The sequence below is a fragment of the Myotis myotis genome, unplaced genomic scaffold (assembly GCF_014108235.1).
Source record: "Myotis myotis isolate mMyoMyo1 unplaced genomic scaffold, mMyoMyo1.p scaffold_m19_p_12, whole genome shotgun sequence".
NCBI classification, from domain to species: domain Eukaryota; kingdom Metazoa; phylum Chordata; class Mammalia; order Chiroptera; family Vespertilionidae; genus Myotis; species Myotis myotis.
Genome location: NW_023416316.1, coordinates 71,820,309 through 71,892,397, shown reverse-complemented (window position 1 = coordinate 71,892,397; position 72,089 = coordinate 71,820,309). Strand labels below are relative to the sequence as shown.

The window sequence follows — 72,089 nt, the reverse complement described above, 5'->3', positions numbered from 1 at the left end:
CATTGTTTTTTCATTTGTTTCCAGAATGCTTTTTTATTTCTTCTTTGATCTCTTTGGTAATCCATTCATTGTTTGATAGCATGCTATTTAGCCTCTTTGTGTTTTTTTATTGTTTTTATTGTATTTGATTTCTAATTTTATGCCACTGTGATCTGAGAAGATGCTTGATATAATTTCAGTCTTCTTAAATTTGTAGAGACTTTGCCTGTGCCCTAATATGTAGTCTACCTTTGAAAATGTCCCATGTGTACTTGAGAAGAATATATATTCTATAGCTTTGGGGTGAAATGTTCTGAAGATGTCAATGAAATCTGTCTGATCTAGTGAGTTGTTTAGGATTGCTATTTCTTTGCTGAATTTGTCTAGAGGATTTATCCAGTGATATTAATGGTGTATTAAAGTACCCTGCTATGATTGTATTGCTGTCAATCTCTCCTTTGATAACTTCCAGAAGTTTTTTTTTTAATGTATTTGGGTGTTCCTATATTGGGTGCATATATGTTTACCAAGGTTATATCCTCTTTTTGAATCAATCCCTTTAGTATTATGAAGTGGCTTTCCTTAGCTCTTGTTATGGCCTTCACTTCAAGGTCAATTTTGTCAGATATAAGTATTGCTACCCCAGCTTTCTTTTCATTTCCATTTGCCTGAAAAATCCTTTTTTCATCCCTTCACTTTCAGTCTGTGTGAGTTCTTTGTTCTGAGGTGGGTCTCTTGTAGACAGCATATATATGGGTCATGTTTTCTTATCCATTCAGCTACCCTATGTCTTTTGATTGGTGCATTTAATCCATTTACATTTAAGGTCATTGAGAGATACTTGTTTGTTGCCATTTTTATTATTTATGTGTGTGTTCCTTCTTCCCTCTCTATTTCTTCTTTTTAAAGCAGTCCCTTTAGCAATTTTTGCATTGCTGGTTTGGTGGTAATAAACTCCCTTTGCCTTTTTTTTTTTTTGTCTGGGAAGCTCCTGATTTCACCTTCAATTTTGAATGATAGCCTTGCTAGATAGAGGATTCCTGGATTCAGTCCCTTGCTTTTCATCACTTTTTATACTTTACTAGAGGCCCGGTGCACAAAAATTTGTGCACTCGGGGGGGAGGGGGGAGTCCCTCAGCCCGGCCTGTGCCCTCTCGCAGTCTGGGACCCCTTGGGAGATAACGCCGTGCTGGCTTAGGCCTGCTCCCGGGTGGCAGAGGGCAGGCCTAATTCCTAGGTGCAGCCCCTGGTTGGGCTCAGAGCAGGGCCGATTGGGGAATTGGGGCGCCGCCCCCTGTCATGCACAGAGCAGGGTGGATTGGGAGGTTGCGATGCCACCCTCAGTCACGCTCAGGGTAGGGCCGATTGGGGGGTTGGGGCACCGCCCCGTCACACTCAAGGCAGGGTCGATGGGGAGGTTGCGGCGCCACCCCCTGTCACGCACAGAGCAGGGCCAATCAGGGGGTTGGGGCACTGCCCGCTGTCACGCACAGAGCAGGGCCCATCAGGGGAGTTGGGGCTCCGTACCCTGTCACGCACAGAGCAGGGCCGATCAGGGGGTTGGGGAGCTCCCCCCTGTCATGCACAGAGCAGAGCCGATCAGGGGGTTGGGGCGCCGCCCTCTATCACTCACAGAGCAGGGCCGATCAGGGGGTTGGGGTGCCGCCACTGTCACATTCAGGGCAGGGCCGATGGGGAGGGTTATGGCTCTACCCCGTCACACACAGAGCAGGACCCGTGCGGGGGGGGTGGGGGGGGCGCCGCACCCTGTCACACACAGAGCAGGGCCAATCAGGGGGTTGGGGAGGTCCCCCCTATCAGGCACAGAGCAGGGCTGATCAGGGGGTTGGGGCGCCTTCCCCTGTCACAAACAGAGCAGGGCGGATAGGGAGGTTGTGGCCCCGCCCCCTGTCACACACAGAGCCACAGGGCGATCAGGGGGTTTGGGCGCTGCCCCCTGTCACACTGATCCCGGTGCCGGGAGGCCTCGCGGCTCCGCTGATCCCAGTGCTGGGAGGCATATTACCCTTTTACTATATAGGATAGAGGCCTGGTGCACAGGTGGGGCTGGCTGGTTTGCCCTGAAGGGTGTCCTGGATCAGGGTGGGGGTCCCCACTGGGGTACCTGGCCAGCCTGGGTGAGGGTGTGATGGCTGTTTGCAGCTGGTCACACACCCTTCAGGGTAGGGGTCCCCACTGGGGGGCCTGGCCAGTCTGGGTGAGGGGCTGAGGGCTGTTTTCAGGCTGGTGGGTGACTGAAGCTCCCAACTGCTCCTTTTTTTCTTTTTTTATTCTGGCCCAGCTTTAGCCTGGCTCCAGCTCTGAGGCCTCTGCTGCTGAAAGCAGGTATCTGGTTTGTTTGGGTTGTATTATCGAAACACTGTATCAACTCCAGCTCTGAGATCCCAGCGGGCTGAAAGCAGGTTTCTGGGGTTTTGTTTAGCTTCTATATTTGTAACAATGTTTCAAACTGCAAGTTAAGAGGCTGGCAAGGCAGGCGGGGAACACTGGAGTCCTCCGTCACTGAAGCAAGCAAGCCTCATGTTAGTTTCAAGCTGCCTGGCTGCTGGCCGCCATCTTGGCTGGCAGTTAATTTGCATATCTCGCTGATTAGCCAATGGGAAGGGTAGCGGATGTACGCTAATTACCATGTTTCTCTTTTATTAGATAGGATTCCATTCCCTTCTGGCCTGATGTGTTTCTGTTGAGGAATCAGTTGATAGTCTAATGTGAGTTCCCTTATACATAACTTTCTGTGTCTCTCTGGCAGCCTTTAAGATTCTTACTTTGTCATTGATGTTTGCAATTTATGATGTGTCTTGGTGTTGGTCTTTTTGGGTTCATCTTGTTTGGGACCCTATGTGCTTCTTGGATTTGTGTGACTTTTTTCCCCAGTCAGGGAATTTTATTGTCATTATTTCTTCAAACAGGTTTTCTATTCCTTGCTCAGCTTCCTCTCTTTTTGTCACCCCTATTATGTGGATGCTGTTTCATTTTTTATTGTCCCAAAGCTCCCTTAGACTCTCCTCTTGCTTTTTATGTTGTTGTGTGTTTTTTACCAGTTGCTGCTCTGCTTGAGTATTTTGTTGTTGTTACCTTGTCTTCTAAGTCACTGATTTGGTCCCCAGCTTTTAGTCTACTGTTGAAACCTTCCACTGTGTTTTTTATTACAGCTATGTCATTCTTGATTTCTGCTTGATTTTTACAAATGTTGGTGAATTTCTCATCCAGACTTTTGAGCATCCTTATAACCATTACTATGAATTCTTTCCCTGACAAATTGCTTGCCTCTATTTCACTTATTTCCTTTTCTGGTAATTCTTTTCTTTTATATGGGGGTTGTTTCTTTGTCTCCCCATTTTTTGTGGTTCCTTTGTGATTGTTTATATATATATTAGATCAAACTGCTATGCCACCCAGATTTTTTGAATTTGTCTTCTGTAGTAGATGTTTTGTGGGACCCAGTGGTGTAGTCTCTCAGGTCTTCTGACATAGGTATTCTAGGGAGGCCCCCTAATTGAGATATTTGGGTTCACTTGATGTATTTGGGTCTTGAATGGCATTGTCCTGTTCATGGATAGAGTCTCCTCTCAGGGTGTCTGGTTATGTGGCTTGCTATCTCCCACGTTGTACCAACCATTGTGAAGGTGCTGACAGAACAGTACAAAATACAACATGACAAGACAGATACAAAAGGAACAGAGCACAAATGTACACAAGACACCTATAACCCCGATAAAAGTGACCACTAGAGAAAAGAGAGAAAAAAAAGATATCAAGAAAAGTAAAGAGAAAAAAAGAAAAAATATATGGGGAGAAAACACCACAAAACAAACAAATAAACAAAAATTGCAAACAAAACAGAAACAAAAAAAGAGGGGGCAGAATCTGTAGAGGAAGAGCTTAAATACAGAAAATAGGGTTAAGGAATTGGATGAATAAGGGAAGGACCACAGTTTAGTATAGAGGAGGTAGAAAGAGAATGAGTGAGAAGGGGGCAAAAAGAAAAATAAAATTTTTAAAAATTATTTTTAAAAAGAAGAGAGGAAAGAGCAGATAGGCTTAAATTTAGGAAGTGAAACTAACATATTAGGAGAATAAAAGAGTAAGAGAGGAGAGGAAAAGAAAAATAAATGACTAAGGAAGAAAGAGAAAAGAGAAGGGGGCATGAAGTAGGAGCAGGGAAGAGGAAATTATGACTGTCCTACTAGAGGCTACAATAATAACACATCAACAAAGCAGATAAGATCAATTTTTAACAAGGGGTAAAAAAGAAAGGAAAGAGAAAAACTAAAGTGGGATCAGGACAAGAAAAAACAGGATGAAAAGGAGAGAGCAAGGAAGAAAAAGGTGAAAAAAAAGAAAAATAATAAGATAAAATTAAAGAAAAATAATACTAAAATTTTTTTAAAAAATAAAATATAAAAAAGTGAAGTGTTGTTCAATTCAGCTGAGTTTTAATGCCCCATGGGGGCTGCTTTAGGATGCTACTCTTCCGGTCTGTCTGCCAATTCTGGGCTTCCTGTTAGGTAGTTAGGTGTTGACCACTGTCAGGCACTGTCTTTGATGTTAGCACAGTGTTGAAGCTCTAGGCAATTCACACTCCTCTGCTTGTGTCTGTCTCCACAGGCCTTGGCTGCAAGCAGGCAGGAGCAATCTGCCCACTTTGCCTATCTGCCAGCTGTCAACCTTAAACACTCAAGTGTCTCCCTGACCTGCTTCCCTCCACAGCCTTTCCTCCAGCTCCACAAATTTGTGTCTCTACCTGCACCCCAGCCTCAGGTGAGTGTTTGCAGTTGAAAGGTCCTATGAACTTGATTTAGCAAATAAAAACAAAGACAAAACAAAGCCAAAACAACCACAAAACTGGTTTCTCTCTCCCCAGCACCACTCTGCTCAGGTCACTTTTAAGGCCGCTTTTCTGGATGCAATCTTTTGAGGCTGTGGTCTTAGACCTAGATTCCCTGGCTGCCAGCAGCCTTGTGGCTTTTCCTTTCCAAAGTCAGATGTTATGCCTGTCCCCAAGGGACTCGGCTTTGGTGCAGTGAAGCTTCCTCCTCACCCTCTCGACCTGGTGGTGTGTGTCCCTCTCCAGCCCAGATCCCCATTCCTACCATCCTCCAGGCGTCCTCTGCCCTTCCATGTTGTGAACTTTCTCCTCAGCTGTGTCTAATTTGTTCATTCTGGGTGGATGTCCTCCAATTTAGTTGCTTTTCCAGTCATGCCCCTGGGCGAGGGGCATGACATGTCTGCCTATTTGGCTGCCATTTTCCTTCTTCCTGTACCAGAGCTTTTTTTATTTGTTCATCTACTGATGGGCACTTGGGGTGCTTCCAGATCTTGGCTATTGTAAATTGCACTGCTGAGAACATAGAGATGCATATGTTCTTTTGGATTGGTGTTTTGGGTTTTTTAGGATATATTCCTAGAAGTGAAGTCACTGGGTCCAATGGGAATTCCATTTTTAATTTTTTGAGGAAACTTCATACTGTTTCCCACAGTAGCTGTACCAGTCTGCATTCCCACCAGCAGTATACTAGGGTTCCCTTTTCTCCACATCCTTGCCAACACTTGTCATTTGTTGATGATAGCCATTCTGACAGGTGAGGTGGTATTTCATTGTTGTCTTAATTTGTGTCTCTCTGATGATCAGTGACTTTGAGCATTTTTTCATTTGTCTCTTGGCTTTTTGTATATCCACTTTGGAGAAGTATCGATTTAGGTCCTTTGCCCATTTTTAAATTGGATTGTTTGTCTTCCTTTTGTAAAGTAGTGTGAGTTCCCTATATATTTTGGAAATTAACCCCTTATCAGATGTATCATTGGCAAATATGTCCTCCCATTCGGTGGGCTCCCTTTCATTTTGTGGATGTTATCTTTTGCTGTGCAGAAGCTTTTTATTTTGATGTAACCCCATCTGTTTATTTTCTCCTTAGTTTCCTTTACCCTAGAGAGGTATCCATAAACATATTGCTACAAGAGATGTCTGAGACTTTGCTGCCTATGGTTTCTTCTAAGATTTTTATGATTTCATGACTTATATTTAAGTCTTTATCTATTTTGAGTTTATTATTGTGTGTGGTGTAAGTTGATCGTCTGCTTTCATTTTTTCTGCATGTACCTGTCCAATTTTCTCAGCCCCATTTATTGAGGAAACTGTCTTTACTCCATTGTATGCTCTTGCCTCCTTTGTCAAATATTAATTGAGCATAATGGCTTAGATCAATTTCTCAGTTATCTGTTCTGTTCCATTGATCTCTATGCCTGTATTTATGCCAGTACCAGGCTATTTTGGTTATAGTGGCTTTGTAGTATAGTATGATATCCGGTATTGTGATTCCTCCATACTTTGTTCTTCTCTCTCAAGATTGCTGCAGCTATTCAGGGTCTCTTATGATTCCATATAAATTTTTGGAGTATTTGTTCTAACTCTGCGAAGTATGCCATTGGTATTTTTTAAAAAATATATTTTATTGATATTTTTCAGAGAGGAAGGGAGAGGGATAGAGAGTTAGAAACATCGATGAGAGAGAAACATCTATCAGCTGCCTCCTGCACACTCCCTACTGGGGATGTGCCCGCAACCAAGGTACATGCCCTTGACCGGAATCGAACCTGGGACCCTTGAGTCCACAGGCTAACGCTCTATCCACTGAGCCAAACCGGTTAGGGCTGCCATTGGTATTTCAATATGGGTTGCATTGAATCTGTAGATTGCTTTTGGTAGTATAAACATTTTAATGATGTTAATTATTACAATTCATGAGCATGTTATACACTGCCATTTCTTTGTATCTTTCTCTATTTCTTTTTCCAATGTCCCATAGTTTCCCAAGTACAGGTATTTTACCTCCTTGGTTAAGTTTATTCCTAGGTATCTTATTTTTTGTTGTTTGCAATTGTAAGTGGGATTGCTTTTTTAGTTTCTCTTCCTGAGAGTTTGTTGTTGATATATAAAAATGCCATAGATTTCTGGTGTTAATTTTGTATCTGCTATGTTGCCAAATTCATTCATTAAATCCAGTAGTTTTTTTTATGGAGTCTTTAGGGTTTTTTATATACAGTATCACGGCATCTGTGAATGACAGTTTTACTTCTGTCTTTCCCATTTGGATGCCTTTTATTTTTCCTTCTTGTCTGATTGCTATGGGTTGGACTTCCAGTACTATGTTGAACAAGAGGGGTGAAAGTGGGCATCCTTGTCTTGTTCTTGGTTTTAGAGGAAATGCTTTTTACCCATTGAGTATGATTTTGACTATAGGTTTGTCACATATGGCTTTTATTATGTTGAGGTATGATGCTTCTATTCCCACTTTGCTGATAATTTTAATCAAAAAAGGGTGTTGTATTTTATCAAAATGCTTTTTCTGCATGAGTTGATATGATCATGTAATTTTTGTCTTGTGATCTATTAAATGATCTATCACATTTATTGATTTGTTAATATTATACCAGCCTTGCATCCCTGAAATAAATACCACTTGGTCATGGTGTATGATCTTTCTAATGTATTGCTGGACCTGATTTACTAATATTTTGTCAAGGATTTTAGTATCTATTTTCATCAGAGATACTGGCCTCTAATACTCTTTCTTTGTCGCATTTTTATCGATTTTGGAATTAGAGTCATGCTGGCTTTATAGAATGAGCTTGGAAGTGTTCCTTCCTCTTGAATTTTTTGGAATAGTTTGAGGAGGATATGTGTTAGTTCTTGGAATATTTGGTGTAACTTTCCTTTGAAGCTGTTGGGACCAGGGCTTTTGTTAACTGGAAGTTTTTATTATTGCTCAATTTCATCAGTAGTTATCAGCCTATTCAGGTTTTCTGACTCTTCCTGGGTTTTGGAGATTGTATTTTTCTAGGAATATGTCCATTTCATCCAGGTTGTCCCGTTTGCTGGAATATAGTTGTTAGTAGTATTTTTTTACTTTGTACTTCTGTGGTGTCAGTTGTTACTTCACCTCTTTGCTTTCTGATTTTGTTTATTTGGGTACTCTCTGTTTGTTTCTTGATGAGTCTTTATGTCATTTATTTGTGCTCTGGTCTTTATTATTTCCTTCCTTTACTTACTCTGGGCTTTTCTTGTTCTCTTTCTAATTCTATACATTGTAGTGTTTGATGACTTACCAGTTTTTCTTGTTGTTGTTGTTGTGTGTGTGTGTGTGTGTGTGTGTGTGTGTGTGTGTGTGTGGTTTCTTTGTTTGTTTTGTTTTTGTGGTAGTCCTGTAGTGCTATGAGCTTCCCTCTCAGAACTGCTTTCATTGTGTCCCATAGATTTTGGTTTGTTGTGTGTTCATTTTCATTTATTTCCAAGATGTTTTATTTTTTATTTTTCCTTTGATCTCTTTGGTAACCCATTCATTTTTAATAACATCCTATATAGTTTCCATGTGTTTAAATGTTTTTGAGTATTTTTATTGTAGTTGATTTCTAATTTCATGCCATTGTGATTTGAAAAGATGCTTGATACAATTTCAATCTTCTTGAACTTGTAGAGACTTAAATTGTGCCCTAATATGTGGTCTTATCTTTGAAAATGTCCCATGTGTACTTGAGAAGAATGTATATTCTGTGGCTTTGGGGTGAAATGTTCTGAAAATGTCAGTTAATTTCATCTGTCCTAGTGTGTCATTTAGGATTGCTGTTGCCTTGTTGATTTTTTTGGTCTAAATCTATCTAATGATATTAGTGGGGTATTAAAGTATCCTACTATGATTGTATTGCTGTTGATCTCTCCCTTTAAATGCTCCAGAAGTTGTTGTTTTTTATATATATTTGGATGCTCCTGTATTGGGTGCATATATGCTTACCAGAGTTATAGCCTCTTGTTGTATCAATCACTTTAGTATTATGAAGAGGCCATCATTATCTCTTGTTATGGTCTTCACTTTAAAGTCTGTTTTGCCAGATACAAGTATTGCTACCTCAGCTTTTTTTTTTTTTTTTTAATTTCCATTTCGCTGCTGTAGTCTTACACCTAGATTCCCCAGCTGCCAGCAACCTTATAGCTTTTCCTTTCCACAGTCCAGTCAGATGTTATGCTGTCCCCAAGGGGGTAGAAAGAAAGAAAAGAGAAAAACTAAAGTGGGGACAGGAGAAGAAAAAACAGGATGAAAAATGGAGAAGCGAGGAAAAAAGGACTCTTCTATGTGAGTCCTTTGTTCTGAGGTGGATCTCTTGTAGACGGGATATATTTGGGTCACATTTTCTTATCTATTCAGCTACCCTGTCTTTTGATTGGAGCATTTAAGCCATTTACATTTAAGGTTATTATTGATAGGTACTTATTCATCGCCATCCTTATTTTTTATGCTTGTGTTCAGTTTCTATTTATTCTTCTTAAACTAGTCCCATTAGCATTTCTTGCAGTGCTGGTTTAGTGGTAATAAATTCTTTTAGTTTTTTGTTTGTTTGTTTGTTTGTTTTTGGTGTTTTGTTTTTGTTTTGTGTTTTTTTTTGTCTGTGAAGCTCTTTATTTCACCTTTGATATTGAATGATAGCATTTCTGGATAGAGTAGTCTTGGGTCAAGTCCCTTGGTTTTCATTACCTTATATACTTCATACTATTCCCTTCTGGCCTGAAATGTTTCTATTGAGAAGTCAGCTGACAGTATAATGGGAGCTCCTTTGTAGGTAACTTTCTGTCTCTCTCTTGCAGCCTTACGATTCTTTATCTTTAATTTTTGCCATTTTAATTAATATGTGCCTACGTGTGGATCTTTTGGGGTTCATCTTAATTGAGGCTCTCTGTGTTTCCTTAACTTGAGTGACTTTTTTATTCACCTGGCTTGGGAAATTTTCTGCCATTATTTCTTCAAACAGGTTCTCTATTCCTTTTTTATATTCTGCTCCTTCTGGTACCCTTATAATGCCAGTGTTGTTCTGTTTCATTTTGTCCCAAAGCTCACTTAGACTCTCTTTTTAATTATTTTCCATTTGCTGTTTGAATTGGTGATTTTTTTCCTACCTCATCTTCTAATTCCCTGATTCAGTCCTCAGCTTCTAGACCTTCCAGGGTGTTCTTTATTTCAGCTATGTCATTCCTCATTTTCAATTGATTCTTACTTATTGTTTCAAGCTCTCTTTTCATGTTGGTATAGGTCTCATCAGGACCTGTATAATTCTGATTAAGTTGTAGTTCTCACTGAATTTTTTGCACATCTTTATTACCATTACTCTGAATTTTTTATCTGATAAATTGTTTATCTCCATTTCATTTAGTTCACTTTCTGGTGATTCCGCCTTTTCTTTCATTTGGAGGTTGTTTCTTTGTCTCCCCATTTTTGCTGTCCCTTTGTTTTTGTTTCTGCATATTAGATCAAACTGCGGTACCTCCCAGATTTTGTGGGGTGGTCTTATGTAGTAGGTATTTTGTGTGACCCAGTGATGCAGTCTCTTAGATTGCCTGAGCTGCGTGCTCTAGGAAAGGCCCTTCCTTGTTTTATTTGGGTTCTCATTTTATAGTTGGGTCTTGAATGTTATTGTTCCATTGGTGGATGGAGTCTTCTCTCAGGCTGGCTATGTGTCTCATCCACAGCCACAGCATGTGAACTGTTGTGGAGGTGCTGACTGAACAGAACAAAATACAACACAACAAAACACTAAACAGAAGAAACAAAACCAAAATATACTGAAGATCCCTATACCACCAACAAAAGCAACCACCAGAGAAGAGAGAATTAGGAAAGAAGAAAGAGAGTAAGAATAACAGGAAAAAAAAGAAAGGAAGAAAAAGTATGAGAAGAAAACAAAACAAACAATAAACAAAAAGCACACTCAAAAAACAACAAGAAAAGGGGGGACAGAATATGTAGATGCAGAGCTGAAATAAAGGAAATAAAAATAAAGAATTAAAATAATAGGGGAAGGAAAATGGTTTAAAATAAAGAATGGAGAAAAGAAATAAAAAGATAAATTAAAAAATTGAAAGGGAGAAAGCAGATAGACCTAAAATAAGAATAAGAAAAAAGATGAGAAAACAGGAGAAAAAGAAGAAAGAAAAAAAATTGAATAGTGAAAAAAGAAATAAAAAAAAATGAGTAGGAAAAGGGAAGAGGAAAATTAGATATATAAATGAAACAACAGAGATTAGAATAATAACAAATCAATAAAGCAGATAAAGAAGATACATTTTAAAAGGGAAAAAACAAAGGAAAGAGAAAAATGAAAAAAAAAGACAAGTGGGAGGGGAAAAAAAGAAAAAAAAAAGGGAGAGGGGGCAAAAAAAGTGAAATGGCCTTCATTTCAGCCAAGTTTAGTGCCCTATGGGAGCTCACTTTGGATCCCGCCTGTCTGCCAATTCTGGGCTTCCTGGGTTAGGTACATAGGTGCTAACCACTGTCAGGCACTGTCCTTTGGCTTTCAGCACCTGCTTGAAGGTCCAGGTGATCCACTGACCCACCATTTGTGTCTGTCCCCACAGGCCTTGGCTGCCAGCAGGAGGAGCCAATCTCCCAATAAAGCATTTTTAACTAAGTTATGCACATTGTTGTTGTTTTTTAAGCTATAGTACCATTGCACACTTAATTGACTACAGTTTGGTATAACCATAACTTTTATATATAATCAAAACCCAAAAAATTCATGTGACTTGTTTTATTTTGATTCTTCCTTTATTGTGGTGGTCTGGAAGCAACCCCACAATATCTCCAAGGTTTGCCTGTATAATTCTTTTTTAAAAATCATAGTTGGATTTAATTTGCTAATAATTTTTGAACATTTTTCATCTGTCTTCAAGAGATATTGGGATACAGTTTTACAATTTTGTACTTTTTTTTGTCTGCTTTGGTATAGGGTAGTATTGGCCTCGTAAACTAAATTAAGAAATGTTTCCTCCACTTTTATTTTTTTGTGAGAGATTGTGTAAAATTGGTAGTAATCTTTCCTCAAATGTTTGGTAAAATACTCCCTCAAACTCTGTCAAAGAACATTCTGTTTTCTACTTCTAGACATTTCACTATTTTATATACCACACATAAGTGGAATCATGAGGTATATGTTTGTCCTATAATTTCCACTTGAATTTTTGGTATAACTTCTACTTTTCGATAATATCTTGTACTTTTTCATTTGCTTCAAGAGAACTTGTAGTTGCTTATAGCATTGTAATGATATCTGCTTTAGCATCCCTGTCAGATGATCCCAATGTCATACTCTCTCACTGCTGGTGCCAGTGGATCATCTTTCCTCATTGAGGTTGCATTTTACCCATTGAGTGTATGCTCCAGTTTATATAATTGACTATGCTTAAACATTCAAGCAATATTCAATATTCTGAAACTATATGAAAATAACCATGTGCATGTGTATATTCATAAAACTGCAACTGACCCTTCAGGAGAGACCTTGGAAGTATGCTTGCTGTGTCAACAGTTACATGTATACAGTTTACATACTGCCAAATTGCCCTCCCTCTAAAACGCTTTACCATTCTGCATGATTGAAGTTGAACATATTTTCATTTGTTTATACCTCTTTTGGTAAACTGAGCATGTTTCTTGCCCAATTTTCTCAAACTTCTGGTCTTTTCTGCTTGATTTTTTAAAGTTCCTATAATGGGGGGATATTAACCCTTTATCTGCAAAATACTGTTGATTTATGTTATATATTTCTCTTCCAGTCATTTGTTTTTTGACACTACTTACAGTAATTTTTGCAATGCAAAACACTGCTCTTGTATTCAACTTTATCAACAATCTTGTAGTATCTCTGGATTTTAAGTCAGGAAAGCATCTGGGCTGGGCATTTGTTAGGCTGTAGACCCCCAAACTGGGGAGAGTTATGGCTGAAAGCCCTCAGTCCTTGGGTTCGATCACCGGCATATAGTTACAGCTAACGGAATGGGGCCTCGAGCTGCAAGGATGAGTATTAATAGATACCCTTCAATCTGTTATTGGGGGAGGCAGAGTCTGTGGCTCGGGAAACTCATGTCTGTTGGAGGACTTAGGAAGGGGTGTGGATGAAGGCCATTATAATATTGCTCTCCCCTTTATAGGACCAGAGCCCAGAAGAAATACAGTGACTCTCCATGTCTCCCAAGAAGTTGAATATTTTGAGGTTCTTGATAAAATGAGGTACACATTCCAGGTGTGCAGCTTTGTATAGAAACATTTTATTAAAATAAAAGGAAATACAATATATAGAAGGACTGCTGCTTAGAAAAGTAAACCATAAGCAAACTTTCTCATGAACACTGGAAAAAGGCAACATTGTTTTTCCTCCATTCCATTTCCGCAGAGCAGAATGTTTCCTAATGGTTTCTGCCATCTTCACAACTCCTGGTAATGGAAGAAAGGTCAGAACATGTTTTGATGGTAGGAGTTTGTATCTGGCCTCATAAATTTTGGGCATCCAGAGGGTATAAGTTTAGCAGAGATTACCGAACAAGGTGTTGAAAGTACAGTCTGGTTTCTTCTTGCTGCTTATTATAAGAGTAGATGGATAAACTGAAGGAACTGTTAAACAACAAGGAACCAGAACTTGAAGATTTGGGAAACTCTCAGCCTATCCATATTACAGAAAATAAGACGTCCTGGAAAGAGCACCAGTGTGGCTGGACAACTGTTTCATAAAGATATAAGTTTGGAACCAGTCAACTATCTCAGCAGAAACTCTGGCAGATTGGATTAACCGTGATACACATGGGACAAACTGAAGGCATTCTATAGGTAGGAGAACAGATCTACCCAACTGCAAACATGTGTTACCCATCAAGAAGGAGAATGACCCCGAAGGTGAAACAGAGATGAGCAGGTCTGCTACTCCCACAGTGGGCCCAGAGAGTAAAAGTCTGGGGGCCAGTATGTCTCTTCTATGGTTTCAGTAGGCCTGGCACCGCCAATGCCACCCAAGTGGGACCAGAGAGCCGAGGACCCAACCAAAGATAGTCCTTGAGCCTTAAACATAATAGAACCTAACTTACTAGGTTTTAGACTTGCTTGGGACCATCAATCCTTTCTTCTCTCCACTTTTGGAATGGGAATGTAAATTCTAAGCTTGTCCCACCAGTGTATTTTGGGACCAGATAATTTGTCTGGTTTACATGTTCACAGCTAAAGAGGAATTCTGCCCAAGGATGAAACCCATCTCTAGTCTCACCCACGTGTGAATTTAGGTGAGATTCTGAACATACCATTGATGTTGGAAAGCATTAAGACTTTTCAAGTTCTTAAAATGGGTGAATGAATTTTGTATGTGGGAAAAATGTGAATGGGGGGGGGGGTGGCGAGACTAGAGGTCTGAATTATTCTGCCAAATTCATATGTTGAAGTGATAGTCTACTATGTGACTTTTTTGATGACATGGTCTTTAAAAGGTAAATGTTAAGAGGTCCTTAACCCAATATGGCTGGATCCCTATTAGAGAGAGAGACCCCAGGAAAGCACACACATGGAAAAAAGGCCACACGAGAACACAAAAGAATGCAGTCACATTTGCAAGCAGAGAGAGGCTTCAGTAGAACCAAACTGCTTACATGTTGATCTTGGACTTCTAATCTCAAATACTGAAGAACAGAAAATAAGTTTCTGTTCTTCAAGGCACCAAGTCTGTAGTATTATTATTATTATGGCAACCCTGGCAAATTAGCACACCTTCCTAGTGCAGGAAGGGAAACATAAACCAACTCTCTTATCACTGAAAGAATGCAGTACTTTTTCTCCACTGCAATGGAGAAAAGGGAAACATTTCCTAGTGACTTCTACCGCCTGCACACTGAGGGCAAAAGGGAAAGAAAGGTCAGGAAAACAGCTCTTGTGGAAGGGAGTGATGGCCAGACTTGGTTCTCTTATGTCTGTGGAGGTGAGACTTCTGGCTGAAGCCCCGCCCACACTCCCTGCACACATATGGCTTCTCTCCTGAGTGGGTCCGCTGGTGTCTGATGAGGGCTGACTTGAAGCCAAAGCCCCGCCCACACTGCCCACACACACATGGCTTCTCTCCTGAGTGTGTCCTTTGGTCAGAGATGAGGTCAGATTTCTGGCTAAGTCTTTGCTCACACACTCCATACCCATCAGAATCCTCCCCTAAGTGTGTCCTCTGGTGTCTAGTGAGAAGTGACCTGAAGCCAAATGTGCGGCCACACTTGGAGCACATGTAAGGCTTTTCCCCTGTGTGTGTCCTCTGGTGTCTGATGAGAGTGACCTTCTGTCCAAAGCCCCGCCCACAGTCAGGGCACACATAAGGCTTCTCTCCGGTGTGAGTCCTCTGGTGTCCTATGAGGGCAACCTTCTGCCGAAAGCCGCGCCCGCACTCGGAGCACAGGTAAGGCTTTTCCCCTGTGTGTGTCCTCTGGTGTCTGATGAGGGTGGCATTCTGGCGAAAGCCGTGCCCACAGTCAGCACAGACATAAGGCTTCTCCCCTGAGTGTGTGACCTGGTGAATGAGGAGCAGGGACTGCTGCCTGAAACCACGCCCACACTCTGGGCACAAGAAGGGCCTCTCACCAGAATGTGAGCTCTGGTGTTGGAGGAGCGATGCCTTCTGGCAAAAGCCTCTCCCACACTCAGGACATACGAAGGGCTTCTCCTCCAAGTGTGTCCTCTGGTGTAGGACGAGGGCAATCTTCTGACGAAAGCCTCGCCCACACTCCTGACAGACAAAGGGTCTCTCTCCGGAGTGTATCCTCTTGTGGTTAGTGAGCGAGGACGTATACCTGAAGTGTCGCCCACATTCCCTGCACGTGTACGGTTTCTCCCCTGAGTGTTTCCTCTGGTGTATGGTGAGGGAGGACTTCCGGCCAAAGCTTCGTCCACACTCCCCACAACTGTAAGGCTTCTCCCCTGTGTGCATCCTCTGGTGTTTGAGGAGGTCTGACCTCTGGCAGAAACCTCTGCCACATTCAGGGCATACATGATGCTTCTGGAGGCGAGCCAGGCTTGAGTTTGTGCTGCGTCCTCGTGTATATTTTTCACACGTGACTGCTCCAGATTCTGAGCAGTCTGCCCCTGTCAACATGTCAGCCCCCTCAGGATTCATCTTCTGGTCTGTTCCTTCCACCTTGTGTACTGGCTGACCTTGAAATGGGCCAAAGAATATGCTTGAAGTCCCACTTAGCAGCAGCCTCCTGACCATGGTGCCTTCGCTCTTTCCATCTTCTGCTTTTGCTCTCAAGCATCTTGGAGCCTCCAGCGGGAAGTGACTTCCTACAGAAGAGTTTGGGGAAATCTCAGGGGGGTGGCCACACAGCACATATTGTCTGAGGAACTGCGGACTAGAAAAGGCCGCTGGGCAGGAGAGACTGGGCTGGAATTCTGTCCTTGGTTCTGCTGGAGAGAAAGTCTGTCATAATCACCACGGTACCTTGTGGACAGTGAAACTTACCCAGCAGTCATTCCTCAGTTCACAGAAAGACTTCTTTTAGAGAGCTACCCGCCTCCCGCTGTGACACCTTCGTGTGTGTACCAATACAACACAAAAACTCACAAGACGAGCCAGCTCTAAATGATCAGCCTGGCAAATAGTTTCAAGAAAGCCTGAGAGACAGCTTCGGCCCTATGAAGTGCTGCCATTAGCTTCATACATTTCCCACAGTACAATTACCTCTCAACCCACAGGCATTATCACTGATATAAACATTATCACAAATACAGGTTGGAGCAAAAGCAGGTTTACAGTTGTGAGTAGGTGAAGCACAGAGTTTATTCTCATATTATTTTTGTATTGTTTTCCATATGAAATACTGTAAACCTACTTTTGGCATAGCCTGTATATGCTTTTACTGAAAGTATATGACTTACTACAAATTTCTTTAGTGATTTTTTCCTACAGGAAAGGAATGGGGTGATTACAAGGAATCTTTCCACCCGGAGGCCCCATCGGGGAGGCAGTACAGGGGGTCCCTGCAGGCAATGACCAGGAGGTGTTGCCACCATCCTCACCAAGTGTTTTCTAGAGGGTATTTGCTGGGTTTTATGCCAGAAAGTGGGGACTCAACAATGAAACAGTCTACAACCCCTTAAAGGATCCTGGCACCTGGTGACCCCAATCAGTGCCAACCTGCTTTTCTTAGTGTTGTGCAAATTGTTGTGAAAGAACAATACCCCCTGCAATAGCTCTTTACTGGGAGACATTAATTTGTAGGCCTTGTTTTATTACACTGGTTCTATCCACCTGAAGCTGATGAAAAAACAACCCATGACACTATACTCAGTATCCCAGGCTTTTTCAGACCTAGCAGAGTCTTTCTTCAAAATAAGATGTGTTTTATAAACTTTCTACAACATGGGTTGCAAACTACAGTCCACCAAATGTTTTGTAAATAAAGGTCCAAAGCCACACTCTCCATGTAGTGTCTATGGCAGCTTTCACAACAACGGCAAAGTTTAGTAGTTGCATCAAAGAAGGCAAAGGTTGGAAAGGCTGAATTATTTACTATCTGGCCCTTTAGGCTAGAGGAAAATCTTTCCTGAACCCTGATTTACATTATTGATTCATTCGATCTTGTCTAAAATGCCAACTTTCAATACTAACAAGTATAGCTACTGTGAAACCCCTTCCTAATACTTCAAGCTCCCTAGATTTGCTTTTCAGCAAGTTCTTAGTAAATTTAGTTATGTGCGTGTATGCACGCACATGTGTGTATATACGTATGTATATGTAGCTAGATCTAGAATCTCCTGTGAAATGGCCTTGAGAATCACAAGTGCTGACTCCACTGGGCATCCAGATGTGACAGTGAACATCCTTTCAGTCTTGCATCTATGTCTGGCCATCAAGAGGTCCCACCATGATTGGTCAAATGTGCTCTAGTGCAGCTCACTGAACTGTCAGTTTATTTTGTTAATCTAGGCTGTCCACATTTCACAACCTGTGGAAGGTGTATATATCTCTGAGCAGCAGTTTCCAATAAATACTCTGTTGTAATTCTAGAATTCTGACAGCTGAGCTTTCAGTACTGCACAACTGTCTACTTGTCTCTGAATTGATGGGAAGAGAAAAGCAGCCACTGCCTTCTTCTTGTCTTGCTTATATGCCAGGAGCCGGTCCATCCTTGCTGTTTCAAGGGACCTGGCTGAGTCCAAAGAAAGAAGACTCTGTATTGATCTTTAGATTAAGAAGATGTGCCATACTGAGTCTAAAGAAATAAGACTCTGTATTGATCTTTTAACACATACGCTTGCTAGCAGAGGAATTAAGGTTACTTCCAGTCAGACAGAACGTTTTATACAAGAAGTATGTCCATGCTTTTCTGAGGAAGGAAAGGTAAATGTAAAGGCATGGGAGGAGGTAGGGCCAAGGAACCTTATCCTTAACCCCACTGCAGCCTTTCCACCCCGGGAAAGTGCAGGATTGGCAAGCTCTCCCTGGGATGATAGATCAGGACTCAGGTAATAGCGGAAAGCGCCAATCCTACTCTTAAAATGGATACAAGAGAGCATTTGGTTTTTTTCTTTTTAATGCCTGCTTTTAAAAAATAAAAAAGGAGGAATTTGCCGGGAGCCGGTCCATCCTTGCTGTTTCAAGGGACCTGGCATATATGGCATACTGTTCTTAATATGTTTGCTCCCCTTAGCGCTATGTGTTTTAACCAAGGTCACCTCTGAGAAAGGTTGTTTCCCCAGGTGGGGATTTTTCCCTGAAGTTAGGCAGGGAATAAAACCCCTTAACTGCCAGGCCGGTAGTTAATCACTTTAACTACGAACAATCACACTTAAGCTACATAATCTTTACTCCCTGGAATGGAGATAAGAAACACCCTAACCTTTGGAATAGAGATTGATAGGATTGGAATCAACTGGTATAAATACAGATGTAACAAGACAACAGAACCTACACAGAACCTAGACACAGAACCTAGAGAGAGAACATGGCAAAAGATCCTGGACAGAAACTGGCAACAGAACCTATAGACAGAATCTAGCGAGAGAACCTGGCTGAAGATCCTAAAGACAGAACCTGGCTACAGAACCTGGATAGAACATGGCAAGAGAGACTGACTAGAACCTGGTGACTGAACCTGGCTGGAGAACTTGGACAGAACCGGGCTGGAGAATCTAGCAAGGGAACATGGCTACAGAACCTAGCTGGAGAACCTGGAGAACCTAGCAAGAGAACATGGACACAGAAGCTGGCTGGAGATCCTGACCAGAACTTGGCTAGAGATCCTGGCTAAGCTGCTGATCAACTGAACGCTGTCTCCGTGTCCTTCATTCTTCGCCGACTCCGTCCACACCTTTGGGGACCCCTGGACCTGTTGGGGTTAGACCCCAACACTTGTACACTCGATGACATAAACCCTAAAGCCAGTGGTACACAGCACGTCATTATAGCAGGGCCTTTCACTGGGAAAGGAAGCACATTTGTGTGTCTTGTACATGAAAAGGTGCCACATACTAAATCTGACAAGCTCAGGGGAGGCCTGCATGGTGGCCTTTCAAACTCACAAAGGATGGTCCAAAATTAAAACTTTTTAACTAAAAGCAGTTCATGATGAGTAGTCATGTCCTAGGCTAGAAATCTTTCCTGACAAAGGTCAATTTTCACCTTCATTAAGCCTGTTGTTTTTTTGCATCTACGATAACATATCTTTGGAATGTGAAAGTAATTTCCTTTTTCTGGACCCCTCAAAGCACAGGCGCTACTCTGCGGAAATAAAAAATCCCCTCATTGTTATTGAGTTAAAATTGCTGACTGTTAACTATCCTGCCCCCACCTATATGAAGAAGTATTGTCTATTATTTTACTTTTTATCCAACCCCAGAGGTTCCCCCCTTTTTTGCTTTCTCCCACCTCCCTAATCTATCATGGATGGATTTCATATAACCCACTTATGCCTCTTCTTTTGATTGTAATGTGTAAAATAAGGTGCAAAACTGCCATTTTCTGGAGCATTTTCTCAATCTGAAAAGACTTTGCTTCCTGGCAATTGCCATCAGTTTGGCACAAATAAACTCACAAAAATCTTTATAGGTTTGGATGTTTCTTACATTGACATTTATTTAGAGTAGTTGGCAGGATTCCAATGAAGCTCACCCAGGACCCCCAATGGATCCGGACCCGGTGATAGGATCCAGCAAGGGGCCCATTGCGCCCGCTGGCTCCCAGCCACATTGGGTGAACTTGGATGAGTTGTCTCTCTGATCCAGGACCTTCTTGCTTGTGGTAGAGGGACAGACTTTATTTGAACTGTTCTTAGAAAATCCTTAAGGTGGCGCTAAAAGATAGGAGTTGAGAAGGGTGGCTGGCTTTGATTTTGGCTTTTCAGTTGGCATTATTCCATTGCAGTCTGAGCAAAGACTTTTGCTGATGAGACCCTGCACTCGGGCTGTGACGATGAGGACATGCCCTCCCTCCAGCCAGAACCTTGGGTGTTCTTAGGAGACTAAAAATCTTCGTGGAGGTGTCAGAGGGCATTCCTCACAACCTGCAGAAGCCCAATAGGAAAATTCCAACTCAACTGTAATTAAACAATTGTCTTCTACAGGGATGCACATATAAAGGTGGTTTACCTAGTGCTCTGAGTCCTCACGGCTGTATTAAACAACTGGGGAGACAAACTGAGGCACGTAAGAGGGTTGAATGCAACTCAAGGAGTGAGAGCCTAGAGCAAGCATGTCAAACACGCAGCCCACAGCGAATATTTTTGCAGCCCAGCCAATATAATATGTAAGAAACGTTTTAATAAAAAATTCGTAACTTAATATTTACAATATCCTGTTATACATAATTATTAACAAACTACAATGTTTGCTAATGACTGATTACTATAATCGTGTTGCATTCATTTCCCTTACGCGCCTTACTTGCAGGCACACCATTTCTCTCCACTAATACTAACAGTGAATATTTTAGCAGCCGATTGCCACGTCATTTGTCTTGTACTGACTTGTTTGGTGTGCGCAACAGGAAATATTTCACTTTCAGAGAACAAGAAAAATAGGTTTATTTGTATTATACTTATTAATTTGTGAGGTTATTCAGTGTCTACTAAGTTAATGTTCAAGAAAAATATTAATTTTTATTAAAATGTTCTATTTTATGTTAATGATTACTCATTTATTTCAGCCCCTTGTATTCAGCATGTCTCTATTGAAATAAACCTACGTTTCTATGAAAATTGAAGCTTTTGTTTTTTTGTGGCCCACGTAAACTTAAGCCTTGGTTATTTGGCCCATGTTAGCCTTTGAGTTTGACATGCTTGGCCTAGAGGAGCTCAAGCTATAAGCAGCACACTTAGACCCACTACATAACCTTCCTAGAAAATTCATTCAGACTGCAGATATCCAAAGAAAGAATAAAATTAAAATGGGAAGTTGTGCCTCTAAGGTCCATGAATCCCAAGAATCTCAGCCCCCCATTAATACTCGCTCAGAGTACATGTATAATTCATATGGAATCTCAATTTGCAAGTATCTACAGAAATAGGGAAATTTAACTAAAAATGGTATCAGCTTGAAACGGCCAAAGTAGGGGATTTTTGAGACCTCCAAACTGATTTTTCTGCATGCTCAATTACAAAAAGCCGGCTGTAAAATTGAACGGATGGGAAGCTTATCTTGATTGGAAATTAGAAACTTTTAGGAAAGGCTCCGCTAAAATATCTTCCCTACAGGAAGTTAATGAGAAAAGTTTAAGGGACTGTCTCTGAACTAAAGAAGGCTTCCAAAGCCAGTAAATGCCAAGACCCCATTCCTCCCTTTCTACAGCTCCTCCACTATACCCTTTATTCTCTGAGCTTCCTTGTACAGACTTGCCCTCCACCCCGCTTCTCCCTTCTCCTTCTCTCTCCCCTCTACTACCACTCCCTACTGACCTAAGGAAAAATGATAATAAAAATTCAGAGAAAGATAATTCAGGAACTTTAGCAGCTTGTCTCAGGTAGAGGGAAACCAGTGATTGTATATATTCCTTGGACTAGCACAAAATTAAGAAATCTAACCAAAGATTTCTCTGACCCTCTTCAGGACCCCAACAAGTTTGTAAAGGCATTTGATTTAACTGTTAGAACATATGATTATGGCTATTCTGACCTATTCCAATTAATACACTTACTGGTTTCTGAGAACAAGGCAATAGGATGGTTGAATCAGGTTTGCTGGCATATTCCTGTAGAGGATTTTTTTTAAAAACGGAGAGAGACAGACCAGGAAAAAATGCAGGTAATTAGCTCACCAGCTTTACCAAGCCATACCTGAGATTCTTGCCTGAAAAATGGAGTGGACCAAGATCCAGCAATATAAAAGAAAGCCTGATGAATTGGTGCTTGATTTCTTTGAACATTTTGAAAAACTTTCAAACAATTCTCAGTTCTGTCTCCACACAGTTTTAAGAATCATCAAAATAATCTCTTATTAAATTTGGCATTTTTGGAAGGACTAGATAAAGAGCTTGTAACTTTGAACAAAAAACATGACCTGGCAGACAACCATCAGAACTGGCTATTCTGACTGGTCAACTATCAAACCATTCAAAAGAAAGAAAAATATAAAACTGCCAACTTTATGAACTTAAAGCTCCAACAATTAAGCAATCAAGTCAGATCTACTCAGAGGTTTCTAAGACAAGGGCAGAAGAGTCTTTTTACTATAAAAAGCCAGGTCACCATAAGGAGGATTGTAGAAAAGTGAAATGGGATTTACAAAGAATAAAAGAACAGAAGCAATAAAACATACGGCTGCTCTAAGGACTATGAGAGGGTATTTCCACTATTTACTAATACTTTAGGAGAAACTGAAATTATCATGAAAGGGCAAGTTACTAAGGCCCTTGGAGATACTGGGGCTACATTATCTATTCTTAACCGTACCCAGCTAAGTTTCCCTCTCCCTCAAAGCTTCTGTGCACATGGTAGGGGTATATAAACAACCAATGCCTTTTAAAATCAGGACCTGTCTCCTTTCAATCAGGGAATGTTATGGGGCAACATATATTTTTACTGGTCAAATCAGTACCAATTCAGTGGATAGAAAAAGATTTTCTTAAAACCTATGATGCCCACATATCCTTTTCCGAGAAAGGTGAAATGTACTAGTATTCAGGACTAGATCAATCAGATACTGAAACAATTGGGGAAATTATTAAAGGAACTTCCACAAGAGGAAAGTAATCTTAAAACTGAACGTTTGTTGCAGTATGTTCCAATGCAACTTTGGATCCTTTCCAGTACAGATATTGTCAAGATCAATTCAGCCACTCCTGTTAAAATAACTATTGATAATACTTTGCGTCTACCTAATATTCGCCAATATCCTTTAAGACCTGATGCACTAGCTGGAATTAAGCCCATTATACAAGACTAGAGGCCCACTGCATGACATTCGAGGGGTACTTAATACTCCCACCACCGCTGCTGCACTCGCCAGTCGTGAGCCCTGCTTCTGGCTGAGCGGCGCTCCCCCTGTGGGAGCACACTGACCACCAGGGGGCAGCTCCTGCGTTGAGCATCTGCCCCCTGGTGGTCAGTGCGCATCATAGCAACCGGTCATTCTGCCGTTCAGTCGATTTGCATATTAGGGCTTTATCAGATAGGATTAGTTAAAAAGGGGACTTATAATTCCATGTACAAGCCCCTGTAATTCTCCTATCCTTCCAGTAAAGAAACCAAATGGAAAGGATGGAGATTGGTACCGGATCTCAGTGCTATACATAAGATAGTTATTCCAAGACACCCTGTGTTCCAAATCCACATATTTTATCAGCCATTCCTTGGACTGCTGATATTTTTCAGTAATAGATTTATGTAGTGCCTTTTCTAGCATTCTAATAGAAAAAGTGCATTTTCTCAATCCATTAAGAAAATTCTCTACAGGTTTGAATGTTTCTTGTGTTGAGAGTCTTCTGTATTAAATATGGTGACTGAGTTAAATATTGTTAATGTTGCCCTTACGGGAACCAATTCTAACCATTTGTCTAATAAGAATACTCATCGTAATTTTTGTGCTTAGCTAGTAATATGGCACATTTTCACTAAAAGTGATTTGGAATTCCAATGTCCACTTTGGATAACCCTAAACTTTAACATGGTTTTAAACTATGGTTCTGTCTACCTGAAGTTGATGAAAAATCCAGAAGTTCCTGAATAAAGCATAAATAAAAATAAAATTTAGCAAAATAATGATTTTCAGTGAATCAAAAAAATTCCATGATGTAGAAGAAAATCAACTCATAAACTCTTGAAAAATCTACAGCTGCTCTTGGGCTGATTGATTATTGAGATCAATAAAAGTACATCAATAATTGTACATGAACTCAAAACTTTCCAATACAAAGAGAAAAACCAATGCCTAGTAGCTCATTAAGGAAATGTTTCCTTCTGCAGCTGCTGGATGTAGTATAAAAGAACGCTGTGAGTTAAGTGAATAGCCTTAGACACTGGCTCACAAGAGGAATGCTTGTGCTGTCACTGCTTTTAAACAATTTAAAGAATTTTAAGACTTGGTTCACAAATGTAAAAGGTGGATGTTTTCAATGTTAATCAGAATTAGTCCTTAGAAATTGGAAAATTTTCATAATATGCCATGTCCATGATTTTAAGACAATATAAAAGCAATGCTAACATATAATTAATTTTATGTATCAACTTAGCTGGCCACCAATGTTTAGTCAAACATTATCCTGGGTGTTTCTGAGAGGGTGTTTTTGGATGACTTGAACATATATATAGCCGATTGCCCTCCCTTATGAGTAGCCTCATCCAATCAGTTGAGGCCTGAATACAACAAAAGGTTGACCCTCTTCCAAATAAAAGGGAATTCCTCTAGCCCAGGGGTTGGCAAACCGTGGCTCGTGAGCCACATGTGGCTGTTTGGCCCCTTGAGTGTGGCTCTTCCACAAAATACCACGTGCAGGCGCGCATGAACACTGCAATTGAAACTTCGTGGCGCATGCGCAGAAGCCGGTTTTCAGCCTGGGCAAGTCTATTTTGAAGAAGTGGTGTTAGAAGAAGTAGTGGGTGTAGGTCGGTCGGGCGACGGGGGACGACGGAGACGCGGCGCAGGCAGGCCGTGGGATACGCAGCGCGGGGGAGTCGCGTGCAATTCATGCACAAGTTGAGTGAGCCAGTCGGTCGGCAGTCTCATGTGCAGTGGTTAGTGCTAGTCGCGTCCGCAAATTGCGCGGGTGACAAAAGTACCTACTCGAAGCATAAAATTACCTGTATTTTTCCAACCAGCTGCAAATCCTACAGGTATTTTTGTCATCAATTTAAGAATTGTAATTATTTTGTGTTGGTGGCTTTATTATTATTTTAGCAAAGGCCAGCTTAGGAGTACCCTAATTAAGTTAATAACAATGTACCTACCTATATAGATTAAGTTTAAAAAATTTGGCTCTCAAAAGAAATTTCAATCGTTGTACTGTTGATATTTGGCTCTGTTGACTAATGAGTTTGCCGACCACTGCTCTAGCCTGTCTTCACGCTGGCACACAGTGGGGGGAGGATGCTTTGTTTTTTCCTGCTTTTGCACTCAAACTGAAACACATCTTCCTGGGTGTCACGCCTGCTGGCCTTTGGACTGAAACCACACCATCAACTCTCTTAGGTCTTCCTATGACTCCATAATAATGAAAACCAATTCCTATAATATATTTCATAGTGTGTGTGTGTGCGCCTAGACATTTCTTATAAAACTACATATACAGTTACCTTATGCCCCAGTGTACTGGGTTGACAGTATCCCACCAAAACTCATGTTTACCTGGAACTGCTTGCATTAAACACCTCAATCTTACCAACCAAACAGATATTGCTAGAAACTGTCAGAATAGTCAAAATAAAAAATAGTGCTAACACCAAATGCTGGCAAGAATGCAAAGAAAATGGATCACTCAAACATTTGCTAATAGGAATGTAAAATGGAATAGCCATTCTAGAAATGGGCATGGCACTTTTTCTACAGGACTGAATATGCCACTACCATGTGACCTAGCAGTTGCACTGTTGGCATCTACCCCAGAAATGATAACCTTATGTCCACATAAAAACCTGTACACGGATTTTATAACTGTAAAAAACCCAAATGTCCTTCAGTGGGTGAAAGGTTTAACAAACTGGTACATTGATACCATGGAATACTACTCAGCAATAAAAACCAGGAAATGTTGATTCATGCAACAATTTGGATGAATCTAAAGAGAGTTATGCTGAATAAAAAAAAAAAAAGGCAATCCCAAAAGGTAGCATATGGTATGATTTCTTTTATATAACATTCTTGAAATGACAAATGTATAGAGACAGAGAACAGATTAGTGTTTGCCAGAGGAACGGGAGAAGAGAGGGAATTGGCTGTGGCCATAAAAGGGTAGCACAAGGGATCATTTTGATGGAATTCTGTATCTTTGAATCTAGTCGTACTTATATGAATATACATGGAAAAATTTTCAGAAAACTACACACACACACAAGAGTGAAGGTAAAGCTGATGGAATCTGAATAAGGTCTGTGCATTGTATTAACAGAAATGCAAGCCTGGTTTAGCAAGAAAAAAAAGTCAATGCAGCTCACTAAATTAAAAGACTAAAATAACTCTCGTCCAACAAGGTCTAGGAGAGAATTTTGTAAAGCTGATAAAGGGCAGTTATAAAACTTACATTTAGGAGGAAAGCATTCCTCATAAGATTAGGAGCAAGGAAAGGATGTCACTCTGATCACTTAAATTTATTCATTGCACTGAATGTTCTTGCTGTGCAATGAGGCAAGAAAAAGAAGTTAAAAGATATACTGAATGAAAAGAAAACTATACTTATTCACAAATAACAAGATCATCTATATAGGAAATCCTATACAGCAAAAAAAAAGAAAATGAAAAAGCTGCTAGGACTAAGAAGTAAGTTTTGTAAGTTCACCGCATACAAAATCATTATACATAAATTAATTGTATTTCTATGCACTATCAACAAACCACTGAAAAATGAAATTTAAAAATAATTTAAATTGCATCAAAACAGAGGGGTAAGATGCATAAGACCTGTGTACAAAAACTATAAAACAATGCTAACAAAAATTAAGAAGTATCATAAAAGTGAAGTAATATACTCTTTTATGTATTGGATGGCACAGTATTATTTACATGTAAATTCTCCACAAATTGATGTAGATTAAACTCCATCCCAATCAAAATCCCAGTAGACTTTTTTTGTGTGAAAATTACCAGGCTAACTCTAAATCCACATGGAAATGAATAAAATCTCTAATAATTAAAGCAAATTAAAAAAAAATGTTTGAGGATTGGTACTAAGCTTTAGCCTTATTATAACACCACAATAATCAAGACTATGTGGTATTGGCATCAAGATATACAAAGAGAAGAGTGGGAAAAAACAGAGTCCAGATATAGACCCATACACACATGGTTAACTGATTTACCACAAAGGGCATAGGCAATTCAAAAAATAAAGGGTTGTCCTTCCAATAAATGGTGCTGAAAAATGGATATTTGTAGACAAAAAAAAAAAGACTTAAATACTAGTATAAAAATTTATTCAAAATAGATAAGAGACCTAAATGTAAAAAATCATTAAACTTTTAAAAACAAAAAAATACATATGAAATCTTTTTGACCTTTAGGCAAATATTGTTTAAATATGCCACCAAAAGTGAGACTCATGAGAGAGAAAATTGACACTTGCATTTCAAAAGTAAGACTTGCTCTTTGAAAGACTACTAAGAGAATGAAATGCAAGCCACATTTCAGAAAATATTTGCAAATCAAATATCTGATCATGTATTTCTATAATGAATATAGGAAGAGCTTTCAAAACTCAATAATAAAAAGATAAGAAACCGTTTTTTTAAATGGGTAAAAGATTTGAGAAGACATTTCACCAAAGAAGAATACAGATGGCAAATAAGCACATGAAAAGATCCTCAACATCATCAATACCACACAGCTAGAATGTCTAAATCTAAACTAATACTAAGTGTTGACAAAGATGCGGAGCACCTGGAATGCTGCTGGTGGGAATGTGAAAAGGTGAAGCCACTTTGGAAACAGTTAACATAAAATTTAACCTTTTATATCCTATATAATAAAAGCCCAGCAACCGAATGGCGGAATGACCAGAACGACCAGTTGACCAGTCGCTATGATGTGCACTGACCACCAAGAGGCAGGTACTCAGTGCAGGAACTGCCCCCTGGTGGTCAGTGTGCTCCCACAGTGGGAGCACCGCTGGGCTGACCAGGATGAGTGGTGCTCCCACAGCAGGCTGATCCCCACCGGCCATGCCCCACACCAGTGCATGAATCCCATGCACCAGGTCTCTAGTTAGTAAATAATTAAATATACACATATCACATGATTCAGCCATTCTAGTCCCAACTATTTATCTGAAAGAAATTAAAGCATATGTCTACACCAGGGGTGGGCAAACTTTTTGACTCGAGGGCCACAATGGGTTCTTAAACTGGACCGGAGGGCCGGAAAAAAAGCATGGATGGAGTGTTTGTGTGAACTAATATAAATTCAAAGTAAACATCATTACATAAAACGGTATGGTCTTTTTTATTTTTTAGTTTTATTCATTTCAAACGGGCCGGATCCGGCCCGCGGGCCGTAGTTTGCCCATGGCTGGTCTACACAAAGACTTGTCAGGAATATTCACACGGGCTTTATTTGTATTTGTCAGAACTGGAGACTATCCAAAATCTTTCGATAGAATAGTTGAATAAATTGTGATATCGAGAAATTAACTACTGATCTATGCAACACTATGCTTAAGATTCAAAGTAATTATGTTAAGTGAGAGAATCCACTATGTATTCTGTATTCAATTCCTATGAATCCCATAAAATGCAAACAAATCTACAATGATAGAAAGCAGGTCAATGGTTTCCTGGAAATGGGAAGGGAGGAGAATGAGGCACAAGAAAACTTTGGGGTGATAGTTATGCTTGGATTTTTTGGATTGTGGTGATAAATTCATAGATGTAAACATACATCAGAACTTTTAACCAAAGTTTACCATTTAAATATATGTAATTTATTATACTTTGATAATATGCCTTATAATTATCCCTTAGCTATTGTACCATAACATATTTTTATATTATACTATAATTATAGATCATAAAAAATATTTTTTAAATTAAATTAAAGCAATGAACTTACTGTAAAGTACAAGACCAGATGTATGGTTGTATTTAGATGCAAAAAAAAAAAAAATTAACTAAACAAAAATAAAATGCCAGGAATGTTGAAAATAAAACAATGAAAAAAGATAAATCATGAAAAAATGTATCCTTACCTCCCAACATTCACATAAAATTAATTCCAGATCTTGAGTGGCTGTTACTGGCATCCAGAGACCAGCTACTAACCCGGCAACAATGGCTCTCAAGCAGCGCGACTACATGAACTCAGAGGAGCCCTGCTTCTTCCCACAGAAAGGTTAGACTTCCCCCAAAGCAGATCCAAGCAACAGCGGCCTCCTGATCACCACACTCTCTGTCTGAGGAACAGCTGCTGTGTGTGAAGCCTCCCTCCATCAGCCAGAAGACCACAACAGCTGTGAACAGCACCCATCAGAGGACCTGCTACCAACAGAGGAGCAGCTGCTACCACAACCGCCCAAGGAGCAACCACAGCCCGAGGAGCCACTGCCACCTAGGGAGCAGCCACTGAATGACTCAATATCTATATATGTCAGTGAGATCAAACATGGGTAGACAAAGAAATCCCCAAAGAAAAGAAAAAGAGGACTTGCCAGAAAAGCAGCTAAGTGATACAGAGGCATGCAACATGACAGAAAAAGAATTCAGAATAAGGGTCCTAGAGCGCATAAACCGAAAGGAGGAAAAAATCGACAACTATGCAAGAAGCAAGAAGAAACAGATGTAAAAATCAACAACTTAAGTAAGACCCAAGAAGAAATGAAGAGCGATATAGCTGCAATAAAAAACACCATTGAAAGTATCAACAGTAGACTAGGAGAAGTGGAAGACCGAATTAGTGAATTAGAAGACAGGGAAGCAAAACACACCCAAACTGTACTTCAATTGGAGAAAAAAATTAAAAGACAGGAAGAGAGTCTAAGGGAGCTTTGGGACAACATGAAACGAAACAACATACAAATAATAAGGGTGCCAGAACAACAGAAAGAGGAACAAGGATTAGAAAACCTATTCGAAGAAATAATATCAGAAAACTTCCCTGAGGTGGGGAAGAAAACAGTCACACAAGCCCAGAGAGTCCCAAGCAAGGTGAACCCGAAAAGACCCACACCAAGACACATAATTACCATGGCAAATGTTCAGGACAAAGAGAGAATCTTACAGGCTGCAAGAGAGAGACGGAAAGTTACATACAAGGGATCTCCCATTAAATTATCAAATGATTTCTCAACAGAAACACATCAGGCCAGAAAAGAATGGACGGAAATTTACAAAGTGATGCAAAGCAAAGGACTGAATCCAAGAATACTCTATCCAGCAAGGCTATCATTCAAAATTGAAGGGGAAATAAGAAGCTTCACAGGCAAAAAAAGGTTAAGGGAGTTTATCACCACCAAGCCAGCAATACAAGAAATGCTAAAGGGACTGGTGTCAAAAGAAGAAATAAAAAGCTCAGAAAGAAAACAGCCACACAAAAAAAGAAATGGCTACAAACAAGTACCTTTCAATAATAACTTTAAATGTAAACGGTCTAAATGCTCCAACCAAAAGACATCGAGTGGCTGAATGGATAAAAAAATCATGACCCATACATTTGCTGTCTACAAGAGACCCACCTCATTAGAAGGGACTCACACAGACTGAAAGTGAAGGGATGGAAAAATATCTTTCAGGTAAATGGAAAGGAAAAGAAAGCTGGGGTAGCAATACTTATATCGGACAAAATAGACCTCAAAGTGAAGGCCATAACAAGAGATATGGAAGGCCACTTCATAATACTAAAGGGATCAATACAACAAGAAGATATAACCCTAATAAACATATATGCACCCAATGCAGGAGCACCCAAATACATAAAAAAAACTCCTGGAAGATATCAAAGGAGAGATCGACAACAATACAATCATAGTAGGGGACTTTAATACACCACTGACATCACTGGATAAATCCTCTAGACAAACAATCAGCAAAGAAACAGCAATCCTAAATGACTCACTAGATCAGCTGGACTTAATTGACATCTTCAGAACACTTCACCCCACAGCCACGGAATATACATTCCACTCAAGCGCTCATAGGACAGATTCAAAAATAGACCACATATTGGGTCACAAACAAAGTCTCCCCAAATTCAAGAAGATTGAAATCATACCAAGCATCTTCTCAGACCACGATGGCATAATATTAGAAATAAACTACAATAAAAACAACCCAAAATTCTCAAACACTTGGAAGCTGAATAGCATGTTATTTAATATTGATTGGGTTACCAATGAGATCAAAGAAGAAATTAAAAACATCCTGGAAACTAATGACAATGAAAACACAACAATCCAAAACCTATGGGACGCAATGAAAGCAGTCCTGAGAGGGAAGTTTATAGCTCTACAGGCCTATTTCAAAAAACAAGAAAAAATGGTAGTAAATCATCTAACTCTACAACTCAAAGAATTAGAAAGAGAGCAACAAAAAAACCCCAAAGTGAGCAGAAGGAAGGAGATAATAAAGATTAGAGCAGAAATAAATGACATAGAGACCAAAAAAATAATACAGAAAATCAATGAAACCAAGAGCTGGTTCTTTGAAAGGATAAACAAGATTGACAAACCTCTAGCCAGACTCACCAAGAAGCAAAGAGAGAGTACCCAAATAAACAAAATCAGAAACAATAGGGGCGAAATAACAACAGACCCCACAGAAATACAAATGATTGTTAAAAAATACTATGGACAGCTCTACTCCAACAAACTAGACAACCTGGAGGAAATGGACAAATTCCTAGAAAAATACAACATTCCAAAACTCAATCAGGAAGAATCTAAAAATCTCAATAGGCCAATAACTATGGAAGAAATTGAAGCAGTCATCAAAAAGCTTTCAGCAAACAAAAGCCCAGGACCAGACGGCTTCACAGGGGAATTTTACCAAACATTCAAGGAAGAACTAAAACCTATCCTCCTCAGACTACTACAAAAAATTCAGGAGGAAGGAACACTTCCAAGCTCATTCTATGAAGCCAGCATCACCCTAATACCAAAACCCGGTAAAGACAACACAATGAAAGAGAATTTCAGGCCAATATCCCTCATGAACATAGATGCCAAAATCCTCAACAAAATCTTAGCAAATCGGATCCAGCAGTACATCAGAAAGATACACCATGACCAAGTAGGATTTATCCCAGGGATGCAAGGAGGGTACAATATCCACAAATCAATAAACGTGATACATCACATAAACAAATTGAAAGAAAAAAACCACATGGTCATATCAAATGATGCAGAAAAAGCATTTGACAAAATTCAACACCCATTTTTGATAAAAACTCTCAGCAAGGTGGGAGTAGAAGGATCATACCTCAACATAATAAAAGCCATATATGACAGGCCCACAGCCAACATCATACTCAATGGACAAAAACTAACACCATTTCCTCTAAGAACAGGAACAAGACAGGGATGCCCACTCTCACCACTCCTGTTCAACATAGTACTGGAAGTATTAGCCATTGCAATTAGACAAGAAGAAGAAATAAAAGGCATCCAAATTGGAAAAGAGGAAGTAAAACTGTCCTTATTTGCAGATGACATGATATTATACATACAAAACCCTAGAGACTCCATCAAAAAACTACTAGACAATACATGAATTTGGCAATGTAGCAGGATACAAAATTAACCCCAAGAAATCTGAGGCATTTCTATACACCAATAATGAACTTTCAGAAAGAGAGATTACAAAAACAATCCCATTTACCATCGCACCAAAAAAATTAAGCTACCTAGGAATAAACTTAACTAAAGAGGTAAAAGACCTCTACTCAGAAAACTACAGGACGTTGAAAAAAGAGATAGAGGAAGACATAAACAGATGGAAGAACACCCGTTTTCATGGATTGGTAGGATCAACATCATTAAAATGTCCATACTACCCAAAGCAATCTATAAATTTAACGCACTTCCCATTAAAACACCAATGGCATACTTCACAGATCTAGAACGAACTCTCCAAAAATTCATCTGGAATAAAAAAAGACCCCGAATAGCTGCAGCAATCCTGAGAAAGAACAAAGTAGGTGGGATCTCAATACCAGATATCAAGCTGTATTACAAAGCCACTGTTCTCAAAACTGCCTGGTACTGGCACAAGAACAGACATATAGATCAATGGAATAGAATAGAGAGCCCAGAAATTGGCCCGAACCAATATGCTCAATTAATATTTGACAAAGGAGGCAAGAACATACAATGGAGTCAAGATAGTCTCTTCAATAAATGGTGTTGGGAAAACTGGACAGATACATGCAAGAAAATGAAACTAGACCACCAAATTACACCATTCACAACAATAAACTCAAAATGGATAAAGGACTTAAATGTACGACAGGAAACCATAAAAATTCTAGAAGAATCCAAAGGCAACAAAATCTCAGACATATGCCGAAGCAATTTCTTCACTGATACAGCTCCTAGGGCACTTGAAACTAAAGAGAAAATGAACAAATGGGACTACTTCAAAATAAAAAGCTTCTGCACAGCAAAAGAAACCATCAACAAAACAACAAGAAAACCCACTATGTGGGAAAACATATTTGTCAATGTCATATCTGATAAGGACCTAATCTCCAAAATTCATAGGGAACTCATACAACTTAACAAAAGGAAGATAAACAATCCAATCAAAAAATGGGCAAAGGACCTAAATAGACACCTCTCAAAAGAGGACTTTCAGAAAGCCAAGAGACATATGAAAACATGCTCAAAGTCACTAATCATCTGAGAGATGCAAATCAAAACAACAATGAGGTACCATCTCACACCTGTCAGACTGGCTATCATCAACAAATCAACAAACTACAAGTGCTGGAGAGGATGTGGAGAAGAAGGAACACTCGTGCACTGCTGGTGGGAATGCAGACTGGTGCAGCCACTATGGAAGACAGTATGGAGTTTCCTCAAAAAACTAAAAATGGAACTCCCATTTGACCCTGTGATCCCACTTCTAGGAATATATCTATCCCAGGAAACCAGAAACACCAATCAGAAAGGATATATGCACCCCCATGTTCATAGCAGCACAATTCACCATAGGTAAGATCTGGAAACAGCCTAAGTGCCCATCAGTAGATGAATGGATTAGAAAACTGTGGTACATCTACACGATGGAATACTATGCTGCTGTAAAAAAGAAGGAACTCCTACCATTTGCAACAGCATGGATGGAACTGGAGAGCATTATGCTAAGTGAAATAAGCCAGTCAATGAAGGAAAAATACCACATGATCTCACTCATTCATGGATAATAGAGACCATTATAAACTTTTGAACAGTAATAGATACAGAGGCAGAGCTGCCTCGAACAGATTGTCAAAATGCAGCGGGAAGGCCGGGGAAAGTTGGGGGGCAGGAGGGAGGGGTATAAGAGATCAACCGAAGGACTTGTATGCATGCATATATGCATAACCAATGGACATGGGACGCTGGCGGGTGGGGGAGGTCAGGGGATAGTCAAGGGCGTGGGGGGGAAAAAAAGACACATATGTAATACCCTTTGTAATACTTTAAGCAATAAAAATAAATAATTAATTAATTAATTCCAGTTGGATTAAAGACCTATAATGTTCACAGAATTTATATGGCATTTCTACAAATCTGTAACAGAAAGAAACAGCCAAATAAAAAGGAGGAAACATCTTGAACAGGCACCTCACAGAAGAGGAAACACCAATGGCTAACCAACACAGAAAAGATGCTCATGCGCACAGGAAAGCAAACCCCCATGAGGCTGCAATGCAGACCGGATACAGGGGTAAAAACGAGGTCCGACAGCACCTAGAGCTGGTGAGGGTGTGGAACAAGCTCTCAGCACTGCTGCTGGAGTGTGAAGTGGCATCACAGCTTCAGGCACAGTGTGGCACAGCCTAATCAGGTTGCGGCCACTCGTGCCTATGAGCTGCTACTGCACTTGCTCCTACATAGGCATCTGGAAAAACTCTTGCACATTTTTCCAAGGAAATAACAAGAATATATAGCAACATTGTGTAACAGCCAAAAATTAGAAATACCTTAACTCTCTAAAAGATAGGAACTTCAACTGCATTAAAATAAGAATATTCATATAATGGAATCATGTAAGTTTTTAAAAATATGAACTAAACCTACACATTATAATGTGAGTCTCACAGAAAGTGGGTGAAAAGGCATGTTCCAGAGGGATGTGTGACATCACCATATTATGTGCAGAGAAGATTACAAACATACAAAACAACACATTATATCAGCAATTTTAAACCTTTTTCAACTCATGGCAAACAACTAAAATGCTGCAGCACACCAAATATTTATTTTTTGCCAATCTGACCAAAAAAAGGTATACTTTTGATTCATTCACACCAGACAACTGTTGCTGTGTTGGCTGTTGTCATTCTTTTATTTGGCAACCTAAGGGAAAGAGGTCAGTGCCCCTGGCTAAATAGTCAGGTGTTGCATGTGGCGCACCAGTGTGCACAGGCAAGCGTGGCCTCCACCTGATCAGGCTGTGCTGCATTGTGCCTGCAGCTATGATGCTGCTCACACTCCAGTGCTGCTGCACACGGGTTGAAACTGCTGCTCTATATGGTTGAAAAACCATCAAATGGGAAATAAGGATAAAGGTAGGCATGGAAATGCTGATGCAGGCACTGGATTCTCAGGGGCAGGGTGAAGGAGCAAAATACCACCAGGGAAGCTACAGGGCTGGTGCCTGGACTTAGAACGTCCATCAGGCTACAGGGAAGGCACAGTGGCACTCACTGCATAATTCTTTATACCTGGTTGTAATCTTAAATAATCCATCATAAAATTTTAAAAAAGTTAATAGAATGTCTGACTAGAATCAATGCACAAAAATGTTACCAGGTTAAGGGGACTGTCTAGGGCGGGGGGATAAAATGGACACATATGTAATACCCTTTGTAATACTTTAAGCAATAAAAAAAAATAAAATAAAATAAAATAAAAAAATGTTACCAGGTTAAGAATAGTAACAGGACACTGTCTAGCAGGGCAGATGACTTAGGCTCAGAGGGCAAGTTATACAGAAGATCAGGCCCAACAAGAAAAGCCCAAGAATAGGGAGATCCTAGGTGTGCTGGAGAAGGGCTGCCAAGTGAGCAGAGGGATGCTCCGGGGGAGGAGGGCAGTGTGCCAGGGAGGCCCTCTCTGTGGTGAGCAGGAGGGCATGGAAGGGAGGGCTGGAGAAGAGCTTCCCCCCAGGAGCTCACAGATGCTACTCCTTCCTCACCCACTGAGCGCCTCACTGGCCTGTGTCCTTGTCTGCTTGGTGCTTCTCACTCACCTGGACAGAGTTCCAGAAGGCATTCGCTTTCCTCTCGCCAGAGCTCGTCCCCTTGCTCCAGTTGTGTGATGAATTTTGGTTTGGAAAAGGCAATTCCTACTCACAGGAAAAGAAAGCAAGGTGACCGTGGGTTAGTGGATTAAAAGGCAATCAGAACTTAGAGTCAGCTGGGAACGCAATAACCCAGAAGGGGGTGAGGAGGCACAGAGGAGGGCAAAGGCTCTCTGAATGCTAACAGAGTGACTAAGGAGGGGTAATTCTGGGCCTAAAAGCAGTATACTCATTCTCCCCTGTGCTGGATTGAACACAAATATTCCCCCATTTGCAGCACCACCTTTTGGGAAGGGGACTGGAAAGTCACTTCATGGAATGAAATGCAGTAAGACACCACATTCACACCTAACTAACTTCACTATTTTCAAAGCTAGAGAACCCAGACATTTCCTGGGGATGCAGGGAAAATATTAGTTTTCTTTCTCAGCCAAAAGCCTGGTGGCTGCTGCCTAAATCTTGAAATGACCACACGCAGACTCCAAGACCTGAAAAGGGCTGTCCTTACCTAGCGACACCAAATGGCTGTAGGTCTCCAGCATTACATCCCGATACAGGGTCCTCTGGGCAGGACTTAACAGCTTCCACTCTCTCTCGGTGAAGGCCACAGCTACATCTCCAAAGGCGATTATTGTCTATAATAGAAACACATCCTGCTCACCCAGGAGCCAGCCACACCCACTAATCAGTTCACCTACGTTACTAACCAGCACTGAGGCAGCAAGAAGGCTGGTGTGGGGCACCTGGATGAGACCCATTGATCCTGCTTCTAACCTGAACCCTGATGCCATGTGTCAACACTACAAATCCCCTGCCCACATGGCTGGTAAGTCTATTTAGGAGTTCTCTGTTCTGCTTTGCTGATCTCTATGTCCGTGGCACTGTCAACAACAGTGTTGTAACTGTAGCTATACAGCAGGCCTTGGAATCAGCCAGGGCAATTCCTCCAACTTCATCATTCATTAAAGGTATTTTAGCTATTCTAGGGCATGTGCCTTTCCATATACATCTTAGAATAATCTTATCTATAGCGACCAAAAAAAAGTTACTGGAATTTTGACAAGATTTGCATTAAACCTGTGTATCAGTTGGGGGAGAACTGACATCTTTACTACGTTGACTCAAGTCCATGAACTCATGTTCTTTTTATTTCTTTCATCAACATTTGGGGTTTTCGGCATACAAGTCCTATATATGTTTTGTTAAGCATTTCTTCTTTTTAAAATTATATTTTTCGTTTCAGTGGCCATATGTTCATTGTTATGATACAGAAGTACAACTGTTTGTATGTTTATCTTGAATCCTGCTACCTGGCTGAACTCACTTGACAGCTCTGAGTACTTTTTCTCCTAGGTTCCTTGAGATTTTCTACATAGACAATGATGGCATCTGCATATAGGGACAGGTTTATTTCTTCCCTTAGAATCTGTCTGCATTTCATTTCCTCTTCTTGCCTTTATTGTAGCACTTCTGGCACATTAATGAATAAGAGTGGTAAGAGCAGACATCCTTGTGTTCTTGATATAAGGAGGGAAACTTTATATCGCCAGCATTAGGAATACTGAGATACCACATCACACTCACTAGGATACCAAAGAAACAGAAAATAATAATTTTTTGGCAGGGAGTAGAGAAAGTGGAACCTTTGGGCATTGTTAGTGATAAAAGTAAAATTGTGTTTTCTATGGAAAAGAGTTGGGCATTTCCTCAAAAAGTTAAACATACAATTTACCATAGGGGCCAGCAAAGAACTGAAAGCAGGGACTCAAACAGATAGTTATACACCAATGTCCATAACAGCATTATTCACATTTGCTCAAGTATGTACAGATAATTGTATATTATTCAGCCTTAAAAAGGACATTCTGATACATGCTAAGTTATGGATTAACCTTGAAGACATTATGCTATAATAAAGTGAAATAATCCAGTCACAAAGGACAAATATTGTTTGATTCCACTATAACAGGTAGAATCTAGAATAGGCAAATTCATAGAGACACAAAGTAAAATAGAGGTTACCAGTAACTGGGAAAAATGGGAAATGGGGGGTTATTGTTTTAATGAATAGACTTTCACTTTGGGAAGATGAAAAAGTTTTGGAAATGGAGAATGACAGCTATACAACACTGTGAATGTGCTTTATGCAACTGAACTGGACAGTAATTCCTCACTTAACATTCTTTATAGGTTCTGTGATTTTAAGCAAAATGATGTATCATGAAACCAATTTTACCATAGGCTAATTGATATAAACCAGTTAAGTTCCTACAGTAAATCATCATTATAACAAAATGACATTGAACCAAAACACATTATTCAAGGACCTGATATATATTTAAGAATCATTAAAATAAGAAATTTTGTTATATAAATGTTAGCAATAAAAAATTAGCTCTAGATTTTTTGTAGATGTCCCTACAAAATAGAGCAGTTGCCATCTGTTACTACTGTTCTGTGCTTTTCAGTATTGGTTGCTAAGTTTTGTCAAATATTTTTACTCCATCAACTGATATAATCATGTGGTTTTTTCTTTAATCAATATTGTGGGTTACATTAATTGAGTTTCAAATATGGATGCAGTTTTGTATCCTGGAATAAATGGTCCTTGGTAATGGTATATAGTTACTTTTATATATTGTTGAATTCAATTTGTTAATAACTTAAGGATTTTCATGTCTATATTCATGAGAGATATTGATCTCCAGTTTTAGATTTCTCTGTTGTCCTTGTCTGCTTTTGATATCAGCTTAATACTTGCCTCATAAAGTGAAATGGAAAGTGTTCCCCTCACTTTGTTTTCTGGAAGAAATTATATAGCGTTGGTACTAAGCCTCCTTTAAACAGGTGGCAGAATTCCACAGTGAAATCACCTCGACCTATAGCTTTCTTCTGTGGGAGGTTTTAAATTATAAATTGGACTTCCTTAAAAGTTATATGGCTGTTCAAATAATCTATTCCGTATCGGGCAAGTTAAGGTAGTTTTTGTTTTTCAAGAAATAGGTTCATTTCATCGAAATTTTCTGATGGCTAGAGTTGTAGTAATAACCCTTTTTAAATTCTTGACACTGGTAATTTGTGTCTAATCTCTTTTTCTTAGTCTTGCTCAATGTTTGTCAATTTTGTTTTTAAAGAAGAAACTCTCATTTCACCTTTTCCCTCTATTCTTTTTATTTTTCAATTTTATTGATTTCTGCCTTTATAATTATTATTTCCTTCCATTTGTTCACTCTGAGTTCATTTTGCTCTTATTTTTGTAGGTTCGTAGGAAGCTTTTGGTAGGTTCTTAAGGTGGAAGCTTAGATGACTGACTTAAGACATCTTCTGTTTTCTAACATATATATTTAGTGCTACTGGTTTTACTCTCAGGACTCCTCTAACTGCATCTCACACAGTTTGATACATTGCATTTCCTTTTCATGTGTGTTTTTATTTCGCTTGCGACTTCGTTTTTTTGATTCATGGATCATTCCTTCTAGTGTGTTATTTCTTTTCTAAGTGCTTAGAGATTTTTCTGTTAACTTCCTCTTAATGATTTCAAGTTTGATTCCGCTGTGGTCACAGGACACACTTTTGTATGATTTCAATTTGTAAAAGTTTGTTACAGTAAACAAATTTTTATTTTGTATTATGTGTTGTTTTACAGCCCAGGATATGTCTATCTTGGTATATGTTTTTGAGGGCACTTGAAAAGAATATGTACTTTGTTACTGTTGGGTGGAATGTTCTGTAAATGTTGATTAGATTCTGTTGTTTGATGGTGTTGATAAGTTCTTACGGATTTGGGGTCTAGCTATTCTGTCTTTGAGAGAAAGATACTTATGTCTTGAATTGTTGATTTGTCCATTTCTCCTTTCAATTTTCTGTTCCCATATTTTGAAGCTCTGTTATTTGATGTGCATACACTGAAGATCATAATGTCCTCCAGGTGAACTGACCCTCTATGTCTGGTAACTCTCCTTGCTTTGAAGTCTACCTAAGTCTATTCATATAGTCACTCCTGTATTTGATTAATGTTTACATGATGCACCTGTTTTATCCTTGTGTTTTAACCTGTCTACATTGTATTTGACGTTTCATTTAGATGGCGCATATGGTTGTTGTTTTAATCCACTGTGCCAGTCTCTCGGTGAGCATTCTAATTTTGTTTCTGTTTTCTTTTTTAAAATTCTTTATTGTTTAAAGTATTACCTGAGTCTCCTTTTTCCCCCCATTGACCTCTCCCCCGCCACCGCCTCCCCCAAGCACAAGCCCTCACCCCTCTACTGTCTGTGTCCATTGGTTTTGCTCATATGCATGCATACAAGTCCTTTGGTTGATCTCTTACTTCCTCACCCCCCTGCCTTCCCTCATAGGTTGTACAGTCTGTTCGATGCTTCTATGTCTCTGGTTCTATTTTTGTTCATCAGTTTATGTTGTTCATTATACTCCACAAATGAGTGAGATTATGTGATATTTATCTTTCTCTGACTGGCTTATTTCGCTTAGCATAATGCTCTCTAGTTTGATCCCTGCTGTTACAAATGGTAAGAATTCCTCCTTTTTTACAGCAGCTTAGAATTCCATTGTATAGATGTACCACAGTTTTCTAATCCACGTGTCTGCTGATGGGCACTTAGGCTGTCTCAGTTTTCTTATTACTGACTTCTGGTGGGTTACTTGAGCTTCTTTAAAAATTGAATTTTGATTTATTTATAGTTTTTTAGTATATCTCTTTGTATAACATTTTTAGTGGTTGTTCTAGGGCAGTGGTCGGCAAACTCATTAGTCACAGAGCCAAATATCAACAGTACTTGTTCAAAATAGACTCGCCCAGGCCAAAAACCGACTTCTGCGCATGGGCCATGAAGTTTCAATAGCACTGTACGCGCGCCCACACGTGGTATTCTGTGGAAGAGCCACACTCAAGGGGCCAAAGAGCTGCATGTGGCTCGCGAGCCGCAGTTTGCCAACCACAGTTCTAGGGGATACATTACGTATACAATAATTATCAATTTCCTCCTCATGTCATTTTACCAGTTTGAATGAAATATAGAAACCTTATTTCCCAATACATCCTCTTACCCTTCTTACTTAAAATGTAACTTTCTTAAGTACTTCCTTTGTATACATTTAGGATCACATCAGCCATGTAATTATTTTTGTTTCAACCACCAAAATTACTTTAGAAAACTCATGTATAGGAGGAGTGCCTACTGTATTTACCCTATTTTTCCTTACTGTGTTCTTTTTCATCCTGATTGCATCCAGGGTTCCCAAGACCACCCTTAGGTTTGATGTTCACTACAAGGACGCACAAGACACACCATATAGTTGTACGCGTGGCTGCAGTTACAACAAAAGGATACAAAGCAAAATCCACAAAGGGAAATGGTATGAGAAACAAAGTCCGGAGGAAACCAGCAACTAGCTTCCAAGAATCCTCTCCCAGTGGAGACACACCTGGCGCACTACAGTCCTCCAGCACGGCCTTGTGACAATATGTGTTAAATGTTGTCCAACAATAAAATTCGTAAGAGGCTCAGTACTCAACTTTTTTAGTAGGAGCTGGCCCAGAGGCACGCTCTGCCTAGCACATATTATAAATCGAGGTCCCAGAAGGAAAGCAGGTGTTCAGTATAAACCAACCCACTGCATACTTTAGGCCCAGTAAGCCATTCATATCAGTTCTGGGAATGCTGCCAACCCTCCTGAAATGCAAGGTCCTGAAGCCAGCCAGAGGATGATCTAGCCAACAGGACTCTCTAAGGATAGAGGTATCAAGCCTGCTATGTTAATTCTTTACTGCGCACAGATGTTCCACGGTTCCCTCTTTTATTGTTTCCATTCGTTAATAAAATTGCCTTTATTCATTCTCCTGGAAACAAATTCTCAGTTTCTTTCATCTGTGAATTTCCTGATCTCCCCCTTCATTCATGAAAGATATTTTCATTTGCTACAGGACTTGGCATTAACAATTCTTTTCTTTCAGCTCCTGAAAAACATTGCACCCTTTCCATCTAACCTCTGTGGTTTCTGATGAGAAATCCACTACCATTCTAACAGTTTTTCCCCCAATGAGAAAAATGTGTTATTTTTTTTCTGGCTCTTTAAAGGTGCTTTCCTGATTTTTAGTGTTCAGAAGATTCATTATAATGTGTCTTGGCGTGGATTTCAGTGGGTTTATCAGGTTTGACATACACTTGGCTTTGTGGATCTGTAGGTTTACATCTCTTGCCATATTTGGGGGATTTGCAGCCATTGATTCTCTAATACTTTTTCAACCCCGTCCTCCTTCACTTCTTCTCCAGAACTACAATGGTACACATTAGATATTTTGTTATATTCCCACAGTTCATGAGACTGTTCATTTTTTCTTCAGTATGTTTTCTCCAAGTTGTACAGATTGAGTAATTTATATTGTTCTATCTTCTAGTTCATTGATTTCTGTTCCCTTGAATCTGCTACTGCTTTTCTTCAGGTATGTATTTTTCAGTTCTGAACATTCCATATGCCTATTCATAATAACTTCTGTTTCTTTGCAGAAATTTTCTAATGTTTCATTTATCTTAAGTGTGTTCTTTTAGCTGTGGATATCCAGTTGTCCAACTGAATGGACTTGGTACTTTTCCAACTGAATGGACTTGGCACCCTTGCCAAAAATCAGCTGACGATATATGTGAGGATTATTTTTTTCTGAGCTCTCAATTCTTCTCTGTCATCTATATTTTTATCCTTTTGGCAATACAACAGTTTTCTGTTTGTAGCTTGGCACTAAGTATTGAAATCAGAGAGTGTGAATCCTCCAATTGTTCTTTTTCTTTTTAAACTGGTTTTGGCTATTCAGGGTCCTGTGAGATTCCAAATGAATTTTAGGACAGGTTTTTCTATTTCTACAACACACACGGGATTTTGATAGGGACTGGACTGCATCTATAGATCACTTTCACTGCTGCTGTCATCTTAGCAATATTGTCTTCCAATCCATAAGCATGGGGAGACTTTCCACTGATTTAGGTCATCTGTAATTGCAGCAATGTTTTGTAGTTTTTAATGAGCAAGACTTTTGCTTACTTCGTTAATTTCACTGCTGAGCATTTTGTTCTTTTTGATGCTATTATAAATAAAATTTTAAAAAGTTCTTGTTTAGATAGTTCACTGGAAATGTATGGAAACACAACTGACGTTTGTATGTTGATTTTACATGCAGAGTTTCACATTCAGTGTATTCACAGGTTTCTCTCTACTCCTATGAATTTTCGCTTGTGGATTCCCTGACACTTGTAAATTTTGACTAAAGGTTTCTCCACAGTCACAAGATTTATGGGGTCAGCTACAGGCTGACTGTGTCCTCCCAAAATTCATACCTTAAGCCTTAACCCCCAATGTGTGTATATCTGGAGACACTGATACCATTGTAATTAACCTAGTTATTAACAACAGGAAAGGAGCAAAAGGGACGAACAAGAACAACTGCATAGTCCTCTGCAGCTCTACAGCCAGCTTTTTTGGGGTCTCCCCTCCCTGCAAAGCCAAATATTATAGGTATGTCATTTGGGCAGCTTCACCAGGAAGCTAAAGCTTTACACTCCCCAGGGAGCCACCAGCCTATTCCCCACAGATCACTGGGGGATGGGACTGGACAGGCAGAATAGACACATGCCCAGTAAAGTTGGGGTGACATCGGGAAGGAACTTGCCTGTCAGTCTCACCTGGGAACAGGCCACTGGTCAGAATGGGCGTGGCTGCCTGTAAGGGTGCTAAACAAGAGTTCCTTCTCTTATACTCTTGGGACTCTTACTGCTCCAGGCGCGCTCTCCTGCATTTGCCCCCATGGCCCATGGCCCACGGCCATGTGGACACCTACACACAATGGACTAATGGACAGCTGCTAGCCTGATGCTGGGCTGGACCCGGTTCCAACATGGAAAGAAAACTCTGGACTCTGACTCTGCTTCTAGCCCTACTCAAATCCCAGCTGCACTTCTTCTGTGACTAGACTAAGGGAAATGGGACTTGGGAACCCAGGATTGTAATTCAATGCAAATAAAAATCACTCATTCTCTCATGTGAGTCTCATAAAGTTCTTTTTCTTGCGATACGGTAAGAACTCCACCCCACCACCCAGTGGGGAAGAGGACACCCAATTTCTCCAATAACAATATGGCCCCCAAGGAAGTCAGGTTAAATGAGGACATAGGGGGGCCCTGATACGACAGGCAGGTGCCGCACATGAAAAGGAGACACCAGCGCTCATCCCCTCTCTGTCTCTGCCATGTGAGCACAGAACGAGCAGACAGCCATCTGCCAGGAACCCAGTCAGCTGGCACCTTGATCTTAGACGTCCCAGCCTTGAGAACGAGGAGGAAATAATTTCTGTTGGTTAAGCCAGCAGTTTGGTATTTTGAAATGGCAGCCCTAGCAGACTAATCCCGATTCTGGTTATGAGAGTGGGGCACTACTGTAACCTAAAAGTACGGAGCAGCTTTGGAACCGTGTGATGGGTAGAGGCTGGAAGAGTTTTAAAGTGCATATTAGCAAAACCTGAAGGGAATGTTGGTAAAATACAATATTCCAATTTCTCCTTTCAGGAAAAAGCCCTGAGCAGAAATGGCTAAGTGTCATGTTGTATGTATATATAGGTATAATATTCTATATAATTCAGGTCTGACACATACAAAGTATCTGAAAATGCAATTTAAAGAATCCTAAAATATGTAATTTCTATGCCTCAAATAACAAACAGCAAAACAAACCCCTTTGGTTCTTTCATTCTTTCAAAATTAGTTAATATTTGGTCTCTTTATGAAACAAGTATGTTGAGTGCCTGATACTCTTCCAGGTATGGAAACTTCACCTTAAAAACTAACCCACTCAGATGCTCCTGCCTGGTATCAACTTTCCACAAGGAAGCGAAGCAAAGGAAACATTGTCGGTCATAGACAGGATTAGGTTCAGGGTATGCTGAGGGTCCCACAGGAAGGGGCAGAGAGGTATGGGGAAAGTAAGCTGGCACAGCATTTCATTCTGGCCAAGAATGCTTCTCTATTAACACTATAAATGGTAAAGTGAAACATTCAAAAGAAAAGTTTCCCTCTTACATTAGGGAACATTCTGAATTGTATGCACTATATACACGTTTTTCTCAAAGGTATAAAAGATTTGACAATTGAGGGACACACAGCTCTCAATGATGTCTGATAACATCAAAACCAAAGATTTTTAACTTATACATTAATAGGCAAATATCTACCACATGAGCCCAGTATTTACATGAAGTTTAAATCTTGCAAAAAAAAAAAAAAATCTGCCTTATTTCTAGAACAGGCAATACAAATCCGAATGAGCACAGCTGACGCTATGCTGAGTGACTAGTATAACCAGCACAGAGTGCCACAGCATCTATGCAGGTGGCCAGGAAATGTTAACTGCATCTGATTATGAAAGTTCCCATGCTGCCTGAGAGATGAGAACATCTTTCTATTAGGATATATATCCATTCCATTATATATTTCCAAATCCTTGGTTTCAACATGGCAAACTCTTTCTCAAAATCCTTCAAAGCCTATCTTGCTCCAAGTTCAAGTCCATACTCCTCAGCCTGGCTTTCAGGCGTCTGAACTGTCTCCATCCAGGCTCAGAGGAGATGAAGGCAAAGCCTTCAGGGGCCGGGCAAGTAATGAGTGAGAGAAGCAGCACTTGGCCTTGGGGTAAAGGGGCACAAGGGGCGTGACCACACAGTGGAGACGCTGTTTGTCTCCAGCCACGAGCCATCTGTCCAAGAGTGTAGCTGTAGGACAGTGGGAAATAATCTCTTCTCAGAGAAGTTGGCAATCCAGACTTTTAGGTGAAATCTTCCAATTTGTGGAAACTCATTTAAATATAAAGGATGGGTCCAGCCAAACTACATCTATCTGAGTCAAAAATGAAAACAGTTCCGCACCCTTCCCTCTACACAGAGAAAAGCAGCTCCAAGCTTCCCATATGGTGAGTCGCCCAGTCTGAGACACACTACGCTTCCAGCCTTATTTCAACAGAAATGCCTTCCCTCAGCTCTTCAACTTGCCAATTCCATGGCGGGGAGGCGGAGGAGGCAGTCACTTCCTCCCTCGACAGCATTCCTCCACTTTAGTAGGCCCTGGGAATCACTGGGCACTGAAGCACGAATGTCCAGTATTTTTAATTTAACTTCAATTAGTTTTCTACTTGGTGAATTCCTGAGTCGTGAATGAAAAGGCTCCAGGTAAGATGGGCCACGCCCCCAAGGTCAGGGTAGGGTATTGCCTAATGCCAGCAAGGTATTAATTAGGACAAGAAAAGGCGACGGGGCCATCCTGCAAGAGCTGGAAAGAAATTTCAGGACTCACCTTATCCCTGGTTGCCAGGCGCTCTGGAGCCATACTCCTGGTCGCTGAGTGCTCTTCCGAGAGAAGAGTCAAGTTGCACAGGCAGAGCTGGGGAAAGAAGAGCAGCGGAGGGTGCTTAGGAGGAAGGTCCCATCTAGCATCCCAGGTCGGCCCGAGTGAGGGGAGATATGGAAGGCAGTAGCTCATCCTTCACCAGTGTCCTGTCAATAGGGCCCCAGACCTAGGCCACCAGTGGGCTCAGCCCCAATGCCTGTTGGGAAATGAAGCCCACAGCAGCTGGTGAGACTTTGTCACTGTGTGGACTCAATTAAGAGGAAAGGGCCTCAGAGTGGCCACAGGTGTGCATTCACATTGAGAAATAAAGTGACTATCATAGTGAAAACAGAGTTCCGAATTCATGTCTGCCCTGAGGCTAAAGGACAAGGCTCAGGAAATTAAAAATAGAGAGCACTACAGGCTCCACAGAATGCAGATTTTGGGGGGGACTTGAAGCAGGGTGGAAGACATAACCTATTTCAACCTCCCCTCCACTTATATATCCAAGATTAGCTTCCCAAGAATTGAAATATGTCTTGATTAAGAATGGGCAGTTGGCAGTTGGCCCAGATCTTCAACAAATCCATTTCATAAAGAAGTTTTGTAACAGGAGAGATTTTTCTTAATACCAAGCTGCATAGAAGATAAACCACTCATCAGATGTCATGTATAGGCCTTGTTTGCACAAATGAACATTTTGGGGACTATGAATGACAACTGGGTGTTAAATGATGTTAGAGAATTATTGTGAATATTGTTTGGTGTGATCATGATATTCTAGATATAGAGAAAATGAGTCAAGAAATGCGGTCGAAGTACTAAGGTGAATTGACATGTTTGTAATTTTCTTAAAATGTAAAGCCTTCAACAAGTTAATAGCAGAGGCAGGAAGGGAGAGAAAGGGAGTGTGAGCTGGAGTGTACAAGCACTCTTATGGAATTAAAGGAAGATGAGGAGACATCGATAATGTAAGGTGAGGACCTTTGTTTAGACTTCTTTTAAAAATATTTTTCCATTGATCCTTAGAGAGAATGGATGGGAGGGACCAGAGACGGAGAAACATCTACTTTTGTGAGGGAGACACATTGACTGGTTGCCTCACTCACGCGCCCCAACCGGAGCCAGGGATTGAACCGACAACTGAGGTACATGCTCTTGACCAGGAATTGAACTTGTGACACTTCTGTCTGCAGACCAATGCTCTAACCAATGTGCCAAATTGGCTAGGGAAATGTTTAGACATTTTTGAGGCAATCATGGAATCTGAACACTGACTAGATATTAGATGGCATTAAGTAATCAGTATTAATTTTATTAGACTTAGGATAAGAATGGGCTATGCCCACTGTCTCTCCACCTCTCACGAGGAGGGAGGCCTGTCCCATGTGGGATACTATTGCCCATCCCCTTCTGAAGAGCCTAAGCGACCAAGCGACCAAACGACTGAACGACCGGTCGACCAGTTGCTATGACACACGCTCAATGCAGGAGCTGCCCCCTGGTGGTCAGTGCATTCCCACAGCCAACCTCCTGTGATCCCTCCCTCCAGCCGGCCAACCTCCCACTGCCCAACCAGGGGGAGGGACCATGGGAGATTAGCCAGGCAGCTCCCTGATCAGCCCTGATTTCTGGTCAGGCCGAAGTACCCCACCTGTGCACGAATTTGTGCACCGGGCCTCTAGTGCTTAAATAAAGAGTGCAAAGTCTACAGTTAACATCATATTTAATTATGAGAAACTTGATGCTGTCCTGCTAAGATCAGAAACAAGACTAGGATGTCTGCTCTCAGCACTCCTATTCAATATCACACTAGAATTCCTAGCTAATGTAAGAAGACAAAAAAAGGAAATAAAAGATACACAGATTGGGAAAGAAGAGATAAAATTGCCTTTGTCTGCAGATGACCAGATTGTCTATGTAGAAAATCCCAAAGAAATTTCTGGAACAAATGATTACATCAATACTGAGAATACAAGGTTAATATACAAAAGTCAACTGCTTTCCTATGTACCAGCCATCAACAAATGGAATGTGAAATTAAAACCACTAGACATTTCTATTAGCTCCCAGTAAAGTGAAATACTTAGGTATAAATCTTTTCAAAAAATTGTATGAGATCTAGATGAGGAAAACTACAGAACTCTGCTGAAAGAAACCAAAGAAGATCTAAATAAATGGAAAAGGACAGTCCACATCATGGAAAAAGAGACTCGGTATTAAGATGTCAGCTCTTCCCACTGGGTCTATACACATTCAACAAAACCATCATCAAAATCCCAGCAACTTACTTTGAGTAGATTAATAAAATGGTTCTACTAGTAAAGATTATATAGAAAGGCCAACACAATACTGAAGAAAAACAAAAGCAGAAGACTGGCATAACTGGATGTCACAACTGACTATAACGCCACGGCAAAAATATATATATATTGGTAGTTAAAAAATAGTCATGGGGGTGTAAGTTTAGCATTTTGCAATACTATGTATGGTGCCAAGTGGGTACTGGAATATCAAGGGGACCACTTTGTAAAGTATATGATTGTCTAACCACTATACTGTACACTTATAACTAATACAAAATAATACTGTATGTAATTGAAAAAATTTAAAACAGATAAAATAATAAATGGAATAAAATGATGACACAGAAATAGACCCACACAGATAGAGTCAACTGATCTTTGACAAAGGAGCAAAGGAAATTCAATGGAGAAAGAATTGTCTTCTGCATAAATGGTAGTACTGGAATAACTGAACATTCGCATGCCAAATAATAAATGAATAAATAAGAAATAAGAATCTAGACACAGATCTTATACCTTTCACAAAAATTAACTCAGAATGGATCACAAACCTAAAGATAAAATGTGAAACAATAGCTCCTAGAAGATAACATGGGAGAAAATCTATGTGACCTTGGGATTAGGACACCAAATCTATAGGACACCAAAAGCACAATCCATGAAAGAAAAAAATTGGTAAGTTGGATTCTGTTAAGATTAAAACCTTTTGCTCTGTAAGATACTGGTAAGAAAATAAAAAGGCAAACCATAGAGTAGGAGAAAATGCCTGAAGAAAAAAATGACTGAGTGAAAAAGAGAAAATAATCATAATCAGAGTTAAGAAACTCACTACTATACTTCTCAGTAAATGAAAAAACAAACTGACAGTAAATAGTAAGGAAACAGGTTTGAAAACACTATCAAGCAGTATTGATCGTATTTAAATTTATAGAACACTAAACCCAAGTGCAGAAGTACACGCAGACTCTTCACAAGGTAAGTGACATTCTGAGGCCTATAAAACAAGTCACCAATTTCAAAGGACTACACTTAAAGAGTATGTTCTTTGCCCAAGACAGAATAAAAGTGGAAATCAGTAACAGTGAGATATCTAGAAAGACCTCCATAATTAGAAATTAAGCAATACTGGTCTAAAGGAGATATGGATGAAAACAAATATTCCAAGGGACATGAAGAAATGTTATGAACTGAATGATTCTAATAAATACATGTAAAAACATATCACAACTAACCAAATTTGTGGCATGGAGTTATGGGCTGTAGTGTGTCCCCTATCAAATTCATATGTAAAAGCCCTCATCCCCCAGTACTATAGAATATGACTGTATTTAGCCATAGGTTGATTAAAGAGGTAATTAAGTTAAAATGACATTATTAAGGTGGGCCTTAATCCAATATACTGGTATCCTTATAAGAATCTGAACAGAGATTTCCAAAGAGAAGATGATGTAAACACAGGGAGAAAGCCATCTATAAGCCAAAGAAAGGCTTCAAAAGAAACCAACATTGATAAAACCTTGATTTTTAACTTCTAGCCTCCAGAATTCTGAGAAAATAAATTTCTGCTATTTAAACCACCCCGTCTGTGGTGCTTTGTTATGGCAGTTCTAGCAAACTAATACAACAGCTGAAGCTGTTCTTAAAGGGAAAGTGATATCCTTAAATGAATGCACCAGAAAAGGAGAAATTTTTTAATTAAAAAAAAAAATTAGCTCACACCTTTTTAAAAAAAAATAAATACCCAAGGATATTTTTTCCATTGATTTCTAGAGAGAGTAGAAGGGAGGGAGGGGGGGGAGAGAGAGAGAGAAACATTGACATGAGAGAGATACATTGATTTGTTGCCTCCTGCACGTGGCCCTACTGGGGCTGGGGAACCTGCAACCGAGGTATGTGCCCTTGAGTGCCTTTGACCAACACTAACCACTGAGCAAACAGGCCAGAACCAGCTCATACCTTTTAAGAAACTAGGAACGAAGACAAAACTTTAGTAAGAAGATAATAAGTAATAAACAGGAAAAATTAATGGAATGGTCAATAACACCAAAAGCACAAATAGGCAAACGAGGCTAAGCTTAAAAACTTCTGTACAGCAAAAGAAACATAGTGTAAAGGTATAGTACAGGACGGGTCAAAATAGATGCAAGCCATATACCATATATGGGGTCAATATCCAGAATATTAAAAGCGCTTCTACAACTCATTAACCAAAAAAAAAAAAAATAACCTGACTAAAAATGGGCAAACTACTTGAATAAACATTTCTCCAAAGAAGAGATACAAATGGTCAATAGTGCATGAAAAGATGCTAAACATCATAAATTATCAGAAAAATGCAAATCAAAATCACAATAAGACAATCTCTAGCCCAACAGGAGTGACTCAGTGGTTGAGCTTCAACCTATGAACCAGGAGGTCATGGTTAGATTCCCAGTCAGCATCCCCAATGGGGGATGTGCAGAAGGCAGCCCATCATTGATTCTCTCCTATCATTGATATTTCTATCTATCCCTCCCTCTCACTTCCTCTCTGAAATCAATAAAAATATATATTTTTTTAAAAAGATACCATCTCTACCTGTTAGAATGGCCATTACACACACACACACACACACACACACACACACACACACACAGAAAATAAGTTTTACAAAGAATGGGAAAATACCCTAGACTATTGTTGGTACAATTATAAAATGGTGCAGTCACTATGGAAAACAGTAGAGAGGGGGGTTGCTCAATAAATTAACGATAGAAGTATCATATGATACATTAACCCCACTTCTGGATATATACCCAAAGAAATTAAAAAACAGGATCTTGAAGAGATATTTACATACACATGTTAGCCAAGGTGTGGAGGCAACCTGAATGTCTATCAATGGGTGAATGGATAAAGAAAAAGTAGTAGCCGAAACCGGTTTGGCTCAGTGGATAGAGCGTCGGCCTGCGGACTAAAAGGTCCCAGGTTCGATTCCGGTCAAGGGCATGTACCTGGGTTGCAGGCACATCCCCAGTAGGAGATGTGCAGGAGGCAGCTGATCGATGTTTCTCTCTCATCAATGTTTCTAACTCTCTATCTCTCTCCCTTCCTCTCTGTAAAAAATCAATAATATATATATATATATATACATATATATATATATAAAGAAAAAGTAGTAAAAACATAAAATGAATATTAGTCATTCAGCCCTAGAAAATAAGGAAATCCTGCCTTATCCTGGATGAACCTTCAGGGCATTATGCAAAGTAAAATATTTCAGTCACAAAGAGACAAATGTTGCATCATTCCACTTCTATGAGGTATCTGAATTACAATAAATTAAATTAAATGGAATTCCAAAAAATAATCAAGCCAGAAATAATAATACAGAAAGAAAAAAAATAGAGGAGGCAAATAGAAAACAAACAGTAATAGTAGAGACCTAAATCTAACCATACTGATAATTATATGAAATAACCCACCAATTAACTGAAAAGCACAGACTGTCAGACTGGATAAAAAAAGCAAGGCCCTACCGTATGTTTTCTACACGAAGCACACTGTAAATATAGGCATGGCTCAGGTAAATATAGAAACGATGTAAACAGACATAGCATGCACACAGTGAGCATAAGAAGTTAGGAGTAGCAATATATCAGACAAAGCATATTTCAAAAAAAGTGTTACCAGAGACACAAAGACATGTTTCATGATAATAAAGGAGTCCATTCATCAGAAAATATACTAATGGTAAATGTATAAGCATTTTATAACGGTGCTTCCAAATATATGAAGAAAAAAACAGAATTAATGGAGAAACAGAAAATTCCACAATCCTAGTTGAAGAATTTAACACCTTGTCACAGTAGTTGCTAAAATGATGAAACTACTGCTAAAAAAAATTGATAAAAATAACTAAACAGTTAGAAAATAAAAGATCTGAATATAACAATCAAGCAACTTGACCTAACATAGTATTAGAACAACACCCAACAACTGCAGAATATATTCTTTTCAAGGACACATTCAGCAAAACAAGATATATACACTGGGTCATGAAATAACTCCTCACTTACAAGGGCTGACACTGTACATACTTTGTCTTTGACCTGAATGGAATTAAATAAGTAATAATAAGTTATCTAGAAAAATCCCAACATATCTGGAAATTAGACGACAGTGGATGGAGAAAAGCTGCATTTATCAAGTACAGACAACTTCCTTGATGACTTTTTTTTTTTTAATTCTTACCCGAGAATATTTTTCCATTGATTTTTAGAGAGTGGAAGAGAGACGGAAAGACAGAGAGAAATATCGATGTGAGAGAAACACATTGATTGGTTGCCTCCTGCATGAGCCCCGATCAGGGTTTGGGCCTGGGCCAGGGAGGAGCCTGAAACCAAGGTACGTGCCCTTGACCAGAATTGAACCCAGGACCCTCCGGTCCACAGGCCAACGCTCTTTCCACTGAGCCAAACCAGCTAGGGCTCTCTTGATGACTTTCATTAAAAATGGAAGCAGAGAGATGAGGCAATAAATGAAGGAAGAAATCATGACCCTCCTCTGGTCAAAACCCTGCAGAGGGTCCCCCTACCCACAGCTCCACACATTACCTTACCACCCACACCCCTGCCAAATAACAGCCCAACCCCCTTTCCCACTTGAGTTCCCATCACTCCCCGCACAGATGTCACTTTCCAGGCAGAAAGGATAGCCCCTCATTATCCTCACACCTGGGTGCTCACCCAGGAGGAGCCAGGACCAGACACGGTGCCTGTCCCTCAGAGAACCACCTCAACCAGCGGGACAGTCAGGCCATCGGGATGCACCAAGCAAGCCTTCAAGTCCTCACGTGCAAGTGCCTGGGAATAATCCTGCCAGAGAACATTCAGAAATATTTGCATTCGAGACCATCTCAGCTGGTTAACAAGGGTGATCGTGTGAAGCATAAAGGCATGAGGGAATAAAGCCACATGGATTGGCCCTAACCGGTTTGGCTCAGTGGATGGAGTGTCGGCCTGCGGACTGAAGGGTCCCAGGTTCGATTCCGGTCAAGGGCATGTACCTTGGTTGTGGGCACGTCACCAGTGGGGGGGGTGCAGGAGGCAGCTGGTCGGTGTTTCTCTCTCATCGATGTCTCTGACTCTCTATCCCTCTCCCTCCCTCTCTGTGGAAAATCAATAAAATAAAGAGAAAAAACCAAACCACATGGACTGGAGTAGACCCCCTGCGGCTGCCAACTGCAGGCCAGCTGGAGTGAAGGGTGACCATGATTCTGGAAAGGCTGTCTGTGGGCCAGTTCCAAACGGATAATCACCATCACCCAACACACTCCCCCTGGGCACTCACTGTGTGCCCTCGCCCCGTCCAAAGGTCACCTTTCCACCTCCAACCCGGACACTGCTATTAGCCCTGTTTTACTGATGAGAAAAAGGGAGGGACATCGAATGAGGGCACATGGCCAGGGTCACACAGTCAGTACTAGTGGAGCCTCAGAGTCCGACTTCAGAACCCACCATAAAGAGAGGAGGGCCTTTATGTAACAGGAAGTAGATGAACTAAAACGTGGGGAAAGACAATATGCTGAGCTAACATAAAGGTGAGGAAAAAGGAGAAGAGGAGAAAGAATGGACAAGACTTAACAGCTCATCAGATTACTGGGAAATCTGGAAAACTCAAGGAGGCAAGAAGCCTGAGGCCATGCAGTCCTTGCCAAGAGGTAGCATCCTGCCATTGAGATGGCAGGGGCAGAATGGGTGAGAGAGTGCAGGGGATGCAGAAGGCAGGTCCCCAAGAGCGTCCTGCACGTGCTCCTCACCTGGCTGCTGAGAGCAGGCTTTGAACTGTAGCAAGGCATTTTGGGACAACTGGGGAAAGGGAACGCAGCCTGAATATTATATGGCATTGATAAACTGGGGTTAATTTTGTTGGGTATATATATATGGGGTATAAAGCGCATTTTCTTTAAGTCCTTATACAAAAGAGAAGCATACTGAAGTATGTACCGTAGAGCGTTATCTGAGATTTGCTGCAAAGAAAATCTACGCCGGAGAGCAGCTTGTTGACAACTGTTGCAGCTGAGCACACAGGTGCTCCCACAGTGTCCTCCTTGCTTTGGCTGTACTGTCAGATTTCCATCATTTTAAATTTAATAACCCCTCTCCCTCACATCCCCAAAAGTAGAAAAAAAAACCTTAAAGGAGAGGAATATTACAAATACATATAATTTATCTTCTGGGAAGGAACATGCAGAATTTAGTGTAACTTACTTAATAGTCAGTTTCTTACTTCCATCTTCTTCCTAAAGAAAAATAAAGACTTCTTTTATTATTGGGTAAGAGTCAAAAAGTCTTCATGCCCTTGGAAGAGATTATGACTGGCAGTCTCTAGGTACAAACAGAGAAAGACAAACCTAAGTGACCCAATCCTAAACCCCAGCCAGCCCCATGGCTAACCTATGCCTCTAACTACTATTCCTTGGCTATACAAAATGAAAGTTCAGAGGCATTTTAAAAAACAAGGACTATTAAATCTTTAGACTGTTGTGTTTTCTGTGTTTTTAGTTGTAACTAGTTGCTATCACTCTAACACTTAAATAATCTGGGTTTGTAGCATCTCTTTTTTTAAAAAAAGAGAGGGGATAAACTACAAATACTGGCTGGTCTGATTCCTGCCCTGTTAGTGTCATTACTGTCATTAACAAAAGTTAATGTTATTAGGGGCTGGGACCAAGGATCAGGAGAAAGTGAACAAATGTTCTATCTTTATCACATTAGAAGCATGAGACAAATTTGAAGGATAGAGCACCTGCTTTTACATTTTCATTAAAACTTTGAAAGTTGCCCTAGCTGGTTTGGCTCAACGGATGGAACGCTGGCCTGCGGACTGAAGAGTTCTGGGTTCAATTCCGGCCAAGGGCACATGCCTGGGCTGTGGGCGCGATCCCGACCCAGTAGGGGGCGTGAAGGAGGCGGCCGAACAATGATTCTCTCTCATCATTAATGTTTCTATCTCTCCCTCTCCCTTCCTCTCTAAGATCAATAAAATATATTTTTAAAAAATTAACAAAACTTTGAAAGTTAAAGAACGGCTGGCTCCAAGGTAAAAGTTACTATAGCACTTCCCTCTCTATAAAATGAGAATTCTACTGCCTTATGTACAAGGCTGGCTGAGGAAATAAACTATGCAGTGCACAGAAGGCAGGCTGCCAACACAGGCATACTGCTCTCAAACACTACTTCTCCCACCTGTGTTTAGCCGGGCCTCAGAGGCCCCGAGGACAGTGGGTCCGGATGAGTGTTCTGGAGACGTTGCGGGGCCCGGGAAACCACCTGCAGCTCTGAGCCACAGAGGACTACACACAGGTTCCAGGGACAAGCAGAGCAAGGAGCCCTCTGTCATGAGCAAAGGCACTACAGGGACACGAGGGCGTGCTGCCCACCTGAGAAGGGCTGCCAGGCCCCCAGCCCCTCTTCTCCCCACCCTAACAGGCAATACCACTGGATGTGGGGGAGCATGGGGTGCAGCAGGGCAGACTGGAGCAAGAGAGAAGCAGCTCCAGCCAAAGGATTCTCTCCCAGCCCAGAGGGCAGGCTGGCAACCCCCAAGCCTGCAACTGGGGTCCTCTTCACGAAAGCATCAGAACCAGGGAGGTTCTATGTCCCTACAGAGGCAGGGTGTGGGTTTTAGCAAAAGCCTGCTCTGAGCTCATGTCAACACTTAGCATGACATCATCTTCTATGTGCCTGTGGAGTTCAGTAAACGCGCGAAGTAACGTTCCTGAGCACTTGGCATGTGCGAGACGCAAGTTTTACCTTTTTCCACAATGAGGACAGGTTCAGTGAGAAAGGGGCGCACCTGGATCTGAACTCTCCCTACAGAGGCAGGACGGCAGGCCTCGCAGAGGCTCCTGGGTAGAGGCAATGCCCAAAGAGGTGCACGCTTGCAGATCTGGGGGGGAGGGCAGGTTCTGGTTGTTAAGTAGTGAACCTGAGTGATGACTCCATGGAACCTCACGGCCACATCTGGGCATGCTTGCAATGTTTTCATAATGAAAAGCTGAAAATAAGAACTTGAGTATGGATTCTGACTGCCCTCCCCCTCCCTCAGCCCCTGTAATTCAGGGGTCAGCCACCCGCCCGGGGGTTTGCAGGAGGTTCCCTGCCCATGGGCTCCATCCCACTTACTGCACCCCGGGCTGTTGGGAGGGCCCCGCACCGGCGGGAGCCGTGCAGACACAGGGAAGCCCCAGGCAACAGGAATACTGACCCCGCCAGGACGCCAGCCTCCCGCAAGGTTCTGGGGCCGCTAACAGTCGCTTGGCCTCAGACGCCCCACCCCAAATTAGTCTGCGGGCCAGCGCTTCCCCCGAACAAGGGTCCGTGGGGCCAAGCAGCGCCTCCCCCGCACGGCGGGCATCACACGGCCGCGCGCCCACGAATACCCAGAGGAAGCCCGAGCTCAAACCCACAGCCCTAGGCACGTCTGCTCCCGGCCAGGGCGCGCGTGTTCCCCAAATCACCCGTATTATTCCAGGCCCCAGCAGGACAGGACGCCGGGACCCCCGCCCCCTACCCCGCCCTGAGAAAGCACACCTCTGGGCCAGAGCGACACTTCCCACGCTTTCCCTTCCCAGGTTTCCCGACTGTCCTTCCTCCGAGCTGGCGGCCAAACCTACCTCGCCCATCACAGCCCGGGGGACAGTCACCAGCGCCAAGCTACGCCCAAGGGGCGTGCGGGTCGCTCCCCACACTGCCCCTGGGCGGGACTACAATACCCAGAATGCCCCGGGCGGGAACTACACTACCCATAGTGCCCCAAGGCGGGAATATAATACCCAGAATGCCGCGGGGCGGGAACTAAGCTACCTACACTATTGACAAGGTCCCTCGTGAGGACTACACCTCGATACCAACACACCCACCCGCCTGCCCTCACAGCCCCACTGGACTCGGACCTTCAGCCATGGTCTCAGATACACGCCCACTCATCTGTCAGAATTACAGCCACTTGGGCTCTGGGACAAATTGTGAAAAATCAGACCAGTAAAATCAAACTGACTTCCGGTGCATGAGAAGGGTGGTTGAGGTGAGCACTAAAATCTTTCTTTTTTAAGTTACAGGGTCTTTGTAATTTTTGTTTAAATTATTTTTAAAAAATGAAAAGGTGTTAGTTGCCTGGATATGTACTTGTCCTCCATCCTGCAGATTGACCCGGGTTTTTACATTTAAATAAAAGCACATAATGAATGAAGTACTAACAAATGCTAACAATACTGGCATTTTTCTTTTTTAAAGAGAATATTATGAAGTTTGTTTAAAAGAAAAATAGAGATGTCACAGAATTAGTCCAGACATATTTACTAAACAAAAACAGTCAAACAGCAACCCTCAGGAGTAAAAATCACAATCCCCAAAGTCTATGTTGTCTGAAATACCAACTTTTACACAAAATTACAATACATAAAGCAACAATGTGACGCATACTCATGAAATAAAGCAGTCAATAAAAACTATCATTGAGCCCGGCCTGCATGGCTCAGTGGTTGAGGTTCAACCTGTGAACAGGAAGGAGGTCACAGTTCCATTCCCTGTCAGGGTTGCACCTTAATACACAGTAGTGGATGTACAGGAGGCAGCCTATCTATGGTTCTCATCACTGATGTTTCTATCTATCCCTCTCCCTTCCTCTCTGAAATCAATAAAAATCTATATGTTTTAAAAAACTATCTTTGAGTAATTTCAGACAATGAATTTAGAAGACAAAAATGTACAAAAAACTATTTAAATATACATTTCAAAGAAATGGTGAAAGGCGTGCCGCCCGCCTCTCCGGGCGGTGCGGGAGGAGGAGTCTGGCCGCTGGGCTCTGGGATCCCTCCGCGGCCGCCGGCCTCCCCGGAGCGGGTCCGAGTGTCCGGGCCGGCTGCGTGGTGGCCGGCGGCGGGCCGAGGGGTGGGGCCGGGCGGCGACCGACCGCGGGGGAGGTCATGGGAGCGGAAGGCCTCACCGCCTGACTCTTCCCTCCCTTCCCCCGTGGTCGGCTCCCCGCTTGCCCGCGCTGGGGCCGGGGGTCCATGCGGCCCTTGGGGCCCGGTCGGGGGGGCCGGGGCCTGCATGGGCCAGCCGCTGGGCCCCATGGGGGGGGCATTGGCTCCCCAGCCCACGGCGGGAGCCCGGCGTGGGCTGCCACCCTCCCGCTGCCCCCCGGACCGGGCCCAGTGCAGCAGCGGCGGCAGCGCAGCGGCGCGCGTGCCCTAGCTCGGGGAGGCCGCCATGCTGCAGTGCACCGGCCCCATGGCCGGGCCTGCTCTGAGCGGATGCCGCTCCTCCAGAGCTGGGCCACTCCAGCGGCCGCACCCCGTTTGCTGGGCCTGTGCTGCCCAGACGCGCTGGAGTCCCAGTCTGCCCGCAGGCCAGCTGCGGGGGCTGTGCGGGAGGGCCATCCTGCCTTGTGGCGGGTTCGAGCGGCAGCAGCAGGAGCCGGGCAAGGACTGCGCCCTCCATCTTGCCTTGGGTCCTCCATTTTGGGACGGTACCATGTGCTTCCTCACGGGAAGAAGCCGCTACTAGCCACACCCAGGATTTCTCTGGACTAACCAATAATAATCAAGGGAAGTGCACGCCATCACTATGACCGACTTGCGCCTGGCCAATCAGCGGGGCCCACAGTCCCCTCTCCTGCCCTCACTCCACCCCCCTTTAAAACCCCCTGTCCCATCAGGCGTCTCTCTCTCGGCCACTGGAGCTTACCGTTGCATCGGTGAGTGTGGCAGGGGAGCCAAACCTAGGTTTGAAATAAATGACTCTTTGCTTTTGCATCGGACTGACTGGCTCCCTGGGGGTCTTGGGAACTTTGAATTCTGGGCACAACAATGGAACCACATTTAAATAAGGAATAAATCATGATAATAACAAGTAGAGGGTATCAATAAAGGAAAAGAAAATACTTTTTTAGAGAATCAAGTGGAAATTCTCAGAAAAGAACAATAACTGAAGTGAAAATTTTACTAATAGGGATCGGGAAAGATTTGAGATGGCAGAAGAAATAAACTTGAAGATAGATAACACCATTGAAATCTTCTAATATGACAACCGAGAGAAAAGTAATTTACAAAAAAAACCCAAAAAAACAGTGCCACCTGTAGAACCACCTCGAGTGTACTAACATATATGTAATAGGCCGTTTCCAAATCTTAGCTATTGTAAATTGTGCTATGAACATAGGGGTGCATATACTCTACTTGATGGGAGTCTCGGGTTTCTTAGGATATATTCCTAGAAGTGGGATCACTGGGTCAAATGGGAGTTCCATTTTTAATTTTTTGAAGAAACTTCATACTGTTCTCCACAGTGGCTGCACCAGTCTGCATTCCCACCAGCAGTGTCCTAGGATTTCCTTTTCTCCACATCCTCACCAGCACTTGTTGTTTGTCTCTTTGTTGATGGCAGCCATTCTGACAGGTGTGAGGTGCTACCTCATTGTCGTTTTCATTTGCATCTCTTGGATTATTAGTGACTTTGAGCATTTTTTCATATGTCTCCTTAGAGGAATTCTTCATGCCCTATACCTAGAACAGTAATGGCGAACCTTTTGAGCTCGGCATGTCAGCGTTTTTGAAAAACCCTAACTAACTCTGGTGCCATGTCACATATAGAGATTTTTTGATATTTGCAACCATAGTAAAACAAAGACTTGATATTTATTTTATATATTTAAATGCCATTTAACAACGAAAAATCAACCAAAAAAATGAGTTTGCGTGTCACCTCTGATACGCGTGTCATAGGTTCGCCATCACTGCCCTAGAAGATGGAATTCTTTCAGCTAAAGTTTTTATATATTCATTTTCTTACTTATAAATATGAGTTTTTCAATAGGTAGTAGAGTCACCTCTACCTTAGATCAATGTGTTAGCATAGTTTGATAAATTTCATTACTTCCTTCCACATTTTCTAAAACTATAAAAGTCTATATAAGGTTTTAATTCCTTTTGAGTGATGGAAGAGACCAAAGTTCATTAAGGAAATGGTTTATTTTTACTTAATGTTATTCTTATAAAGTGTCTTATTAACACTTAATATTTATTTTCTTATCTTTCTCCCTTTCCTGTTTGTGAAAGTAATGAATATCTTAGAAGATGGACTTAACTTTGATTTTCGAATGTGGGATGGTTTGTGGTTTGACCTGAGCACAGTAGTGGAGTTGATATGAGCCACTAGGAAGCTTGGAGTTGTTCATGTGAGAGGCACCTGTGCTTTTCCCAGTTCCCTTTGCAGAGTACATTGGCTGTGGCTTCTCTACTATTCGTGTTGTAATCACAGTTGCAGTTGGTTAGGTGGGGAATTGGGAAGTCGGGACATGGACTGGCTGGCAGGGTGGTCCTCAGTCCTTGTGGTAAAGGGGAGGTTGCATGGAATGGTTTCTGAAGGCACTCTTTCATGTAAAAGCCTTGAGTTCTGTCAGAATTACTTTTCCTCCAGAATTAGTCTTAACTCATAGTTAATGTCAAATGGGAGTTTTTGTTTTAACTCAAAGTGAACTTTGGTGACACCTGAAAGGTCAAGTGGAATTTCTTCCCTGTCTCTCTTGTTCTTTGCTGCCAAGAACCCACTTTCTGTCCCCTCTTGCTAACATGTCACAGTGTTTTTCTTTCTTTTTTTTTTTAATTAAATCTTTATTGTTCAGATTATTACATTTGTTCCTCTTTTTTTTTCCCCCATAACTCCCCTCCTCCCAGTTCCCGCCCCACCCTCCGCCCTCACTCCCCACCCACTGTCCTCATCCATAGGTGCACAATTTTTGTCCAGTCTCTTCCCGAATCTCCCACACCCCTTTCCCCCCCAGGAATAGTCAGTCCATTCCCTTTCTATGTCCCTGATTCTATTATAATCAACAGTTCATTCTGTTCATCAGATTATTTATTCACTTGATTCTTAGATTCACTTGTTGATAGATGCATATTTGTTGTTCATAATTTGTATCTTTACCTTTTTCTTCCTCTTCCTCTTCTTAAAGGATACCTTTCAGCATTTCATATAATCCTGGTTTGGTGGTGATGAACTCCTTTAGCTTTTCCTTATCTGTGAAGCTCTTTATCTGACCTTCAATTCTGAATGATAGCTTTGCTGGATAAAGTAATCTTGGTTGTAGGTTCTTGGTATTCATCACTTTGAATATTTCTTGCCACTCCCTTCTGGCCTGCAAAGTTTCTGTTGAGAAATCAGCTGACAGTCGTATGGGTATTCCCTTGTAGGTAACTGAGTTTCTTTCTCTTGCTGTTTTTAAGATTCTCTCTTTATCTTTTGCTCTTGGCATTTTAATTATGATGTGTCTTGGTGTGGTCCTCTTTGGATTCCTTTTGTTTGGGGTTCTCCGTGCTTCTTGGACCTGTAAGTCCATTTCTTTCACCAGGTGGGGGAAGTTTTCTGTCATTATTTCTTCAAATAGGTTTTCAATATCTTGCTCTCTCTCATCTTCTGGCACCCCTATAATTCTGATGTTGGTACGCTTGAAGCTGTCCCAGAGGCTCCTTACACTATCCTCGCATTTTTGGATTCTTTTTTCATTTTGCTTTTCCGGTTGGGTGTTTTTTGCTTCCTCGCATTTCAAATCATTGACTTGATTCTTGCGCTCCTCTGGTCTGCTGTCGGGAGTCTGTATAATATTCGTTATTTCAGTCCGTGTATGCTTAATTTCTAGTTGGTTCCCCAATATAGCATCGAGGGTCTCATTAGTTTTCTTGTAGATCTCATTAAGTTTATCGGCGGCTTCTAAACAGTTCTTGAGAGACCTTAAAAGTGTGGTTCTGAACTCTATATCTTCCATTGACAATTTTGTCCTGTTTCTTTGTCTCCGCATTTTGTTGTGCTTCCTTGGTGCACCCCCTAGTGGTCTTTGTTCGCAGTCTTATAGTTAAGCCTTGATTGTTGTAGCTAATACCAGGGAGGGTTTGACCTCCAGGCCAAGTGGCTATGAGAATCAGCTGTGTCAGCAGTGAGAGAACTTCTGTCCTCTAGGGAGGTGCTAATCTGGCGTTTGCCTGAGGCTATCCGGCAAATGCCTCAGTGCAGGGCTTGGGCGGGGTGGGTCGCACAGGATCAACAGGGTGGGCCGGAGAGAGCAGTTATGGCGGCTCTCAGTCCTGTCCCCAGGGGCTCTGCCTCTCTGAGTCCCAGCACCCGCTGCAAAGCTCGGAGAGAAAGCTGCACTCGCTCTGACCGAAGCCAGACAGTCCCGTTTCTCCCGTTTGAGTCTGGGTCCCTAAAGACTCGCCCGGATCTGGAGCTCAGAGTCTGCGACTCCCTCCCGATTGAAAACTCCAACCGCGCCCTCCGCCGCCAGCCCGCTCTGCGCACTCCGCACCTCAGAATTTGACTTCAGCACTGCGCCTCCTCTGAGTGTCCGTATGCGTTTCTCTTTCCTCCTAGTTGTAGGACTTCCACTCAGCCAGCGTTCCTGTGGTTCTGGGTGATGTCCCTTCCGTTTTTTGGTTTCACTTTTGAAGTAGTTGTTCAAAGCAGCAAACTCCGGCGTTAACCTATGCCGCCATCTTGGTTCCTCCCGCAAAAATTCTTAAATCGATGCAACGGTAAGCTCCAGTGGCCGAGAGAGCACAGTGTTTTTATTTCTAATAGTTCTAGGAATGGGGGTTTTCCACTTCCCTTCAAAAGTCAGCCAGCCTTTCTCCTGGTTAGAAATGACTTGTTTTCGTTCCCTTTTTTGTCTTTGAAAGAGAAAAGCTTTTTATTTGCTGTTTACCTTTATGAAGTGTTAACAAATTTGTAATCTCGATTCAGATTTAAATGCAGATTGGGGAAAGTACAGTTTAAGTCAGGTAGACATAAAGGCAGTGTGCTCATTAGGTTTGTTAAGCAGTGTGCTTCTCTAAGTTGAGAGAGAAACGAAGGCTTGTTTCTTACAGGGTTTATGCATTTTTGAATAATGAGATCCCAGACCTGTCTAAGTTGAACTAGCCTTGCTTCATGTGTCAGAGGGTAGGAATGAGGAGCTGTTTGAAGAATTATTGAAAAATCAACTCAGTCTGTTGACTGGTCACTAGCATCATTAACATCTGTTTTTCCTAGTATTTTTGTTAAGAAAAATATTAAGTATGTAAAAAGTTGAAATGGAACATGTCTATTAATATACCCATCATCTTGGTTCAATAATTAACATTTTGCTAAAAATGTATTTATATGTTTGTTTTTTAGTTCAACTATTTGGAAGTAAGTTGCAGATATCATAACATTTCACCTATGAAAACTTCCATTTATATCATCCCCACCAAAAAATAAGGATAATCTCTAACTTATTCATATTACTATTATCACATCAACTAAATTAGCAGTAATTCCCTAATGATGATTTTTCCCATGAACTTTGCTTCCATACTGAAGTGTCTACATCCCATCCACTTTTTAGATTCTTCTTTTTGCCAGTTGTAAAACTAACTACATCTTTTGAAAATTTGGTTAGTTGTTGCTTGTGAAACTTTCTTATGATTTTTATTAGTCCTTTTTAACAGTATTTTGTATACACAGCTTTTAAAGATATCTGATTTTGCATCCCCAAATTCAAGTCTTTGTTGGTCCATTCTGTTTATCCTACTATATTTTGCCAAGGTCAAATCTGCTTGACTATTGTACACAAAGGCTTGGTATTGTATCAACTCACTAGAAGCCAGTGCATGAATTCATACACAGGTGGGGTCCCTCTGGGTGGCCTGCAGGGACTGGCCGAAACCCGCAGTCCAATGCCACCCGCAGCTCCTACCTGCTGTTCCTGCTCATCCCGGCCTCACTGTGCCTGCTGTGGGCTCCCGCCTAATCAGTCCCAATCGGTAGAAGCTTGCGCTGTCACAGCAGTGCTCGCCAGCCATGAGCCCTGCATCTGGGGCCCTCCCAAGGGGAGTAGTCGGTGTGATCAGGCTGAAACCAGCTCTCCAACATCCCCCAAGGGGCCCCAGGTTGCAAGAGGGTGCAGGCCAGGCTGAGGGACCCCACTGGTGCATGATTGAGCCACGGAGGGATCCTGGGAGGGCTCCAGGGTGTGTCTGGCCCATCTCGCTCAGTCCCAATCCACCGGACCCCAGCAGCAAGCTAACCTACTGGTCAGAGCATCTGTCCCCTGGTGGTCAATGCACATCATAGCGACTGCCCAACCAGTTGACTGTCTGCCCCTGGTGGTCAGTGCACGTCATAGCAAGCGGTTGAGCAGCCTTAGCATATCACACTTAGATTGGTTGTTTGGTTGTTCTGCCGTTCAGTCTATTTGCATATTACCCTTTTATTATATAGGATTACCTAACAAATTCAAAGCACTCCTTAACCTGTATTACCATAATCTTCATGCTTTCAACGTTTCAACATCACAGTCCACAATGCTGGTTCAGATTGGAGCATGTTAGGATGGGCCTCTGAGGGTTAGGAAGTATAAGAAGAACCTGCAGGTTAGGAGAAACGTAAGATGATTAGCTCATGGGATGGCATCCACAAAGAGGAAGCTGAGAAGGAAACAGAATTGTGTTTTGTGCTGCCTTACTTATTAACCAGAGAATTGTGCTCACTAGGAGCACGAAGGCAGTGCTAGACATACTTAGAACCTGAAAGCGCATGAGGGCTGCAGGAAAGGGGAAGGAGGGTGGCCAGTTAGGTTTTAAGCTTTCCAGTACTTCAGTTTTCATGTTAAGAGCTGCTCATAAAATGGTTTCAAATTTCTTAGATTTGGAAGTAAAAAAATACTTTATTTGTATTCAGGACAGTGGGAGGCCATTTAATGTAACGTAAAATTATAGAAAGGGCTTCAGAAGTGTGGAGCAGCCGACTGCGGTGGGAGCACCTGACCATAAGCATGGGCTAAATGAGCAGCCTTTTAAAAAGGAGTTTTATTATTCTTGTGTTGTGGAATTTTTTGTTTTGGTAGATATTTAGTTATTTTAATTTTTAAAAATCTTTTAATTTTTAAATTAACCATCTGTTACCATCATTGTATTCATTTTAATGGTTTTTGTATTCTTAAACTGCATACATTTCTACTTTTTGTTATTTTAATTTTTAAAAATCTTTTAATTTTTAAATTAACCATCTGTTACCATCATTGTATTCATTTTAATGGGTTTTGTATTCTTAAACTTCATGCATTTCTACTTTTTATCCCCATGAGTTGTTCATTACTCCCAAGTATTTCCTCCCATGGAGTCCCTTTTCACCATCTTCTTTTTATTGGACAAACCACCTTGCAATTTTATTCCAGCTTTTCCTCTCCAAGACCTCCTGCAAGCATTGACCTCCTGTACAGTTATGCAGTCTCTGTATTGCTCTCCCTACATCACCTCCCAGTTGTGGTGAGCAGGCAGAGGAGATCCCCAGCCCAGCTCTGTCCATCAGACCAGGCCAGACTCATAGAAACAGAGAGCAGACTGACAGCTGTCAGAGAGAAGGGGTTTGGGGGGGCTAAGTGAAAGGATTAAGCTCCTCAAAAATACTCATAGACACAGATAACTGTATGGTGATTACCAGGAGGAAATGGGGTAGGGCGAGATAGAAGAGGGTAAAGAGGCATTAAATGGTGACAGAAGGAGGCAAGACTTGGAGTGGTGAACACACAATACAATATACAGATTATGTATTATAGAATTTTACACCTGAAGCCTATATAATTTTATTAACCAATGTCACCCCAGTAAATTCAATTTTAAGAAAACAATGAAGGATTTTGTGTAATTTGTAAAGTTGGGGATTATTGTATGTTTTATATCATGGCTTGTTTTAAGGGTTAAATTATGTAGTAGTTGTACAGAGTGCTTATGCAGTTGTATAGTTCTATTTAAGATCTTTTGTAAATATTTATGTAGCATCACAGGCTAGCTAAGTTATAAATTTTCATATCCTAACAACCGAAAATAACTTTAGTCTTGTTATTGTGGATGTTATTACTTCTAAATCTCGCCTTTTAAAATAACTAATGATATAGTAAAATGCAAAAATATGATTTTAAGGTCATAATCAATCTATGGGCAATATTATTAGTAATTTGTAAAAAGAAATACCACAGGAAGTAGTGCTTCAGAATATTTTCTGGGTTTCCAAAATGGCAGCAGATTTGGTGGAAGCTACACTGACCTTCTCCCAGGACCAAACTGGAATTACAACTAAAATATAGAAAAATCATCCTGAATAACCAACTGAAGACTAACTGGAGAGAAGCCTTATAACCGAAGACTTAAAGAGGAGGCCACATCGAGACTGGTTGGAAGTGCAGAGGCGTAAGAGGGCTGGCCGTACTTCCACAGGCAGGAGCTGAAGTTCCAGAGGGAAATCTCAACTGTAGGAAGTTTCCCCCTGACAAATCTGGGTTCTAAACCCAAAATTTGCTTCCCCTTCCAGAGCACCAGAACCGGGAAAGGTGTCCACAGAACATCTGGCTGTGAAAAGCAGCAGGGTTTCTGCTCACCTGGGAGAGATAGCTAGAAATTCAGGCACCCTCTTAAAGGGTCAATGCACAAAATTTCATTTGTAGCCACTCACCTTGGCCTCCAGCAGAGGGAAGACAGAGTAGACTAGAGCTGTATAAGGAGAGTCTAGGATTGGTAGCTCTAGGGAGAGAGCTGAGAGGATAGCCGCTTGGATCCCAGTGTTGAGTCATTCCCCCATACTGCAGAAGATATCTTTCTCAGGATGACCTTTCCCACCCATGCAGCTTTAGCCTGGGGGAAAGCAGTAGCCCCACTCATTAGAATCCCTCTTGCCCCCCCACCCCTCCCATGGAGCTTATGTAAAGCTGAGCTCTACAGTCAGAGGCTCATTAAGTGAGACTAACAAACAGCCTACAGGCAGAGGCGGATACCTGTGTGCTTTGAGTCTTTGCCTCATCTATTCCTTGGCCCAGGGCTAGTAAAAGCAGACTTTGGTGCACATTTTGGTCCTTTCTACACACACCCAGACCCAGCAGAAGGAGCCACAATTTGTGGGTCGCTGATAGCCCCAAACAGATTGCTGGGAGGCAATCACAGAGAGTATCTGACATTGGCCTATACCAGAGTCCCTCCAGAGAGGCCCAGAAACAATACACCCAGTAGCCATCTTTACAGAAAACCAGAGCAGGATCCAATAAGCTGCACAAGCAGCATATCCACAGGGAGATCTCAGCAGGCACCAAACCCAGCTGAGATAAATTCCACTTTGTATAATCAGCACTTGCACAGCAGTTTGTACACTGTGTTTGGGGGTTGAACCTCACTGTCAGCCAGCCTGAGGGTCGAGCTCACATATGAACAGGCCAATAGCAACCAAGATTCAATTACAACAGGAGCATCCACACAGCACATACAAGAGACATTCTTAGAGCACCTAGTGATAGTGATCAGGGAGACTGCACCACTGAGTCCCACAGGTCACCTACTACATAAGGCCACCCTACCAAGACTGGGAGTCATAGCAGACCTACCTAATACATAGAAACAAATGCAAACTGGCAGCCAAAATGCAGAGACAAAGGAACAGGCCTCAAATGAGGAACAAAAGAATACTCCAGAGAAAGGGAGTGGAGGTAAACAATTTATCAGATAGAGAGTTCAGAGTAATGATTATAAGGATGTTCAACAGCATGAAAAGGATATAAAAGCCATAAAAAGGACCAGTAATAAATAAAGAATGCCACATCTGAAATAAAGAGTACACTGGAAGGAATAAACAGCAGGCCCGATGAAGCAGAGGATCAAATCAGTGATTTGGAGGACAAGGTAGGAAAAAACACCCAATCAGAGCATCAAAAAGAAAAAGGACTATTAAAAATGAGTATAGTTTAAGGAACCTTTGGTACAACATGAAGCATAATAACATCCATGTGATAGGGGTACCAGAAGGAGAAGAGAGAGAGCAAGGGATTGAGAACCTATTTGAAAAATAATGTCTGAAAACTTTGCTAACCTGGTGAAGGAAAAAGACAAATCCAGGAAGCACAGAGAGTCCCAAAAAAGATGGACTGAAAATGGTGCACACCAAGACACATCATAATTAAAATGACAAAAGTTACAAAGAGAGGATCTTAAAAGCCACAAGAGAAATGCAGTTAGTTACCAACAAGGGAGCTCCCATAAGACTGTCAGCTGATTCCTCAACAAAAACATTTCAGGCCAGAAGGGATTGGCATCAAATATTCAAGGTGATGAAATAAAAGGACCTAAAACCAGGGCTACTTTACCCAGCAAGGATATCATTTAAAATTGGAGGTGAATTTAAAGGAGTTTGTTGCCCTGACCGGTTTGGCTCAGTGGATAGAGCGTCAGCCTAAAGGAGTTTGTTACCACCAAACAAGTATTACAATAAATGTTACAGGGCTTGCTTTAACAAGCAGAAGAAAAAGAAAAGAGGAACATAGTTTTAAAAAATGACAAATAATACGTACCTATCAATAATAACTTTAAATGTAAATGGCTTAAATACTCCAATCAAAAGACATAAGGTAACTGAATGGATAAGAAAATAATACCCACATATATATACTGTCTTCAAGAGACCCACCTCAGAACAAAAGATACACACAGACTAAAAGAAAAAGGATCCAAAAAGATATTTTATGCAACTGGGAAGGAAAGAAAACTAGGGTAACAATACTTATAAATGACAAAATAGACTGAAAACAAGGGATATAGTAAGAGACAAAGAAGGACAATACATAATGATAAAGGGATAAATCCAGTTAGAGGATATAACCTTGTAAACATTTATGCACCCAACATAGGAGTACCTAAATATGTAAAGTAAATCTTGACAAACATAAAGGTAGAGATTGACAGTAATACAGTTATAGTAGGGGATTCTAACACTCCGTTCACAAAAATGGATTGATCTTCAAGACAAAAAATCAGTAAGGATATAGAGGCCTTAAATGACACAAAGATCAAATGAATTTCATTGATATCTTCGGAGTATTCCACCACAAGGCAGCAGAATATACATTCTTTTCAAGTGCAAATGGAACATTTTCCAGGATAGATCACATGTCGGAACACAAAATAGGTCTCAATAAATTTAAGAAAACTGAAGTCATATAAAACATCTTCTCTGATCATAATGCTAAGAAACTTGAAATCAATCACAAGAAGAAAACTAGAAAACACACAAAGACATGGATGCTAAATAACATGTTACCAAACAATGAATGGGTTAAAATTGAGATCAAGGAATAAATCAAAAGATACCTTGAAAAAAGATAAATGAAAATGAGAACACAACAACCCCAAAATCTGTGGGACACAGGGAAAGCAGTCCTAAGAGGGAAATTCATAGCATTACAAGCCTATCTCAACACGAAAAAGCTCAAATAAACCACCTAAGTTTTCACTTAAGGAACTTGAAAAACAACAACAAACAAAATTCAGAATGAGGAGAAGGAAGGATAAAGTAAAGATCAGAACAGAAATAAATAAAATAGAGTCTAAAAAAGCAGTACAAAAATATCAATAAAACCAAGAGCTGGTTCTTTGAAAGGTAAACAAGACTGACAGACCTTTAAGCAAGCTCATCAAGATAAAAAGAGATAGAAACCATATAGATAAAATAAGAAATGAAAGAGGTGAAGTAAAAACGGACACCAAAGAAATACAAAGGAATGTAAGAAAATATTATGAATAACAATATACCAAGAAATTGGACAATCTAGGAGAAATAGATAAATTCCTAGGAACATGCAACCTTCCAAAATGAAATCAGGAAGAATCAGAAAACCTGAATAGACAGATTAAAACTAGTGAAATTGGAGCAGTAATAATAATTTTAAAAACTCCCAACAAACAAAAGCCCTGGACTGGATGGCTTTACAGGTGAATTTTACCGAACATTCAAAGAAGAGCTACCACCTATCCTTCTCAAACTATCCCAAAAAATTCAAAAGGATGGAAGACTCCGAAGTTCATTTTACGAGACCAGCATTATCCTAATTTTAAAGCCAGATAAAGACACGACAAAAAAATAGAATTATATGTCAATATCTCTGATGAACATAGATGCTGAAATCCTCAACAAAATATTAGCAGATCAAATCCAGCAATGCATTTAAGAAATTATACACCAAGATCAAGTGGGATTTATTCTGGAGATGCAAGGTTGGTACCATATCCACAAAACAATAAATGTGATACACCATGTAAATAAATTAAAGGATAAGAACCATCTGATCATATCAATAGATGCAGAAAAATCATTTGATAAAATCCAGCACACACTTATGATGAAAACTCTCAGTGAAGTGGGAATAGAGTGAACATACCTCAATATGATAAACGCCATATATGACAAACTTACAGAAAACATTATACTCCTTGGGCAAAAACTACAAGCATGCCCCTAAGATCAGAAACAAGACAGCAATGTGGGCATTCACCACTCTTATTCAACATAGTACTGGAAGTTCTAGCCATAGCAATCAGACAAGAAGAAGAAATAAAGGCATCCAAATTGGAAATGAAGAATAAAACTCAGTATTTAAAGATGACATGATACTGTATATAGAGAACACTAAAGATTCCACCAAAAGACTACTAGAACTGAAAAATGAACTCAGTGAAATAGCAGGATACAAAATAAATATCCAGAAATCAGTCCCATCTCTATACACCAATAATGAACTATCAAAAAGGGAAACTAAAAAAAAAAGGATCTCATTCACAGTTGCTTAAAAAAATAATTAAAATATTTAGGAATAAATTTAACCAAGGATGTAAGAAACCTATACTTGGAAAATTGTAAGACAATGAAGAAAAACGTTGAGGAAGATACAAATAAGTAGAAGCATACACTGTGTTCACGGATAGGAAGAATTAACATCTTTATAATGTCCATATATCCAAAGCATTCTATAGATTTAATGCAATGCCTATCAAAATACCAATGGTATATTTCAGAGAACTAGAACAAATAATCCAAAAATTAATATGAAACCAAAAAAAGACCCCAAATAGCCACAGCAATCTTGAGAAAGAACAGCCAAGTTGGGGAGGTATCATGCTAC

The 72,089-nt window shown here is 41.0% G+C and overlaps 1 protein-coding gene across 5 annotated transcripts; it reads right to left on the bottom strand.

Annotated features, from left to right (window-relative positions):
- Positions 1-13,128: 13,128 nt before the first annotated feature.
- On the bottom strand, positions 13,129-57,868 carry ZNF169 (zinc finger protein 169). 5 transcript variants are annotated; one of them, XM_036331393.1, is made up of 6 exons: positions 57,757-57,868; positions 55,349-55,380; positions 46,759-46,845; positions 36,921-37,047; positions 36,362-36,457; positions 13,129-16,244 (listed from the first exon to the last, which is right to left on the bottom strand). In XM_036331393.1, exons 3-6 carry the CDS (start codon positions 46,789-46,791, stop codon positions 14,716-14,718), a joined length of 1,785 nt encoding a protein of 594 aa, XP_036187286.1. In that variant the 5' UTR covers positions 46,792-46,845; positions 55,349-55,380; positions 57,757-57,868; the 3' UTR covers positions 13,129-14,715. The 5 variants fall into 5 exon arrangements, with proteins under 5 accessions (XP_036187286.1, XP_036187288.1, XP_036187287.1 ...); XM_036331395.1 differs by having other exon boundaries at positions 13,129-16,241; XM_036331394.1 differs by lacking the exon at positions 57,757-57,868 and adding an exon at positions 57,674-57,746.
- Positions 57,869-72,089: the final 14,221 nt, after the last annotated feature.

Excerpts from the sequence above, each read along its gene's own strand:
- ZNF169 (XM_036331393.1), bottom strand. The coding sequence starts at position 46,791 with ATGGCTCCAGAGCGCCTGGCAACCAGGGATAAG. Across the intron at positions 37,048-46,758 it reads GCCTGGCAACCAGGGATAAG|ACAATAATCGCCTTTGGAGA; the intron begins GTGAGTCCTGAA and ends TTTCTATTATAG. Across the intron at positions 36,458-36,920 it reads CAGCCATTTGGTGTCGCTAG|GAATTGCCTTTTCCAAACCA; the intron begins GTAAGGACAGCC and ends TCCTGTGAGTAG.